General features: G+C 43.0%; 3 protein-coding genes and 2 pseudogenes across 7 annotated transcripts; 2 read left to right on the top strand and 3 right to left on the bottom strand.

Moving 5' to 3' along the window:
• Window positions 1–4463: 4463 nt before the first annotated feature.
• On the bottom strand, window positions 4464–4855 carry LOC310786843 (histone H2A pseudogene; annotated as a pseudogene). The gene has a single exon. The product of its transcript is annotated as a histone H2A pseudogene (transcript).
• A 1459-nt stretch (window positions 4856–6314) lies between these two features.
• Window positions 6315–6737, bottom strand: LOC310786841 (histone H3.2; the record flags this gene model as incomplete). The annotated part of the gene is made up of 1 exon (XM_083648157.1): window positions 6315–6737. The coding sequence occupies one exon, from the start codon at window positions 6735–6737 to the stop codon at window positions 6327–6329; it is 411 nt and encodes a 136-aa protein (XP_083504283.1). The 3' UTR covers window positions 6315–6326.
• Window positions 6738–8231: 1494 nt separating this feature from the next.
• LOC310786839 (histone H1 pseudogene) lies at window positions 8232–8876 on the bottom strand (annotated as a pseudogene). The gene has a single exon. The product of its transcript is annotated as a histone H1 pseudogene (transcript).
• Window positions 8877–16221: 7345 nt separating this feature from the next.
• On the top strand, window positions 16222–26178 carry LOC310786896 (microtubule-actin cross-linking factor 1-like). 3 transcript variants are annotated; one of them, XM_083648227.1, is made up of 11 exons: window positions 16222–16353; window positions 17146–17197; window positions 19265–19357; window positions 20427–20660; window positions 20769–21816; window positions 22070–22234; window positions 22513–22680; window positions 22947–23138; window positions 23360–23533; window positions 24170–24297; window positions 25997–26178. In XM_083648227.1, the coding sequence occupies exons 5-11, from the start codon at window positions 21808–21810 to the stop codon at window positions 26025–26027; spliced, it is 867 nt and encodes a 288-aa protein (XP_083504353.1). In that variant the 5' UTR covers window positions 16222–16353; window positions 17146–17197; window positions 19265–19357; window positions 20427–20660; window positions 20769–21807; the 3' UTR covers window positions 26028–26178. The 3 variants fall into 3 exon arrangements, with proteins under 3 accessions (XP_083504353.1, XP_083504351.1, XP_083504352.1); XM_083648225.1 differs by having other exon boundaries at window positions 25994–26178; XM_083648226.1 differs by lacking the exons at window positions 16222–16353; window positions 17146–17197 and having other exon boundaries at window positions 19089–19357; window positions 25994–26178.
• A 116-nt stretch (window positions 26179–26294) lies between these two features.
• LOC310786970 (uncharacterized protein) lies at window positions 26295–47745 on the top strand (the record flags this gene model as incomplete). Its single annotated transcript, XM_083648300.1, has 11 exons — window positions 26295–26480; window positions 32486–32576; window positions 32824–32987; window positions 33105–33162; window positions 33705–33765; window positions 34809–34954; window positions 35064–35174; window positions 35281–35432; window positions 35936–36037; window positions 43062–43173; window positions 45852–47745. The coding sequence occupies 11 exons, from the start codon at window positions 26295–26297 to the stop codon at window positions 46031–46033; spliced, it is 1365 nt and encodes a 454-aa protein (XP_083504426.1). The 3' UTR covers window positions 46034–47745.
• Between the last annotated feature and the right edge of the window lie 9266 nt (window positions 47746–57011).

Raw genomic sequence — 57011 nt, 5'->3', positions numbered from 1 at the left:
ATGCCCAAAATTTTTCGCGCTGGCGCCGTTCAGCCCTCAGCAAAAACTGGTAGTGAGAACATTTTTTTGTGGCCCTCTCTATCATCAAAGTTGCCCATCCATGGGTTATGGCATGACAATATTTGTTCGGCCCCCGGCAACAATCTGGGTTTCTCATGTGGCCCCCCATGAAAAATAGTTGCCCACCCCTGGCTTAGATAGTAGTAGGCTATTCTGGCATGTATGACCATCTCCAACCCAACGTCAGCCTCAGCTCCGTTGCGCACACGCCATCGTGTGCAATGGAGACATTTATGTAACCTTTTTAGGCCGGTTTAGTGATATTTCTCCACTCACCATTCAGCTGCAATCGATCGGCAGGGACAAACAACGTATCTAGCCTACTTGAGAGCACAAAAATGAATAGGCTATAGCAGACCTGGGCAACTGAGCGCCTACTTGGCGTTGGAATGGCATTTTTTTTTTTTTTTTTTTTTACAGTGCACCTGAACGCCACATGCAAGGTACCCACTGAATAAGTGTCCAAATGTTCATGTCATTCTGGCCAATACTCTACTTCTGTTATAACATTTCAGTCTGGAATATGGAATATATTTCAATAATCTTTATGACTAAAAGGCTAAAAGTAATCTCATGTGTAAGAAATGACTGTTCTACATTGAAGTAAAAAATGTAAATAATGAACTTGTTGGTTTTGGATTTATTTAGCTTCAAGAGTGCATTTTTGTTCGTGTGACCCTCAACACAGGCTTTGAGAATCCCGAGCCACTTACTGATACTTATGCTTAAATTAACCCACTCATATTATGGTTTATTTGAAGAAAAACATTTTGGCTAGTGGAAATTCTAATTGGCTGGCAACTTTAAAATCTAGCAGCCATATTGGCAGGTGGTCAAAAAAGTTAATTTCAAGCCTTGCAGGGAGAGCAAGTGGTGACATAGAAGTGAGTGAGAAAAGGATCAAATATTGGTGTTTAAGACTGAATAATGATATCACAACTGTTAATTTAAAATGAGTTATTCCTCTAAACCTGACTTCAAATGGCCCACATTTTTTTGTGCCGGCGCCGTTCGGCCCCAACTCTCAGCAAAATCTGGCCCTCTGGTAGCGAGGACATTTTTTTGTGGTCCTCTATCATCAAAGTTCCTGGGTCACGGCATGACAATATTTGTTCGATATTCCAAAGTGGTAAGTAGGGCTTCATTTAAATGTAGACTGCAACAAGTGCAAGGCTTCAGTCCTCGATTAATTCAACAGGAGCCATGTTTTTTTCTTTTTCATTTGAATGCAATGTATTTTTCATATGGGGACCATATGAATGGCGACTCGCTGTTTCCAGAGAGCTGATTGGTAAGCAGGTGGGTCTTTCATGGGTTTTGATCTTATCCTGTGAACTTAACCTGCTACAAAGCAGGTTAGCTGTAGAGCATAAGTTGCTATAGTGATCTATGTCGGTAAGAAGTTAACTAGCGTTGTGGTACGGCAAACCTAGGGTTAAACCTGAAGTTTAAATGAAAAGATGGAATGTCCGCACACTGGTTGATGTTCCCAGGTTTATTTCAACCCTTTCAATAAATACAACGTTTCGACCGTATAGGTCTTCATCAGGCAAGAAATTTTCTTGCCTGATGAAGACCTATACGGTCGAAACGTTGTATTTATTGAAAGGGTTGAAATAAACCTGGGAACATCAACCAGTGTGCGGACATTCCATCTTTTCATTTATATATCACACTTTTGTCCTGCACCTGGGCCTACTACGGTTTGGATGTGCGCACAGCTACTCCTTTTTTGTATTAAACCTGAAGTTACCTCGCTAAGCCACTAATCTTGCTTCATGGTACAGGCTACAGGTGTGGTACCCCGTACATACCCTGTAAGTACAGATCTTGTTACCCTGTAAAGTACAGGGTAATTTGCGGGCTGTATTCTTTCTTTTTTTTATGATCAATTATTTATTCACATTTTCATAAGCAATAGGCCTACAGTCCACACAACAAGAGAACCACAAATAAAAATACCCTACAATAGCAAAAAATAGAGACATAAAAAACAAAAATCAAACTAAACCTAACAACTATTCCAACCCTGGCAAAAAAAAAAAAAAAAGCCTGTAGGCTGTATTCTAAAGTGTTACCAAATAGGGGTAATTAGATGTCAGCAGCAACTAGTTCAGATTCAGATCACTGAAGGCTTTGTTATCATGGAGGTAAAATAATATACTTGGGCCAAATGTCTCCATTTCTTCCTAGGCCGAGAGCCAGCTCAACTCCTCAGGATGTTTTATGCTACCTTTTTTCCACTAGGATTCCCTGTTATCCTACCATGGGCCATCTCAAGTGCATAGGGACCACGTTCAACTTGGGGCCGTTTGGTCTCAGGGACCCAAAAAACTAATTTTTTCACGGTTGAGTGACATCACAGCCGAGTTTTCGATGTTCCATTTAAACAGTCCGGAAACCAGCCAGGGTTACTGCTCTGCCTAGCTCTAGCCAGGCTAGCCATCGTTAGCAATAACAGTCGATAACAAGGCATTTTGCTGTATTTTGCGCATACAAACACTGCAGCAACATTTCCACACAGATAGACGTTAGACAGTGTGTACAGCTGATTTAATGAGACACAAGCAAGAAGTGCTAATAAACAGTATTTACTATGAATTTAAGTACTGTGGTTACGCGGAGCAGCCATCTTGGATTTTGGAGGTTGGGGGGCTGCTGAGGCTCCTACGAGTTTGGGAGAGAAAATACGAGCACTGGTGACGTCACCGTTCGAGCTCATGACCTTTGAACTGTCACATTCCCATTTCCCAGTTTTAACCTCCTGAGTCCCCCAGGGTTCCCTGCAAGGACATCACATTTTGTCGTTTCTACACTATAATACTTATTTCTGCTGGACTCAGACCTCTTGTCCTCACTTGGGGACACCTATGCTACAATTTTGTCATAGTAGAAGAAGAAAAATCTACTTCCTGTCAATAGCCTACAAGATGGCTAGCATATCAACCAAATCCTTCTACCAGCACTCCCGAGACAAACGTGGCCAAGGTAATAAACCTACCTACAATCAGTAGGTAGGCTACATTCACCCATTCATACACCGATGGCGGCAGGCTACCACGCACATCGGGAGCAATTTGGGGTTCAGTATCTTGCCCAAGGACACTTCGACATGCAGACTGGAGGAGGCGGGAATCGAACCACCAACCTCTAGTGGACAACTCGCTCTACCTCCTGAGCTACAGCCGAACTGAGGGGAATGCCCCGTCAGTTCCACACTAGTTACTGTATTGTAGTGTATGAGGGTTTATGTGAGTCTAAAATATGACTAAACTCTATTTCACATATAAATAGGGTTCCTACAGGTCTGGAAATGTACTGAGAAAGGGTCTGATCATTGCACAAAAAAAGGGGGGGGGGAGAGGAAACATTGGAAACGACTGTCCCCATATACAAACTACAGATTTATACAGATGTTTCCTTTTATTTATTTTTGCTTTAACTTGCTTTAATTTGTTGCTGTGAAGAATAATCACCCATAAAGTGCTACAGACAATCAATCAGTGTAAATCATACTGAACACCAAAATATTCAAATGAAGAAATGAATATTTGGATAAAGAACTGAATTTGATATAGTAGTTCCTCCAATTTGCCACCAGAGGGGAGTAGTTCACAACAGATCCGTCTTCCCCAGAAATTGTGTTGCTAGGGAACATAATGTATTAGTTGAAACCGTCTATAAAACAAACGATGCGTTCATGTGTGGGTCTCAGGATATTTCACTCCGTGACTGTCAGTAGGCTACAGGGTGCAACACTGATTTGTAACATGATCGATAATTAAGGAGACAAGCAGCCTATAATGTGCCTATAATGTGGGGAATGCAGGAAGAACAGTTTGAGAGCCCCAACTGTTTTTTTTATTCAAGTCAGTAAATGCTGTGTAAAAAAATATGCTATGTATAGGCTATGGAGTTATTTTTAATACAATGCAAGCAATTACTAATAATTCAGAGACACACCAGGGGACATTGACATATGCTAGCAAAAGACGTTGAACAAGTATCTCAGACCCCCAACTGTGTTGTCTTCTCGCATGCTGAATAATAGTTATTCTGTCTGCACGTTTATGTTTGAGGCTTTATCATAATACTAATTTATGCCTTTTAACATACAATTCCTTAGAAGTATAATTACCGAGTGCAGCAACTTGTCATTTTAAATACGGTAATTACATATCACTCCTATAATAATGTATAACTCAAGTCATCATTTTCCATTTGGTGCCAAAGCAAATTTTAAAAGTTGTGTATTCTAGTGTACAAACCGGCAGCATTATAAAAGCTTTATGGTGGTAATAATGAGATTATAACTAGTAAAAGCTAAAAGGAGAGCTCTTTGCCAGTGAGTGGGTGGCTCTTAAAAGAGCCGTTGGTTTGTTGTAAAGACAAGCTGGAGCAGGTTACTTCTTGACGGCCTTCTCGGTCTTCTTGGGCAGCAGCACCGCCTGGATGTTGGGCAGCACGCCGCCCTGAGCGATGGTGACTCCGCCCAGCAGCTTGTTGAGCTCCTCGTCGTTGCGGACGGCCGGCTGCAGGTGACGGGGGATGATGTGGCTCTTCTTGTTGTCGCGGGCAGCGTTTCCAGCCAACTCCAGGATCTCAGCGGTGAGGTACTCGAGCACCGCCGCCAGATACACCGGGGCTCCAGCACCGACACGGTGAGCGTAGTTTCCTTTACGCAGCAGCCTGTGGACACGACCGACCGGGAACTGGAGTCCAGCACGAGATGAGCGGGTCTTTGCCTTGGCACGAGCCTTTCCGCCGGTTTTCCCTCGGCCACTCATTTTGTGTGTTTTCTTATGATTTGAAATAGAATCAAAGAATGAATGGCAACAGCCGGGAGCCCGGGTTATATCCCTCTCGAGCTGCTTGTTCATTGGTAAGTTGCAGCTTCGCGACCCTCGACCAATCAGAAGATTATTGGTGTCATGTTAGCTTAGCACAGCAAATAACACTTTCGTTGTGCAGTGTTTTGGATTTTCAAAATAAAACTACTCCTGAGAAACCGAGTGAGAGAGGATTTGAGCCACAGAAACAATTCATTTGATTTCAAAGAATATCAGTTTAAAGTCAAATTTCAAAATAAAGGTCACAAAGATAGGAACTGAAATACATGTTTTACATGTGATGTTTTATTATGTTAATAAATAATATTGTTTTATAATATTTTTAGATTATTTGTATCTTATGTGTTTATCTTTTGTATGTGTTCTTATCAGTGATGATTACATGTGATGGGTAAGTTTAATCTTTAAGCAGTTTGTTAATGATTAATTAAACATGAATTAAATATGGTTAACTTAGCCTATATGTGTCAATAATCTGATTGGTCCATCATTAGTAGCCTACTTCAACATTTATATCTGAATTATAAGCAAGGAGTGATTTGGAAAATGTTAGCTGATACTGGTATGTTACTGTAACTGATTATTTAGAATCAGAATCAGAATTATTTTATTTGGCGAGGTATGTTTTCACGCAATCAGGTTCATTATGTCTTCTTAGTTCAAATGATAGTTTTTGTTTATTTTAATCAGACAATTGTGTAGTAGATGTTTTTTTACCTTGACAGTTTCGACTGACAACTGCAGTCTTCCTCAAAAGCGTCAAATGAGGAAGACTGCAGTCGAAACTGTCAAGGTAAAAAAAAAAATCTACTACACATTGTCTAATTAAAATAAACAAAAACTATCATTTGAGGTATGTTTTCACATACTAGGAATTTGTCTTGGTGTGGTTGGTGCTCATAAACGTACTTACTTATAAACTTACTTGTTTACTTTTATTAGAAAGAAAATTGATTGAGCAGTATCTGCAAATCAGACAGATCACGAAGTCTGTCACAATAATCGCAATATTAGACGATATCTCAACACCATCAGCAGCACATTAGCTACAAAATGAAATACATCTCAAATGGTGAGTCTTTAGTTATCTTCCTACTTCTTATCTCTGTATATTGATGTGACTGCTACGCTGCATACAGACACAATTCCTCGTATGTAACTTGCATACTGTGGCAATAAAAGTGATTCTGAAATGCATGATTGTGTTTCGAGTGCAACAGCAATGTATGAGTGCTTTATTAGGAAATTGATAACAAAGCCAACAGAGGCATCTAAACGCACTTTATATTCCGGGTTGCATTTCATTGTGTTTTTTGGTATCATTCATTTAGATGCATTTAACAAAGGGAATACACTCTTAGTGAATATGGAGGTGGCTCTTAAAAGAGCCGTTGTGTTGTGATGTATCAGGGGAGTTTAAGCGCGCTCTCCGCGGATACGGCGGGCCAGCTGGATGTCTTTGGGCATGATGGTGACCCTCTTGGCGTGGATGGCGCACAGGTTGGTGTCCTCAAACAGGCCGACCAGGTAAGCCTCGCTGGCCTCCTGCAGAGCCATGACAGCAGAGCTCTGGAAGCGCAGGTCGGTCTTGAAGTCCTGAGCGATCTCTCTGACCAGGCGCTGGAAAGGCAGCTTGCGGATCAGCAGCTCGGTGGATTTCTGGTAGCGACGGATCTCTCTGAGCGCCACGGTACCGGGCCTGTAACGGTGAGGCTTCTTGACGCCGCCGGTGGCCGGGGCGCTCTTACGGGCAGCCTTGGTGGCGAGCTGCTTCCTGGGAGCCTTTCCTCCGGTGGATTTACGAGCGGTCTGCTTGGTTCTGGCCATCCTTCAAATTCAGCTCTTCCTCTCTACGAGAAAAATCAGAAAAGAATGTCTGCTGGAAGAGTGTCGCTTCATAAAGGCAACGCCGGAGTGCTGCTACACGCTGATTGGTCTGCCCGAGGGGAGGCGTGAGCAGAGGCGTGACAGATCAATAGGGCGAATTGGAGGAAAGCCCGCCGAAAACTCAAACCAAGCAATAACTCTCTCTCTCTCTCTCTCTCTCTCTCTCTCTCTCTCTCTCTCTCTCTCTCTCTCTCTCGCTTTATTGGCATGATAAGGTGCATCTTGCCAAAGCATACATTAGCAACACTTAGCAGTTACAAAGAGTCAAAAACAAAAACAAAAAAATCTGAAGATATTCAAAGAGGAAGACAGAAGAAAATTAAATGGAATGTGATAAAATAGAATATAATAGAAGACTATTGTTGACCGGAATCTATTCAGAATAATAACAGAACAGTAATAACCAGGCAATTAAAAGTGAGCAATTACAGGATATTAACAAAAATTCACAGAATCTGTAAATAACCATTGTTATTTTGAAATCTTCAGAAGGCAGTGAAAAACAAAACAAAGCAAAAAAGAACAAAATATAATAGAATAAAATATTAATAGAATATAAGCAATAAGCAAAAACGAGACATTTTGTTACTCATTAATTATAGGTCACAAAACTGTGACTTAAGTAAAATATGATAAAATAAAAGATTAAATCAAAGCAATCAAAAGCAGTAAAAGCAATAAAATAAAAACAATCACTAAGCTAGCTAATTCAGCCAGATGTGGATGGCTCTCCTGTCCACTGGCTGTCCCTCAGCTGCTGGCAGCTCCACACATAATGGGCTGCTAAGACAGTGCATTCGGGTTTCTCTCCAAGGAGGTATTGGAGTGCAGATGTGTCTGTGACATTTTCTAATTCTTTGTATATCCGGTTAATTTGGGGGGTGAATGACGCTCTAATTTCTTTATATTTGTCACATTTTAACAGGAAGTGTAGCTCTGTCTCTCTCTCTCTCTCAATCTCAATTTCAATGTCAATTCAAAAGGCTTTATTGGCATGGAGAACATAAGTTTACATTGCCAAAGCAAGTGTGCAACAAAACAAAAAGTAACACAATTATAACCGAAAGAGAAAAGTAGAGGAAACCAAAAAAGCTGCAGTGGGAAATGAGTAGAAATTAAGGCATAATATTGTGATTGATGATGAGAACGATGCCGTTTGCATTACTGGTGTGTCGTAGCCTACCACATCATGTAGCCTATATAAAAATATATATCCAGATTCATTTTCATATCCGTTGTGTCACTCATATCTATAGTTATTGTGTCTCAATTATATCAGTGTATTAGTAAAAACATTTTAGCCAGTTGTAAAATTATGTGTTTTCATGGTGTGGAGCTTAATAATTAGTCATCAAATAAAAATAGGGATGCTCTTTAAAAAGGTTGTGGGTGGCTCTTAAAAGAGCCTTTTTGGGGAGAAGTCAAGCTGGAAGCTTACTTCTTCTTGGGGGCAGCTTTCTTAGCTGCTTTGGCAACCTTTGGCTTGGCAACCTTCTTCGCTGGAGCTTTCTTGACAGCAGCAGCGGGCTTCTTGGCCACCACCTTCTTGGGACTCTTGGTCGCCTTCTTGGGGCTCTTGGCTGGGCTCTTGGCTGCTTTCTTGGGCGCTGCAGCGGGCTTCTTGGCTTTCTTGGGGGATTTCTTGGCGGCTGCTGGCTTCTTAGCTGCGACCTTCTTCTTGGGGCTTTTGGCTGGTTTCTTGGCAGCGGGCTTCTTGGCTTTGGGAGCGGCTTTCTTAGCCGCGGGTTTCTTCACCTTTTCAGCCTTGGGGACCTTGAAGGAGCCGGACGCCCCGGTGCCCTTAACCTGCAGCAGAGCGCCTTTTTCCACCAGCTTCTTGATGGCGATCTTGACGCGGGCATTATTCTTCTCCACGTCGTAGCCTCCGGCAGCCAGGCTCTTCTTGACGGCGGCCAGAGACACGCCGCTCCGCTCCTTGGAGGCGGACACAGCTTTGAGGATGAGCTCACCGACGCTGGGGCCGGCCTTCTTCGGCTTCACCGCCGCCTTCTTCTTGGCGGCTTTGACCGCTTTCGCCGGGGCGGCAGCGGCGGGTGCAGCTGGAGCGACTTCTGCCATTCTTCTTCTCGAGTCTGTTGTGCTTCACAAAGATCTACAGAGTCTGACTGGAATATCATCCACGCTGCCCAAGAGGCGGGACTTATACACAGCATGAGGACCGTGTAGACTCAACTCACACCGCCTCTCTCTCTGTCCTGCTGAAATGTGGCGACACTTGTGTTTTCTCTTCCACATTTTAGGGAGAAAAGACACCGATCGGAGCAGTTTTGAAGTCTAAATCTTATTCGAGATGTTAGAAAACTTGTTTCCTTTCGAAATGGAGTCGTTTTTAGCAACGAGGAGACTTTATTTTTATTCAGGGGAGCTTCAAACCTCTCCATTACCCCGTCACAGTATTCTACTCGCAGTGGGATTTCCTCACATTTCGACTCATAAAATGGTTGAATATGCTTTACATTCCAAACAACAGTAGTTTTACAGTAAGCAGAGATGTCTGACGAGGGAATACAAGTCAAAGTACTGTAATGCTGCTATTAGTTTTGTTTTAATCGTCAGATTTGTGGTGTCGGTAAACACACTGAGGCAGGCGGTGACTTAGGCGGGAGAGATCCTGAGGCATTAACTTTGTGACTGTGAATGATGCAGTCATGCTTAATGGAACTGAAAATATGTTTTGTTTAAAAGGTTGATGTTACATTAAAGTAGGCCAAACATGTATTTTCTCCATTCGAGATAAATATGATTGTCAAATAAACTTATACCGTGCTATCCAACTTGCTGTGCTTGAGTCCACTAGACTAAAATAGCCTATCAATTTGCATTTTACGTTTTCATACTAGCACTGTGGTAGTATATTTACACGAGTACTCTTTAGATAGATAGATAGATAGATAGATAGATAGATAGATAGATAGATAGATCATTGTGCGTCCCCAGAGGAAAAAAAAGGTAATTTATTTCCACTACGAATAATGTCATGGGTTTCATGCACTTTATGTAATTAAACATCTACAAATTATTTTCCACAGAAGGTGTGTACATAATACAAACATGTAGGACATAAAAGGTACAGGGTTGTACAAACTACTGATGTACACTGTACAGAAATACATAAACATAAGAATATATATTGACATTGCACACCACATAGTAACTAGAGTGTAAGGATGAAAATAGTAGGCCTACTACTGGTAAATGTGTGATTTAATTTCTAGTATGAGCAGAGCATTATGTAATTGCATGGCATTTTGGTAAATTAGTTTACTTTTCAGTTTTAATTGTTTAAAGACTGAGGAAGATGAAAAGGAAGAAAAAATAAATAAAACAAAAGAAATAACTTGTGGTTTTCAGTCTCATTATGTTACTCTGAGTAAAATCATATAAAATCATATCAGGACATAATAAAAAAAGTATTCTTAATCTCAATAGGAGAGAGTGAGAGAGAGACAGACTAATAAAACAAATCTCTTGTTCCGGCTTTCTGATGATTGCCATTTATGGTGACATTTTATAGACCAAAGGATTAATCGATTAGTCTAACATAATCGACAGATTAATCGATAATGAAAATAATCGTTAGTTGCAGCACCTACTCAGCATTGGCAACGTGTCCCACATTGTCCCTCACAAACATACTCTTTGTCCCACATTTGGTTTTGATCTGGATCTGGCCACCCTATTAATACATTATTAGAGCGTGGTTGATCTGTCTTCTGTCACAGCTGTAAGCATGGGTGTTTGTTTATAGACGGTTTTCACCAGAGCGCAACCCCACAGCACTTCCTTTTTCTCAGCATTCGGCAAACTGCAGAAATATTCACTCGACATCATTACTTTTGTTTTCGCTGCTCAGCTGACGGTTTTCACGGAATGGTCAGTCCTGCACTTGAATGTTTTTTTTTCTTTTATGTCCATAGCAAACACTGCAACGGGAAGTGAGCGGGGGTTCAATTTAGAATGTTTTTGTTGTCAAGTTAAAACCGTCTATACAGATCATACAGTTAACCAAGAGACTGTCCATATCCTGCTATAATAAAAGAAGGCAGTAGGTGGCGGTAGCACACTGTTTACCGAAACGGAACCTTGGAAACGCTTTGTTGCAAACGGACACATTACAGGGACGGACACTAGTCACTCTAGTTTCTCGTCAACATCCAAAAGGTAATCAAAGCCGTTCTTCGTCAGGTTTGACGTGTTGTTCGCTATTCTCGTGAATAGTAGCACACCGTGCAATATTGTTAAAAGGTATTATGTGTTTTGTCCGATTAGCTTGTGAGGTAGAAGCGTTAGTTGTCACAGTCCTCTATAAGAGCAGCTAGCAAGCTAACTAGCTACGTCTACATAGCTGACCACTTTTATTTCCACAGCACACTGGATAACTTTGTAATAATAAATAATGTCCGTAAGAAACCTACAGCAGCTGACCGTATCCATTTCCATGCGTTGCATATTGCACAGTGAGCGGACATTGGCACCACTGACCTCTGTATTTATGCCTTAAAGGAAATTGTAAACAAATAGCCTACAGGCGGCAAAACTCCTCTGTTCTTTTATGCTTTATTGATGCTTCTAAAGCAGGGGTGGGCAACTATTTTTCATGGGGGGCCACATGAGAAACCCAGATTGTTGCCGGGGGCCGAACAAATATTGTCATGCCGTAACCCATGGATGGGCAACTTTGATGATGTCCTTGCTACCAGATTTTGCTGAGGGCTGAACGGCGCCAGCGTGAAAAATTTGGGCATTTGAAGCCAGGTTTAGAGGAATAACTAATTTTAAATTAACAGTTGTGATGTCATTATTCAGTCTTAACACATTCACTGCCAGCCGTTTTTTCAATACTGTAGGTAGGTTCTGCCAAGGTTTTTTTTTGAGGATTCTGGCTCATCTTTCAAGAGCCGAGGATTCTTTTCTGCTAATATTTCGTGAACACAAATGATCTCAAAAGAACTAATAGAATGTGTGCTTTCTCTGTCTAAAAGAGTTAGTTTGTAGAGTTAGTAGTTATGTAGGCATTAGCAGTAGAATACAGCATGGTTTCAGCGTCTGAAAATTTATTCTGAGATAAATGGCTTTTTGTGAAATTCGATAGAACAGTCACTTTAACCATTTATTTTTGGCGTAAGACGTCAGACATCTAAACAATAGTTTTGAACAGTAATTTCCTCCATAGCAGCAGGAAACCCCCCTCTCCTTCAAACTCCTCCCTCCGTGGGTGTGTCTCTGGTGGCTTTGCAGCGTTTGTCACAAGTGAGGCTCTGCCTGTCTGTGCTGCCTGGCTGCTGGCGGCTGCTCTTTGGGCGAGTCTGCATGAGTCGTTTCGGTTGTGAGCTCAGCTGCAATGAAGCTGCATGCGATTGTGGGCTTTCTGCCGGTGTTTCAAAGTGTGTTGCACGCATAATCTATTATGCAAATTTGCAATCCCCCACCGCCAGCTCCCAGCGCGATAATGCGCGAACGCGAAAGCGTTTTCGCCAATCCATTTTACAGTATGAGAGAATGCTTTCCTCGCGCGTTCCCCTGCAGTTTTGGCTCGGCTTTTTCTAGTCTGGAGAGCACTGTCGCCACTTAGTGGGTCGGTGGAATGGGTTGTACACGTTCGGTGGCTCCAATATTTTTATAGGAGACGTGGGGGGCGTTGATCCACGTCCCACCATCAATTTTTTTTTTTTTTTTTTTAAGACGAGATATCTCGTCATTGGCAGTCAACCGTTGGATTTTTTAAGACGAGATATCTCGTCAATGGCAGTGAACGTGTTAACTACCAATATTTGATCCTTTTCTCACTCACTCCTAGTGTCACCACCTGCTCTCCCTGCAGGGCTTGAAATAAATGTTTTTCTTAAAATAAACCAGAATATGAGTGGGTTAATTTAAGCATAAGTATTAGTAAGTGGCCGGGATTCTCAAAGCCTGTGTTCAGGGTCACACAAACAAAAATGCACTCTTGAAGCTAAATAAATCCAAAACCAACAAGTTAATTATTTAAATTTCTACTTCAATGTAGAACAGTCATTTCTTACACATGATATTACTTTTAGCCTTTTAGTCATAAAGATTATTGAAAGATATTCCATATTCCAGACTGAAATGCTATAACAGAAGAGTATTGGCCAGAATGACATGAACATTTGGACACTTATTCAGCGGGTATCTTGCATGTTGCGTTCAGGTGCAGTAATTTTTTTTTTTTTTTTTTCCCCCCCAATTCCATCGCGGGCCACACAGGGGGCGGCCGCGGGCCATATGTTGCCCATGTATGTTCTAAAGCCTTTGACCTTGTCAATCACAACAAAGTGTCATGTTAAGTAAAATAGGCGTTACTGTCTGCCTTTCCGAAACCCTGCCACTCCGAACGTTAACTTCCATTATAGTTAGGATCCCTGGCCTTTTGGTATGCCCCTCAGACTTAGCAGGTCAAATGGGGCAATAGTGTATCAGCCCCTTTTGGGGTTAGTAGTAACGGGTCCGTCAAGGGGGAATTTTATCTCCAGTTCTTTTAAATCTTTATGTTGACAATCTGTCAAAACTTCTGAATGGGTGTAACACTGGGTGCCTTGTTGGTGATACCCTTGTGAACCATTTAAAGTATGCAGATGACCTTGTTGTTCTGAGCCGGAGTAGTGCTGCTGGTATCCAGCAATATGGTAGCTCCTAGCAATATGCACTAAGTATGGGTTGGAACCAGTGGTTGGAACATGATATCAAATACAATGCCAATAAGAGTGTTGTTTTAATTTGCAGAACTAAAGAGGACAGATGTTTGAAATGTCCTGTGTTTAAACTGTCTGATAATAACCTTACTGTCTGTGAGGTTAAATAGGTTAAATATCTTGGTCATTTTATTTCGGAACAATTGTCAGATGATGATGATATTTATAGACCGTGGCGCAAAATGTATGCACAAGCAAATGCTCTGTTGCGAAAGTTTAGCATGTGTTCGGATGGAGTGAAGGTGTCTCTGTTTTTAGAGCATACTGCACACCACTCTATACTGCCCACTTGTGGTCAGAATACAGGAGGGCGAACATGCATGGACTGCAGGTGGTGGCATAATAATGATGCCATGAGAATATTGCTCAGGAGACCTAGATGGAGCTCTGCAAGTGAGATGTTTGTCACGGCAGCTGTTAACACTTTACAGGCACTGCTAAGAAATTTGATGTATACATTTATCTGTCGACTCAATGTCTCACAGAATGTCATCATATAAAATGAAATCAAATAATGTATAAATCAAGAAATAATCAAGTACCAGCTAACATCCAAAAACTTTTTTTTGAGAGAGATGGGGGATATAATTTGAGGGGGAAGACCAATTTAAAAACACTGAGGGCACGAACAACAATGAAATCCTTTTGTATTTCAATCCGTGGGGTGAAGCTCTGGAACAGTATGGATGCTGAGCTCAAACAATGTTTAAGCGTGAACCATTTCAAAAACAAATATAAGGAACATTTATTTAAAAGGTACAAGTTATGTATATGAAGCGATTAATAGCATGGTATGATTATTTATATTGTATATATATTATATAATATGCACTATTAGTTAATTGTATTGTACATAATATTACTCTGTAAATACGCAAATTGGTATACATATTATTAATGGTATATTATATTGAACATATTATTAATAATTAATAATTTATACACTAGAACTATAAATTATATTTATTATGCAAGGTATGAATGTATTTGTGTATATATATATATTAGGGCTGTGGCGATTCACTTATAATAATAATAATAATAATAATAATGATTGGATTTATATAGCGCTTTTCTAGACACCCAAAGCGCTTCACAGAAATCATTATTCATTCACACCATTCGTACCAGTGGTGGTAAGCTACGGGTGATGTAGCCACAGCTGCCCTGGGGAAGACTGACGGAAGCGTGGCAGCCATTTCGCGCCTACGGCCCCTCCGACCACCACCAACATTCATAGACATTCATACCCAGTCATACGAGGCAATGAGGGTTAAGTGTCTTGCCCAAGGACACAACGACAACAGCTGGGAGGGAGCGGGATTCGAACCGCCAACCCTTGAGTCATTGGCCGACCTGCTCTACCTCCCGAGCTAATGCCGTCCCATATCTCCCGATTCGATACTATCACGATTCTTGGGTGCCGATTCGATTTATATTGCGATTCTTAAGTATTGCAATTCTACGATTATTGCGATTCGATATTACGATTTATTGCGATTTTTGTTTATTTTTTTCTTTTCTTTTTTCAGTTTGTTTGCTTTTTTACACTAGATTAGAACATGGGAAAAGTTGAATCATACACTAGAGACTGTATATTATATCATGAGTAGGGCTGGGCGATATAGTTAAAAACAGGGGCGGACTGGGATCATAATTCAGGCCGGGCATTAGATACCAAGCAGACCAGGCCGATATGGGCAGACGCGCGTGAAATTTGGGCCGTTTGAAGCCCAATTTGGGCCGTTTGAAGCCAGATTTGGGCCGTTTGAAGTCCAATTTTACAATTTCACTTTAAACCTGAAGTGTAATTATTACTTCAGACTAACTAATAAAGTAATAAAACCACTAGTAAACCAGTAGGCGGCGTCTGGCCTGCTGTTCAGTGAGTGGCCTGACTGCAAGCACCCAATTTTTTTTTTTTTTTTTTTTTTTTTGCGATTATCGATTCTGGAATAAAAGATCGATTCAAAAAATCGTGACATTAAAAATCGCGATACTTAGGTGAATCGATTTTTTCCCCCACCCCTAATATATATATATATGTATATGTATATATATATATATATATATATATATATATATATATATATATATATATATATATATATATATTTGTATATATGTGTGTATGAACATATATGGTTTATTGAGAATGTAAATAGTATAAAAGTGGAAGTCAATTGATTAAGAATGTGAACTGTGGACTGGGGGTAGGACTAAATAAGTACAGTGTACTTCATCCTACTCCTTTTCGGACCTCGTTGCTGACACGTATTCTGATTATTATTGTTTATTTTTTTATTTAATTTTTCGTTTTTTTTTTTTTTTTTTTCACTTATAAATATATATATTTTGTAACATTGATACTACTTGTGTATATTACTATTTCTTTTTTTTTGAAAGTCCGAAATAAAGCTTTCATTCATTCATTCATTCATTCATCATCAGGCTGCTGGCTAATCCCTACTGTACTGATGTCAGATATCAGTCACCTCTGTGGGGACTGGGGACACTAGTATAGGTCACTTTTATGACTACTGCTCTTATTTATTTAACTCGTGTTTTCTTTCCTACTGCTTGTAGGGTGTCTTTTTATTGCTGTGTGTATCTTTTGTATGGACCCTGAGTCTGGAATAACGTTTTGATTGATTGTGTCTCGATGTGTCCGGTGCAGCTAACGTAGCAGTGGAGCATGAATGTGACCCAGGGGACGGTGGGCAGCGACCCGGTCATTCTGGCCACGGCTGGATACGATCACACGGTCCGCTTCTGGCAGGCTCACAGCGATCTGCACCAGGACGGTCCAGCACCAAGACTCCGTATCCTTAACCTCACCAGGGTTGGGAGGGTTTAAATTTTTTGTTTTTGTCGGCTATATATATATTTTTTAGTCTTAGTCCTGTCTCAAATTAATGTCCTTAGTTTTTATCATTTGTTTTTGTTTAGTCAAGTTTTAGTCGACTAAAAGTCTGAGTATTTTAGTCTCTTCTAATTTATAGCTTACAATACAACATAGTTACCCCGATTCTACACAGGATTTCCAGTATGCCTTTGTTTACTCTAGTCTGCAACATTTGTTAGTGTATATAGCCCCTTTTGAGACGTCTGTCATCTGACTAACTGTAACAGAATGATCAGTTACCCTCCACAGTCCCTTGTCTAAAAGCTAAGTGAGGCCCGGAAAAAAGTCCCAAGCACAACATACCAATCCGCTTGCCGTACAAGTGTCGCAGAGACATTCCAAAGCCACCTACCAAAGCAGAAGTTACATACTTTTTTCTGTAACTGTAAGGTTACTGTTTTACTGTGTCTTTGGTAATCTGATAATAATAATCCTGTTACATGTCAATCCCGTAGCCTGAACGTTACTGTGTTTAGCAAACATTGTACACTAAGGCCCAGATTTATAAAAAATCATTTATAATGGGTAAACGAACCTTTGCAATGACAAACATAATTCAAAGGAGTTAGGTCTATGTCAATGGTTTTGCTTTTGCACGTGATAAAATATTTAGATATTAATGGGACATAATTGGTTAATGATCTTTTGAAATTGGCACTGAGTCTACTGCACAAACGAAATCATTCATTTTCTTAACATTTGCCCTCAGCAAGTCAATTCACTTGAAGTCACGCATGACAGGAGTATGATTGCTGCTGCAGGTTGGCTCACAATCGTTTATTCCTCTTCCTCCAGCTCCTCATCTATAGAGAGCCGCAGAAACGAGTCCGGAAATCATCGATGCTAACAGTCCTGGTTCTTCACTGTTTTCGCCTATGGGAGTTTTGAATGGGTTTTTGGCGCGATGCTTCTAATAATCTCTCTGGGCAACGCTGGCTTAATCAAACGCGAACCAGTGTTTAGTAATATCATCTTCACACACGAGGACCACTTTTACGAGTTTTGAAGCTTTTACGTGCCGTTAAAAGGGCGGCTAGCTAGCAAACGGCTAAATGAGACTACACTCTTGAGTCGATGGGGATATATACGTCAATAACGTCACCACTTCAAAGGACGAACGCGGAAATTCTCTTTCCCTCACCTGGTTCAGCCCGGGGTAATCAGTGCACACATCAACAACAGTCCAGGTTGAGTGCTGACGTGACGTGGAAGCCTATGCGACAGTGTGTAGTTCTGGATTAGCTTAGCACGAGCTTTTTACCTCTAGGGCTCGCATTTACGCTACAAAACTCATGAAAGTGGTCCTCATGTGTGAAGATTATCCCGCTGAACCTTGGTTCGCGTTTGATTAAGCTTGCCTTGCCCACAGACATTATTTGAAGCATCGCGCCAAAAACCCATTCAAAAATCCCATAGACAGAAACAGTGAAGAACCAGGAAGTTCGGGACTTCGGGACATTCAGCCTACAAAAATACGTCATCCCTGGGGCTCTCTATATATTGTAACGAATCAGGTATTCGTCCAAGGAACCGGAGACTTGAAGTTGGTACAGGCCTTTATTCTGTGGCTTCACATCAGCTCCTAGCGGTAGCTTCGCTGCTAGCTCTACACCCACGTCCAGTCAACTCCCTCTCATAGCTTGACTGACCATGCCTCCTACAGGATGGTCACATATACACCCTTCCCCCTAGGAACACACCCACACATATCAGTTCCTAGCTAAACCCGGAAACACCACATTACACGCCAAACCCGGATCGCTACAATATAAACACTAGTAGCAGAGAGTAGCAGTCCCACGCTGACGGCTTTGTTGTCTTCCTGCAGCACGCACGCGAAGCAAAGAAGTTTGTTTTCAACTGCCATAAAACACAAAAGACGTTTTGCAAGAATGGAGAAAGAAAATTCTGTGAAGTCACTCAAAACGACGCACTTTACAGGAGAAGCATCGAGTGAAAGAGCCTGGACCAGATCACCCTGAGCTCGCCATTAAACAACAGACTACAGACAGAGGAAGAAAATACACTCGTTTCTAGTAACTAGTAACGTCTGAAAAAAGTAACGTAATAGCTAGTAACGTCCGTTACTACTTGCTTGATTTAGGGCTGGAGTGGACGATCATTCAATAGCCTATTATTGTCGTCTTTCAGTGGAATCATCGTGATGATATGAAGTTATTTTAATAGTGACATTTTTGCTGTCTAAATTGATGATGACAAGCAAATGTTACTTAAAAACTGATCAAATGAGGTATGGCAGGAATATTATTTGAAAATATAAGGTTTGTTTGACATCACCATTCAGTTCAATGAGATGAACACTGATTTTGCATACGTGAAACATATGATATTGCTATTGAGAAGAATCCTTATGATTATATTGATTTCAACCTCATCATCCAGGCCTATATATAGCCCTCCCTGGACAACAATGCACCAGCCTCTACTGTATAATACCATGCAAATGACTGTAATAATGATACAGTACAGTACATACAGTAATGTGGTATTGGGAGTGTCTTGAAATGCCATGAGGATGCATTGGGGAGTTGTTGTTCTAAACCAGAGCACGGGGGCGGGGCTAGACAGTAAATTGGAAATTTAAAAAGCAGAGATCTCAGGACCTGGCCGAGTAATCGCTGAGTCATCGGTATTGATCCATAACCCTGCAGATATATTAGGCTCATTTTGTGCTTTGGGCCAGTAAATTTCTTACTAATTGCCCCTTTATAGCAATGTGTGTAACGGCTGTATGACACCCACACACCCTTTTTCTCTCTCTCACCCTGCATCACCCTCTGTGTGTGTGTGTGTGTGTGTGTGAGCAGGCGTACAGTGCCGCCCTGCAGACCCAGTGGCAGTGGGTGGGCCAGCTGGGTGTGTGTGTCGAGCAGCACCTCAGAGACAACGCTTACTTCCAGGTGAGACCGCTGCCACGCACAAAGTAGATATTATTACAAGTTACTAGGGCATTCACGACTAGTGAATTTTACTAGTCGACTAGTCGTCCCTAAAGGTAGTCGACTAGTCGCTTTTTTCTTCTTTTTTTTTTCTTTTTTTTAATCTTTAAGAAAAAACATGAGGTATTTACACAACATACATGGACTATCATATCCCATATCCCCCACAAAGAACATGAAAACACAACAAAACAAAACAAGAAAACTGCATAAGATACACAATAATCCAAGAACAAACAAGACTATTGGACAAACAACCAAACAAAAACAATGCATTCAGCTCCTATCCTGATAAGCCTAATGACACTGGGGTAAAAAGTTCTTAAAGTCAAACTCTGTATGTGGTTGCCATATTTCGGGGATGTCTAAGAATCTGCCTTTGCTCTTGTAGTAAATGTTATCCAACGTATGGTAGCTTGAGAGTTCATTCCACCAGTGAACTACAGCTGGGGGATTGGATGTTTTCCAATTTAAAGCTATGCATTTCCTAGCTGCCAACAGGGCAAGATCTATGTATTTACTTTGAATGCATTGTTTTTGTTTGGTTGTTTGTCCAATAGTCTTGTTTGTTCTTGGAATATTGTGTATCTTATGCAGTTTTCTTGTTTTGTTTTGTTTTGATGTTCTTTGTGTTGTGTTCAGTATCAACTTAAATAATAGATATAAATGTCATAAATTGGAAACAAAAACGCTATAAGTTCATATGTAATTGCATATAGTAAGTGTTGAATTCTAATACCTTACATATACCCACACACACAAGGTATTCTCTCCTGCATGTTTACATGTCGATTCAGCACATTATTATTGTTATTATAATGTCATTTCAGCATGATTGTAACCTACTAGATTTATTTGATTATTAACAAGAGCTAACTCTACCTGCTCTAACTTTTTCACCTGCATCTTCCCAGTTCTATCTCATTGTCCTGCCTCACACCTCATCTCTTTATGTTCGTGTCTCATTCTTGCTGCGTCAAACCCCTTTGAAACATCTGCTCTCTCTCTCTCTCTCTCTCTCTCTCTCTAGGAGGTGCAGTAGGACCTCCAGACCAAAAGAGAAGGCGTGGCCGAGGCCATCCGCTCTGTGGAGGACTTCCTGGCGGAGCGAGGAGACAGTCTGAGCCCCGCGGAGAGGGAGAACCTTCAGGGGGCGCTAACCAAAATGAAGGAACAGTACAGCGCACTGACAGACTCGGCTAACACGTCACTGACAGAGCTGGACACGGCCATCAGCACCACCGTACAGCAGAACACACAGAGGGTAAGGAGATCAGAGCGGTTTTACATTTATATGACTAGTATTAGAATATAATATTTGATTGTTTATAGCTCATCTAACATTGGTCCTCTCCTCTGCGCTCTCTTCCAGGCAAAGGCAGTGGGGGAGCTGCAGGAGACAGAGGGACAGATAGACTGGCCCAATTCCAATCCGCCCCCTTACTGCCTCAAGCCCTTAGAGGCGCGTTCACGTGAAGGGAGTGAGGGTTTAGGGATGTCCCACAGTCAAATCGCAAAGTGAATGAGGGCTCGGAGTGAGCCCTTTCTGCCCCCTTACCGTAAGGGAGCAGCTATGGCCACTTACGGAAAGGGAATTGCCCACAATGCATAGCGTTGTGTGATGTATAAAACGGGGAAGGCTGCAAATATCTGTCAAAAAAATAAAACAACACGCGCGAAACGAACGCGGTGTTTGCGAGTGCGCTGGAATGCCTTAATTGACAATGAAACATTACATTAATAGGGATTTCAGATTAGACAAAAATATTATATCAGAGGAATGCAAGTAGTTACCGTATTTTACACAATCCTAGAATAATCATCGATCATTTCTATTAGGTCTACAATTGCAATCCACAACTTTTTTGATGAATGAGAAATAGTTTTACCGAATCTGTATTGTACAGTATTGACATTGTGTATAATGTTGGGTGACATGTCATTATTATGCTTATTTTAATTATAATTACACATGTTGCAGATTGCAGATTTTGCAGTAGGCTACATTTATTTTTAAATGACCTGTTGTCCACTCGGAGCCAGAGCCTGGATGAGAACAGACTCATCAGGGAGTCTATTCCTCAAAGCGTCTTGACAATAAACAATATATAGCGAACCCCAAACGTGCCAGAGTCAACATCATCTTGTCAAGTGCAAAGGGCTCTGCTGTCCCAATCCTCTTATTTAGCCAATGTGGATCCCTTCCACACTTGATGACTCAACCACTTTCAGATGGCGGCCATTAGAGGGTTCAGGGCTTGAGTGTTTAGGGGGCGGATTGGAATTGGGCCACTCTCTGCTGGAGGAGCTGTCCTCCTTGAACCAGCCTGGCAGGAGAGTCGGCTCTGGATGTTACTGACGCACCGTTCTCCTCCACACAGCCAGACGGCGCTCTGCTGTCACGCACAGACATGATTCAGGTCAGAAACAGGAGTTTTGGAAATGTATTTATAGCAGAAACACACAAACTAGCCTTTTATTGGTCAGTTTCATCCACAGCTGGCATGATGCCCATTCCTCTCAGTTTTTTCTGTTCTTGGAGAATGTAAATGTAAAGGTTTTGAATACTGCCATGTTATTCAGTTATGAGTTTCCTTTTTTCTGTCATAGCGCGTTTTGACTTGGACATCTTCCAACATTTTCACGTCTCTTGACCTTTGCCCTCTCTCCCAGGCGGAGCTGCAGTCCCAGCAAGCCCCGCTGCTCCAGGTGGCCCAGTCGACCCGCTTCCTCCTGGACCAGCCCGACTCGGCTGTTCCTCCCCAAGAGAAGCAGCGTCTCCGGGCCGCTCAGGACCAGCTGCAAGCCCAGCACCACGACCGGCTGCAGAGCTGCCAGGTATTCAGTACTGTTACTACTAATGTTACGTCTACAGTATGGACTCCTGGCCGGCTCTTAAAGCAACTTAAAGAAGGTGTGAGTGATGATACCTGATATTCATCTAGACTAGAAAGAGAGTGTAGTTAACGAGTAATGGGCAAGTTAGAAGGCTGAATGTAGGCAAGATGGCTTTAGATGTTGAGTGGTGGAGATAAATGTACCCACTCTGCACCCTCACCTATTCCCTGTAGTAGATAAAAAAAATGGTAACTAACCACTATTTCTACTTCTTCTAGGACTGTCTGAGGAAGTCTGAGGCTCTGAGGGATGAACTGACCAAGTTCCTGCAGGAACATGGAATCCTGGGAACCTGGCTGGAGAAGAGTGAGCAGGAGCTCCGTTCCCTGGGGGAAGGAGAAACCGACGCACAAGGCCTGAAAGGCAGGCTGGAGGAGCACAAAAAGGTGCACACACACAAACCATTTGTTTCTTTTTACGTAATTTTTAGTTAAAGGATTAGGAAACATCACTCAATGTGTTTCTAGCCAGAGTAAAAACTCACACAGCAGTCTTCTACTGCTGGCCACTGAGCAGCTGCACTGTAGCAGTTAATTCAATTATTATTATTTTTCAATATACTGAATTCTTTTTCTATAAATGTCATCATCACAGACATGAATATGCCCACATCTGCTCCAAACTGATCTGTAATCTGTACTTCTTCCCCCAGCTTGCTGAGGAAGTGATCTGCCACAAGGCGGACCTGCGCTTCGTCGCCATCTCGGGTCAGAAGGTTCTGGATTCGGTGCAGGGAGCTCTGGAACAGGTCGCTGGTTCAGACCCGGCTCTGGACGGCACCAAGCAGCTGGTGACCGACAAGCTGCAGGATGCCAACCACAGATATACAGCCCTACACACCAAGGTCAGGGTTGCTGGGGTCTTATCTGAAAATGTATAATAATTGTGTTGAATGAAACTTGATGATCGGTTTAGCTTTGGATTGGATAAGGATTCTGTAAGAATCTGTTTTTGAAATAAGTAGTTCCAAAGTGAACTCAGATTTACTTTGAAATTAGGCACTTCCTCCAGCCTGGTGTGAAGTGTGACTTGTATCCTCTCTCTGTCTCTGTGGGCCTTGTGCAGTCGTCAGAGCTGGGTGGCCGTCTGTCTGGCCTTGTGGAGAGGTACCAGCAGTACCAGGACGAGGCGGTGTCGCTCCACTCCTGGCTCAGCACTCAGGAACAGAACCAGAGCATGGCCGTGCCCAGCGGGGACACGGACCCCCAGACCCTGCAGAACACACTGAGACAAGTACAGGTGAGAGAGACACGTGTCCAAAAGACCATACACACTACAGTACACTCAGAACATACTATGTCAAGTAAATACAAGTAAGGGAGAACAATAAAAAGAGGACAACTCACATGCACGTGCTCACAGACACACACACACACACACACACACACACACACACACACACACACACACACACTCAAAATAAGGAAAGATGTTAGTGATCTGGCCTTGTTGGCAGTCATCATTCTCAGCGCTTACATCATTGATTCTCAAAGTGGAGTGTGGGGACCCCCAGGGATCCTTGAGGGGGTTCCAGGGCGTCCCCAGCAAAAAGGGCAATACTTTATTTTCACTGTGATTCCATTCGTAAGTAACACAATGACACAATGTATTACTATTTTGGTCAATGGTCAATAAGCAATCTTATCAGATGGGGGACCCTGGAACAAAATCTTATCCGTGGTCTAATTTGTACCAGTTTAGGTGTCAATGTGAAAAAGCTTGAGAACCACTGCGCTTAGATCATGTTGTGTATCGACCAAAAACCACAAATCCAGTCAAGAAATCAGAGTGTGGAAAAAGTACAGAATCTTCTCTCTGTTTGAACATCCTTGTAAGCGGTTGAAATGACTTGAGTTGTGTTTTGTGTGTCCTCAGCTGCTGCAGGACGAGCTGGCAGAGCACACAGCTGGTGCAGCTGAAGAAGGTGAAGCGAGCTGGCAGAGATCTGCTCAGCACAGAGGAGTCTCCTTCCCTCAAAGCTGTCCACATCCTCTGTACTGCAGGTAGCTAATGCTGTCCCCTCAGTCTTTCACACAGGCCACTGCTTCTGTGTGGAGACTGTTGTCCATTTACTATCTGTTATTGTCACCACTTAACCTATATCAAAACAAGCTCTGACAACATGTACACATTCAATTCACTTTTTTTTGCATTTAGCTAATGTTCTGGTTCAATCATTTTTATTCCACAAACGGAACAGAAAAAATACAAGACATCAGAAAACACACACAAAAACAACAACAACATGGCGACACCCCAGCCTTGAGGACCAGAGCATTCACAATACATGTACTCCCATTCAAAGAGCAGTCATATCAAAAAGATCAACCTCCACATCAACCGAGCCATCATGTACGATATCGCCCGTCGGACATACAAACGAACAAAAACAAAAACAAAATAAAAACATCACCCAAAAACCATATGCACATGCATTTCTCATTCAGGAATACAAATATAATTATCACATGTCTGACAGTATTTTCCTTACTGGAAGCTAATGTTCTTACTTGATATTACACTACATTGTCATTTAGCAGATGCTTTGTCCAAAGCGATTCACAAGTAGAACTTCTTATCCAGAGTGACTTTTAACACATTCACTGCCAGCCGTTTTTTTTTTACTGTAGGTAGCTTCTGCCAAGGTTTTTTTTTGAGGATTCTGGCTCATCTTTCAACAGCCGAGGATTATTTTCTGCTAAGATTTTGTGAACACAAAATATCTCAAAAGAACTAATAGAATGTGTGCTTTCTCTGTCTAAAAGAGTTAGTTTGTAGAGTTAGTAGTTATGTAGGCATTAGCACTTGAATACAGCATGGTTTCAGCGTCTGAAAATTTAAGCTGAGAAAAATGCCTTTTTGTGAAATTCGATAGAACAGTCACTTTAACCATTCATTTTTGGCATCAGTAAGACGTCAGACATCTAAACAATAGTTTTGAACAGTAATTTCCTCCATAACAGCAGGAAACCCCCCTCTCCTTCAAACTCCTCCCTCCATGTGTGTTCTCCTCCTGCCTCCCTGGCTCTGCAGCGGGCGTGTCACAAGCGAGTTGCTGCTGCTGCTGCTGCTGCCTGTCTGCTGGCGGCCGCTCTTTGGGCGAGTCTGGTGGGCTCGCTCGTTTCTTGGGGTTTCGGGTGAGAGCTTTGATGAAGCTTTTGCGATTCTGGTCTTATTTATGCTGCGTGTTTCAAAGTGTGTTCCACCCGTAATCTATTATGCAAATTTGCAATCCCCCACCGCCAGCTCCCTGCGCGAAAGCGAAAAAGGGTTTTCGCCAATCCATTTTCATGAGAATGGCTTCCTCACGCGGCTGTTTTTGCTTAGCTTTCTCTCGTCTGGAGAGCACTGTCGCCACTTAGTGGGTCGGTAAAATAGATTATACACATTCAATACCTCCCATATTTTAATATGAGATGTAAAAGGGGTTGATCGACGTCCCACCGTCAAATTTTTTTTTTTTTTTTTTTAAGACGAGATATCTCGTCAACGGCAGTCAACCGGTTTTTTTTTAAAGACGAGATATCTCGTCAATGGCAGTGAACGTGTTAATGAGTGCAAACAAGAGAATAAGCGGACATTTCCAGAGTGCCAACATTACGAGCAAGCAATACTGTAAGTCAGAGCCACAGCACCCAGACAAAAGATTTAAAAGGTAGCAATGTTTGTTCTCTGTTCTCTGTTTCAATCTTTGTCCAGCAGCGGCCAAGCTGCAGGCGAGGAGGCCACGTAGCGGCCGAGCTGCGTATGCGAGCTGCAGGGCGGGCGCAAGAATGAAGAAGTGAAGCAGTGAAGAATTCCTCAGATTTACACTAATTTGACCTGCATTCATCAACAACACTACTAAATTCCCATATACACTACGTTGATTTTCAGCAGGAAAAAAGTGGGAAAAACGGTTTAGTACCTCTTTAAGTTAAGGTATCCTTTATTATCCCCATGAGAGGCGCCAGGCTAACGAGAGAAGAGGGAGTGATTTTGTTTTGCTCCTTCCTGTCAGATGGTCTGGAGAAGAGGCTGGGCTCCCTCTCTGCGTGTGTGTCGGAGCAGGCGGAGCAGCTGCAGACGGGTCAGTGTCCAGGAGGGCCTGAAGGCTCTGCTGGCCTGGCTGGACGGGCTGGCCCTGTTTCCCGGCCCGGTCCAGCCCACCGCACAGGCTGTACAGGATGCACTGACCCAGAACCAGGTGGGGAGTACAGACAGAGGGAGAACGTTGCAATAATGCAAAATAATGTACTCGTTTAAGGAAAAGGGAACCTGGTGCTTTGCTTGTTGTGCAATATCTCCCAAAATACAGAGATGACCGCATCTTCCAAAATGTTGTGCTGAAGTCTAAGTTCTTCATATGTCGCATCATTTTAGTCATATTACATCATGACTTAGTTCACTCGTAAACACAACTGTAGTGTATGTGTGTGTGTGTGTGTGTGAGACGGAGAGCTCTGAGCCCGGGGGGACAGCCCGACCGCAGCGTGGACGACTACAGGCAGACCATCGAGGTGACGAGGAGGGTCCGACTTAGAGCCATCTTAAATACAAGTGTAGCCCTTAAAGGAACACTCTGCCAATTTTCAACCAGCTTTGTATCATTACAAAATCAGTAGTATATCAGAAAACTGAAAACAGTTTTGCAGGCATTCATTGAGTTTGACACTTATTGGGAGTTAATTTAAGTTGTCGACCAGTGCTGATGTCATTTGTGCATGAATGACATCACTGAGGTATCAAGAGTCATACAGACCAATTTACCATACAGACATATTTATCAAATGCTTATTAAAATTTGATCAATTTTGCATGGTTCTGTGGAGCTCAAATTGGTAGATTTTTACTGCAATTGACAACTTTCCACATTGGTAGCCTCAACTGCAGCGAGAGGTAACGGTTAGTATTTTTCCACTTCAATACCCAGAAATCTTGTGTTGTGGCTTCAGCGTCAGTTAACTCACTCACTGCTGGTTAAGAGCAAGTTTTGTATTTGGCCCTTAATTTTCGACATGTCATTTCTTGAGAGCCAGAGAGCTTTTCCCACCAAATAGAGTAAATCTACAGGGTGTCAGTTAGTGGGGTGATTGGATTCTCTTCTCTGTTGCAGTCAGTCCCACTATAATAAGATGGGTGTATTTTGACATAAGACATCTTCCAGATGTCATTAGGATTAATTTCCAGAGAGATAACGGATCACAGATGATGAGAAAGCAAAGCTGTGTGTGTCTTTTTCTAGCTGGAGCAAGAAGCTGGCCAGCTGAAGTCCTTCTGCGACCTGGGCACAGGGCTCAGCCAATCAAAAGCTTTCGGCAACACAACACTCGAAGCCTATTGGATAATGTCAAAGGGATTTCTGACTAGTTCACCCAACTGGAAGCCAACATCAATGAAAGGTAATGTTAACAGATACCGTCTAGTAAGGGACCTTCACAAACTGAAGGTTACTCTGACAGGACCATGCACCAATCATTTGACTGTTTACTGTCCAGGAATTACAAATGACATTTTGAAAAGAAAAAGAAAAAAATGCTGGGGGAGTTGATACATTTATTTTGTGCCTGTAAAATACCCCAAAATGTTAATGCAAATCTAATCCCAGATTATATAAGAATAGTTGAACAGGTGAATATAGAAATTATGATGTTATACTTATCTTGGAAACAGCTTTTAACCTACACTTGTCAGTTGTACTACAGTTCACCACAAAATCCACAAGGGGGCATCAGATACAAAGCTGTCAATTGTATTTTGTCACCTGCGTGTATAATAGGAGGCTAACCTTGCAAGCAGGTCCCGCCCCCCCCCCACACACACACACACTTAACCTCCAAAGGCAGATAGGACCAAAATCAGCAAAATCCAACATTTGGTTGGATATGCATATACTTAAAACAAACACTGTGATTGGTTGTACAAAACTGACCATGTCCCTGATTATTCCTAATTTATTTTTTTAAATGGTGATGTTCGTGTAACACCGGTTGCCATGCCGACCCAGTGGACAGCCAACCACATTTGCAGCCTGCCTGTCTGTGGGGAATTTATAAATACCATCAATCTGGTTCCAATTTATCAGATTATACATGAGTTTGATAAGACAGTCACATGAGAGCAGCCAATAAACACTGCCATATGCATGCATTTTGATGCCTGATAAGATAGGAATACATAGCGATTCTTTCACTACAATTTGTGAATACAGCACGTGTGTGTGTGTGTGTGTGTGAGGGAACCGATTGGTGAAACGAAGATACTTCCCACACTCGAGCCAGAGCATCAATACGTCCAGTATGATCTCCAGGATTCCTGGGAGGATGGACACAGTAATCTACTTGCTTGTATCATTGTTCTAATCTAGCATTCTTGTATGTGTACCTACAGCACTGTATCTGATCATTTCACAGAGGAAAACGTGTGCAAGGGGCTTGCATTGAGCCATATCCATGTGAACATTTATTCAATAAAGATAGTCAAATTTGAGTTATGTTTCAAAAATTAAATGCATAGAAGGAAATGCTACCTTGGTGAGTACACTCAGACATGATCATTGTAAGATATATCTATCTCCCTAGTTGGACCAACTGTTGAAATTGAATTAATCTTTATTACATTTATAAAGTGGTCCTAACAGGCTGCATGTAAATGATATATCACAATTCTTATTTCTATCAAATATTGTCCCAATTTATTAGTAATTCTAGTGTATGATGTCGCTGTGTGGTTAGGGACTGTTCGTTATTTAGAAAGGGGGGGGGGGGGTCTGAATTAAAAAGCTGTGACCACTGACCAAAATATATTTTTCCTTGAACCTCCACAAGTGATTAGAAAAACATGATTGACACAAAATGTTATATATGACTGAAGCTCATGGAAATTGGAAACCCTCATTAGTGTTTTGCTTCCACTTGTGTTTACCCTGCCTTTTTGACACAAAATGGCCCCCGTGAGAAGGGTCTATTGGAACTACTTTCACTGCGTTCCGATCGGCTAGCAGTTCCCTGTGAAGTGGACTGCACAGGGTATTGAGCCATATTACTTAAAATGGCTGAATACCCTGTGCAGTAACTATTAGCAGATATTGCTAGTAGTTAAATAACCCTTAGTTAAATTGGCTAATAAATAGTTAAATAATAGCCTAAATAGTTAAATAAATAGGCTAAATCAAAATTAATAAATAGTTAAATAACCCTAACCCTTAAATATGTTTTCCTTAAAATGTTTAAGCTTATGGAGAAGATTGAAGGGTGTTTTGTGCAGCCGATTCTATTTTATGGACACCTTAACTCTGACTCTAAGGGAAATCTTAACCTAAGGTGCTTTGTTCAACTGGGCCCAGGCTCTTTCTTAATAACCTCTCACCTAATGTTACTCCACCACAAGCATGAGACTCATCACCAGTTTAGCCTGCCATATGCACGCACGCACACACACACACACACACACACACACAACTTTTTATTTATTTATTTTTTATTATTCGTTTATTTGGATGGGACAGTGCAAAATTAATGAACACAGAAACCACAGAAACAGATAGTAAAACCTGGAACATAGTAAAAGTGTAAAAATTGCCGGATTTAGCATGAGGCTAATTTCCATCCGTTGTCCCATAAAACATAAGACACACACAACTAATTCATGCTTTTATCTCCTAGGCCAGTGGTTCTCAATGTAGGGTCCAGGGACCACCCAGGGGTCTTTGAAGGGATTCCAGAGGTCTCCAGCAAATTGATAAATTGCTAGACTTCACCATTACAATTACATCAACTTCACACAATTAGAAAATATAGAGGCATGACTGCTTTGATGTTACACTGTCACCTCTGAACCTACAACACAAAGAGTCATTGAATCTGAACAGAATAACCTCTAAAAGAAAAGAAAAAATCAGATTTGGGTCCAAGAGACAAAATCTCATCAGTGGGGGTCTGTGACCTTAATGGGCTAAATGAGGGTCTTTGATATGAAAACGGTTGAGAATCACGATCCTAGACCACTATGTGTTTATTCTGGCATCAGTAAATGTGTGTATCGTGTGTAGGCTACTAAAATCCAGCAGGTCGAATTTTAACTGGCAGAGAAAATCACATCTCCTGAATGCTGGCCTCGTTTCACTGGTTAGGCTACCTGTTGGGTTTAGAATTGCATTGAAAAATGCCACTGCTCATTTCTAAAACAGAGGTAGGTCAGATCCCAAGCCAAATCACGTGACCTTTAACCCCATATTGCCAATGTGTAGTCTCCGATCCTCAGCCACAGCCCTTCTTGCAAAGGCCAGTGTGTTGCACAAATTATGTAGGCCTATATTATTACAGGTATGACACAAACATCTAGAGATTATCTGGATATACAGTTTTGAGAAGTTTAGACTTGAGAAATTGTTGTCAAATATAACAAAATCACACATTTAAAACCACCAATTTACAATATTTGTTGTCAGCATTAGGCTACTATCCAGATGTTTAAATGTTTCACTCGTCCACTGGAGGGCAGTGTAGAGGATAGAAACCAGCGCTGTCTTTTGTGTTGGTAACAGTAACGACCCGGTTACTGCTAGCCAGCTACAAACACCAAAACAACAGGCAGGTGATTGTACAAAGGGAGCCGGAAAAGGAAAGAGCAAGTCACAGTAATGTTATCTGTATGGACAAGAAGCGATTCCTGGCATTCATCGCCATGGTGTTAAACTGTGCTGCTAGTATGACTGGGAAGACGGAGAGGACTGAAATGGTGGTTGACGCTGCAGAGATTTCTGGATGTGGTTGATGTATCTGGAGCAGAGATAGATAAAATACTGAGAGATGCATTTGTGTAAACTCAGGCGTCTGCATCTTACTGATATGGAAAGTAATTATGAATCGGAGTACTTTGGGTGGATATGGTGTTATTTTGTTTATTTTAGTTCAATTAAGAGCAGTTTAGTAGATGGCGGTAATGCAACATTTTGGATGCCAACCGCCGTAAAACCAAACAGAAGAAGAAGATCTCGATAACGCTAACTAGGTGCATTTAACTGGCTGCATTTCATTGTGCATTGCCATAGCTTATTTAACACATGATTCCATAATTATACTATGGAGAATTTGCACTATTCGCAAGAATGACTGATGATGGTTTTTGTTGCCGATTGACGGCTGCGCATCTGGATTTTGCAAAGCTGGCTACTAGCTACTAGCTACTAGCTAGACCTGTGCTAGGCTAGCTAGCTAGCGAACAAGCTAGTGGAGTAGTGTGTGGTAGCGCTATTGCTTATCCTATGTGGGGTTAGAAATCACGCGGTAGCGCTACTGTCACTAGTGACTAGCTAACGGCAAGTTAGCTTCTGTACTAAGCTGCTCACTGAAAATGTAAATGACAATGGGGCCGAAGAGACGGGAACTGGTGAGTATGGTGATACAAGCTTGCTAAATAACCAGCTAACGGCCATTGGCTTTGAACGTTATTAGCTGGATAACGTTTCGCACTCACGTTAGCCTTGTTTTGATAGCCTGCGGAGACCTGGTTGCTGGTTGTTATCAGCTAGCTTAGCTGATCAGTTACGCTAGCTAGCTAACTTTAGATAACGCTATAATGAATGCAGTAAATACCCAAGGCTATATCATTTGGGTAAATGCGTCGCAGTGTTAACTAGGCACCTACCAGCTACCTATGCAACCTAATTGAGCTGTCACCAGTCATTGGTGGTGGTGGTGGACAACGTTAATCGGGCTAAATAGGCATTGGGTCCAGCTTTAACGCTACATACCACACAAGTTCACAGTGGTAAATCAATGCGCCACAACACTAATAATCTAGCTGCATATTTGATCTTGCTCTAGTCTTGATCCTCATGAGATTCAGAAACGTTTGCTGTCTTGTCAAAAATGTAAAAGAACATATGTCATTCACGTGAGCTGGAACTTCAGCCAAATTCAGCCAGGCCTCTATTAAGCTGATTCTTGGATTGCCATGCAACAGTTCTGTCACTGATCCACAAACACAAGAAAGAAGCACCTATACGCTGTTGCATGCTGGCACAATTAATCTGCCCTGTTTGGTCAATTTGTGACCAGTCAGTAGTTCCTGTCTGTCACAGATTTCCACAGATCCTTGACAGATTTAAATTGTGTGTGTTGTTTCTCAGTTCGCCAATATCTATGTTGCAGGGCATAGCTGCAATGCCCTTGTTGATAATATCTTCCACTTGTGTCTCCCCTCTTCCAGGTGGTGGGAAGGGTGATCTCCCTCTTCCCTGTCTCCCTGGTGCTTATGGTTCTCCTGCTGGCCGAGGCCCCTGGGTGCCAGGCAGGGGACTGTAAGGGCCACAGGCAGGTGTTGCGGGGACCACCAGGCTACGTCACTCAGTCAATGGGAACTGCGAGTGGCTCATCAAAGGTATATAATGAGTGAATATATTGTTGTGTGTACAATATAATTGCTTGTTAAATCAGATACCTTTCAACCCACACACTATTTGCCATTTTACCTGTAGAGTGAATGCTAAACTGATGTGGCTCAAGCCTAATCACATTGCTATTTCCCTCTCATTCTTTATCTCCCAGCTCCCAGCAACAATCATCGCATTGTCCTGAATTTCACCTTTATGGACACCGAGTGTACCTATGATTACCTGTTTGTGTATGATGGAGACTCCTACCATAGCCCCCTCCTGGCCGGTCTGAGTGGCAACACTCTGCCGCAACCCATGGAAGCCAAATCGGGAAAGGTAACAACTGACACATGATTCATAATGGATCCTGTATGCATTCAAGTCTATTCACAAGCTCGCCCCTCCTTATCTGTCTGATCTCCTCCATACTGTCTCCTCCACTCGCTCCCTCAGATCTTCCTCCTCCATTCACCTTACTGTGCCCTCTGCCCGTCTCAGCCTCAGCACCATGGTCAGCATAGCTTTCAGCCGCTCTGCTCCTCAACTTTGGAACTCACTCCCACCTAGGGCTGCACAATATATCGTTTCAGCATCGTCATCGCAATGTGCACATGCGCAATAGTCACATCGCAGAGCATGCAATGTCAAGTAAGGCAAATTAACTCATAACATACAGTAATGCACGCCCTCTCTGTTCTAAGCTCTTTTCCTACTAACTATAGTACCTTTACTCACTTAGGATCCTGCAACTCACCCTGGCTGCGGCTAAAAACACACTCACTTCCTACTACGTCAACCGTGCACGTTACCCACTAGGCCATCTTCTTAAACAGGCAAGGCTTGATAGACCTATTCAAGACTTTTGGTGAAAATTCCTGTTTTTTTTCATATCGCAATATATATCGCAGAATAAAAAAATATTGCAATGTCAGTTTTTTCCAATATCGTGCAGCCCTACTCCCACCTGACATCCATCACATCGACTTTATCTGTTACTGTATTTGTGTTGTTGTCTCTATTGTTGATTATTGCACTTGTTTTTACTTTGTAAAGTTCTTCTTCTTCCTCATGTCCGGCCATCCTCTATATCACGTCTTTCCAGTGGTTGGCGCAGGTGAGTGCAGCGGCATTCGGCTTTGTGCATTTTGGAGCATAGCTACATCTCATGATGTGTGTAAGGTCACTTTGTCCAGAAAGGCGCTTATAAATAAAATGTATTATTATTATTATTATTATATCTCAAACTCACAATCAAAAAGGCAAATAAAAAATCTGAGCCCTCTCACCCTGCTCACCACTGTCCCCTTGATGCCCCTGTCCACTAGAGCCCTGCATTCTAGCCTGAGCCTGAGGCCCGGCCCAACCCTTTGTTTGTTTAAAAAAAAAAAACTCTCGTAACGGACAAGCCCGTCTTTTATTGTCACACGAACACCACAATACATGCATGCGGCCACAACACACTCATGCTGACGGTGGCCGGTGAAAAGTGTCCTCTGCATTTAACCCATCCAGGCATGTCCTTTCCTCCGAGGGGCAGGCCAGGAGCAGTGGTCGCTTTCTCGTACAGCGCCCGGGGACCAACTTTGGATGTTGTCGTCACTGGTCGGATGACGATGACGATCTGATCTTCTGCATGTTTTTAGTGGGGGGGTTATATACGGAGGAAGCCCCTGGGGGGTACGGGGAGAACATGCAAACTCCACACAGAGAGAAAGGCCCTTACGACGAGATAACCCACCTGGGCAGTAGGCACTGAAGATATGGGGGAAACACAACCACAGCGCTCACAGTGTCCCAGGCGAGAATCGAACTCAGGACCTTCTAACTGTGAGGCGACAGCACTACCGACTGCGCCACCGTACCCCCATTTTTGACATTTGAATTGACACATTGTGTTTTAATGTATTTTTCTTGTATAGTGTTTATTTGATAGGCTTAGGCTATTCGAAATTGATCAAACACATAAGGTTCAGGGGAGGGGGGGAAGGCCTGGTTCGGGCTGTACTGAAAGCAAATTCCACCAACCTTGGTTGTATGGTTATTAATAATTAAATGATTGATTGATTGAAATAAAGATGCAGCATCTTCACTGACAGATTTGACTAAAAGTGCACCTGCTGTTCTTCTTACTTACTTTGTCCCTCCACTTCATCTAAGGCTCAGTGTGAGGGTGAACAACACTGACGTATTCCATGTGGATCGGCGCTTCTGGACGTCCTTCCGCTCGCGTTTCCCAGCCACCGGGCCCAGAGAGAGAGCCTTCCACTCGGCCACCGTCATTGGAAATTACATGGTGGTCTACGGTGAGCAAGAGCGATTGTAGAGAAATCAGCTAAATTCAATCGATCCAGCCCCCATTTACATTTCTCTCTTTCTCTCCGTCTCTCTTTGCTTCCTGCCTCTCTCTCCCAGGGGGGAATGTACATATTCACTACCAAGAGGAGAAGTGCTATGATGAGGAGATCTTCTTCTACCATCTGGGTTGTCACGAGTGGGTATCTGCTGGGGAGAGCTTGTCACACAGTAAGTTCCTGTGCAGACGGTGACTTCTATAACCACTCTGCGTTGCACTTTTTGTCACTTGCTCGCACACATACACTTCATCCAAAATGGTCTCCATTTGTCTCAGCAGGGGAGGCTGTGAGGGGCCGTTACTCGCACGTGGCCGCGGTGATGGAGGGTGGAGTGCTGCTGGTTGCCGGGGGTTACAGTGGCGTCGCCCGTGGAGACTTGGTGGCTTACAAAGTTCCTCTGTTCATCAGCAGCGACCCAGGAGACCGGGTGAGTGAAGAAAAGAGTCATGGAGTCAAGGGCACGGGAAGTCCTGTCATCGGGAGAGTTTGGCAAAATGGTTCACAGTGTGTAAGGACTCGTGGGAGACGGGATAATGAAAATGTTGTGATTGGGAAGAATAAATAAGGACTACTAGACCAGTGGTTCTCAATTTTCTTCACATGAAGGACCCCTAAACTGACAAAAATTAGACCATGGACCCCCATTTGATAGGATTTTGTCCCACGGTCCCCCATGTGATAATAAGATTGATGCTTTTAGATGTTTTATTACAGAAAGTGTATAAAACCCATGACCAAAATAGTAATTGTGTTACTTATGAATGGAAGTATAGCAAAAATAAATCACCCCCCTTTTGGCTGGGGACCCCCTGGAACCCTCTCAAGGACCCCTGGGGGTCCCTGCCGCTCCCCGGACCCCCATTTGAGAAACACTGTACTAGACATCAGTTGAAGTGCACCTTGCAATATTGTGTGTGTTGCTTTTGTCAGGATGCAGTTTGTGCCGAGGCACCGGATGAAAGCATGTGCCTAAAGAATCCAGAGTGCAGCTGGTGTGAAGGCCGCTGTCGGGAATACCAGCCCACTAATCCGGTAACACAGTCTCACTGTATGCAGATGCACACATGCAATGTAGAATTGTTAGTCCAATTTTAAATGTGCTGTTAAAGTCGAGCTGAACCCATTCGTCACGTGCGTCTGAGTCCGTTTCAGACTGAAAACATAATTTGTCTGACAAAACAAATGTGATGACAGTGCCTCGGATGTCTTTCTCTGCTCCATTCAACACCTGGGGAACTTCCTGCAACCACACTGGACAGCTACCTCTTTTTAATCTTATATCTATGCATGCCGATCCTGGAAGAGCACCTGATTTTTACTCTGCCATTTTATATTGATGTCTCCTTGACCCAATGCAGCACTCCCAATTGTATCTTTATAAATGTGATGACAAGTTGAGAGGCGGGTCATAGTATCATGTCGATGTTTTTATTTGACAATTCTGGGGACTGGATTGGGCTTTGGCCAATCCTGGCGTGTTCCGCCTCCAAATCCAGTGGGATTCGGCGTGTTGTGGCGCTCCCCTCGGGAAGAGCCTGCTGACGCGAGGTTACTGGCTGAGTGGAGCTCAGCGAGCTGCAGGCAGCCAGCTGCCTTTGTGTTGGCGAGCAGAGAGTGCAGCCTGTCGGCCTGGAATCTCCAAGGTGCGACCCCTGACAACCAGGCGAGACGCGCGCCAATATCGCCATTGCATTAAATAATATTCCTGGAATGCGACTTTTAAGCCAGTTACATTTCTTTGCATTCTTAGACATTACCGCTTGATTTAGTTTGCATAATTGCTCAAGTTAGTAGTTAGTTTATGGGCTAGAAATTCTGCCAGATGACAGGCACTAGGCGCCATTTTCCCCTTCATTTGGAAGAGAAAATTATCCTGAAATGAAGATTTGATTGACAGCTGCCATGTCATGATATGATTGGTTGAAATGGGGTAGAAATTTGATAGTACTAGGTGACGTCAGCAAACTGTACATTACTGTTATCAATGAAATCTTGAAAAATGAACTTTTGATGTGAAAAACTAAAGAAATTAGATTGTTGTGATTTGTTTTGCATACATTATTAAATAGGTGCACTGCATACCCAGGTATTTGAACTAAAAGAAAAGAAAAGTCATTTTTGGGTTCAGCTCGACTTTAATAATGCCATGTGCCCACTGCCAAAACACTTTTCTACTCTGTTACTGTGTTTCATTAGTAGTTGCACTTCCCCTGATTCGCTTCCCCTCAGCCCCTTCGTATAACGTAACAGCATATGTCACACAGAGGCCACCTGGAAGGCTGAGGGGAACACTTGCAGTTCAAACTACCATTGCTCAACCGCCAGTTGTAATATGTAATATGAAGTGATTCAATGACAGTGTTGGGCAAGTTACTCTGGAAAAGTAATTAGTTACTGATTACTGATTACTCCTTAAAAAAGTAATAAAAGTTACTTTACTGATTACTTTTTCAAAAAGTAACTAGGTACGTTACTAGTTACGTTACTAGTTACTTTTTCTTTTCTTTTTTACCCCAAATACCTTACACTTAAGTTGTTACATGTCTAGCATGTCACTGTATTAATTATTTTTGCTTTGGTATTATGATAGATAGATAGATAGATAGATAGATAAAGTACTTTATTAATCCCCTGGTGGAAATTATTGTGTTACAGCAGAAGCCAATGTCAGTACATCTCAGTAAAAAACACACAAAAGAAGCTATGTTAAAAGAAACGCCAAAGGCATTTTACTTTGAAATTCGGTTAGAAAGAACAGGAAGTGGTGTGTTAAGACTGGCTAGCGTCACACTGGAAAAGACGTGAAATGATAGACAGATAACGTGAGTGGAAGAAAGATGCTGTTACTGTCGGAGTGGTAATAAAACATCACAGCCTCAATGCAAACGTTTCAAGCTTCGTTGCTGAAAGAAAAGTGGTGATCTGTCAACATTCCCTGGGCCGTCTGACTACGGTGAGAAAGGCTTTGACCAGAAGGTTAGGAAGTAACAAAGTGTACAACACTTACCCAAAGTGTATCTGTTAATCCAGTGAACTGTTACACCACCCAAGTCTACCTCACCCAGCATCGCCTTCAATTTAGCCTCCATCCCTATCCCGCATATTCTCTCTGAGGTAGCCAGCAAACGTCTTCCTCTGTGTGGCTGCGGCAGCTTGATATTGTTCTTCGTGGCTATTTTCTCTATGATGCATCGATATGAGGGCGAGTCAACAGTGCAAATAGGTAGCATCTGCCAAGCTGCTCGCACATAGTTTACAAAGGACAATAATGTTCCAGCTTTTGAACGCATATTTCTCTTGCTCGTCGTCTCCTTCTTCTGACTCGGTTTGTTTTGAAAGCCGGCGTGCACGCTCTGACGCTGTATCGCGCACACACACTATGACGTATATGTGCGCGCGACAGGTCTACCTGAGTCCGTGAGGATAAAATGTTTTATTTTCTTCTTTTACATAGAAAACACTGCATTCTGGCAGGCAATGATGTAACGCAGTAACGCATGCGTTACTTGGATTAGTAACTGTAATCTAATTACCGTACTGTTTTGGAAATTGTAACGCCTTATATTACTTAGTTACTAAAAAAGTAACTAATTACAGTAACGCGTTACTTAGTAACGCGTTACTGCCCAACACTGCTCACTGGCGACACTACACTTTTAGCTAACCTGTTCACATCTATGTTCGCAATGGCATCCCAAGTATCCTCATACTATTATGGGATGCGATGTGAATTACACCCGTTGACACGTTTTGGAACAGCGCTGCACACTGGCACAATGCTCCTAAAAGCAAAATGCTTATTGTTTTGAATGATTTGGCATCTTCTATTACTGTCCCCTGTCAACACCAGTATTGTTGTATTGTAATAATATGCCATAAAGGTTTATTGAAATTTTGGGGGAAGCAGAAAAAAAATCTAAAAAAACAAAACAATCTTTTTTCTGGCCTGCCGGGGGCGCCATTGGCCTGGCGCCGGCTGGCGGGCCCACCATGCCTGTAGAATGGTAGGGGAAACACTGAAAGCACTTTATAAATAAAGTTGGATTGGATGGTGAGCGCTAGTTTGGGTGAAGTAACATTACGCCCTCTGCTGGTATAAATGTTAATATAGCCTACTACATGTATGTGAGCTCCGCCACAGAAATGATGCACAGAACACATTTTCGCTTAATCAGTTATTAATACATTTTTAATCTGTGAAGATCTTAACGGCAATTGGTGGGTTAATCATTAACATCCCTAGTGCTGACAGTGACCAGCAGCCTCTTACTGTGCCGACCTGCCACAACTGTTTCTGCGTTAATTTAGCGGTTTCTAAAGAGTACTTCTATCGAGGCCTCATTGACGGCACTTCTGCCGATAATGGTGCATCTATTATCTGCATCAACAGATAATATCGGCTGCGCGTTCTATCTGTCGGGCCATAATACATACTGTATCTATGCCTTGGAAAAGTACTCATACTGCATATTTTGTTGTGCTATCCAGTTAGAATGCATATATACAGGATTTGTATTGAGTTCTATGCAAATAATTTGATCATGTCAAAGTGAAAAATGATTTCTATAAATTGATGTGGAAGTTTAAAAATTCTAAGATCAGAGAAATCTATTTAGTATTCAACCCCTTTGCTTCGTTGGGGCTAAATTGCCACACTACAGCCGTAGTGAACACGTACTGAACTCTGGATCTTTTGCTGCTCGGAGGTTGCCTGATTCCAGTAGAAGCTGGTCTGCAGCAGTGCCCATTTGACATGCTGAATCTGTGCATCTTGGGTGGGAGGCAAGTTCTCAAGGGACATTTGAGAAAAGCTGATGTCTGGCTTCATCTACTTGGCTGGAGACACAGTTCTTGCTGTACATGACGACCATAATGCTTCCAGTCTTTGGACATGGACATCTGAGTTGATCTGTTCAGACTCCAAGGTGAAGGCGTCCACGGTCTCAGTGAGATCCCATGTTGCTTCCCAAGCTGCCCATGCACTCCTTTTCCCATAGCCCTGGAAGGCTGATGTAGTGTCACATCATTTTAGCACATGGAAGAGATGTAATGACAGTGACCAAGAACATTGCAGATTTTGTGAACATAAATGTACTTTCCACATGTGAAGCCGATCCAGTGCTCTGTGAGGCCTAATGTGTAGAAGAAGCGTATTGCAAGTATTACAACATCACTGTCGGACGTATGGATCCTGAGTTTCTATGGCTACTGGCCGCAGCATGTGCCAGGTGCTATAACTCATTCTACTGTAGTGTCTGCTTCAGGATGGTTACAAGGCTGAAGCGCAGATGTTACTTACTATATGTCATATTCACATCTGTTGGAGAGTATTACATCCTTCTTGGTAGAAAGGAGTAGTTCACCCCAAAACCCTGATCGCCCTCACCTTGGGGTCGTCATGTACAGCAAAAGCTGTGGCTCCAGCCAAGTAGATGAAGCCAGACATCAGCTTTTTTCAAATGTATCAAGTCCCTCGAGAACTTGCCTCCCACCCAAGATGCACTGATTCAGCATGTCAACTGGGCACTGCTGCCGGCCAGCTTCTACTGGAATCAGGCAACCTCCGTCTAGTTCAAAAGTTATGACCCCTTATCCATTTTCATCAGACATTTCAATATGCCCGCAAAGATGGCCGCCAAACATGGGACCCTATTTCAACGGGGTAACAACAAAATGTGTTTTATTAGAGACACCTTGAAGAGTACAAAAACCTGTTAGAAAAATATATCTTTGGGGTGCATGGGGAGCCCTGTTCCTACTGGACTACTGGGGGTGGACTGCCCGCAGTCTGGCTGCCTCTGTTGAGGCGAGCTCATGCTGTCAGACTAGAAACCAGGGAGAAGGAAATCAAGATTTAAATGGGTATTTCACAAATCCGATCGTGGCAGTTCTTTGTATGTACATCAACCACATGCTCTTGTTTTTGTATCTGTTGGGGAGCTTTTTCCGATGAATTTTACGAGATTTATTTACATTTACATTACATTACGTCATTTGGCAGACGCTTTTATCCAAAGCGACTTACAATAACACATTTTTTGTCAGCAATAGAGCAATCAACTATGGAGCACAGTCTATGACAACTACAACTTCTGAAGGAACAGTGGTACAAGTTTAGGTTAGTGGTACAAGGTTAGTTTTTTTTTTTTTTTTTTTTTTTTTTTTATATAAGGAAAGAGAGAGAACGAAGTTAGATCAAGAAGGGCCCAGATGGAGCCTGATTGTCCTTATGGGACTGGGGAACTGTCTATTCGCCAGGCAGGTGCTAGGGGTGCCCAAGCACCTGCCCATTGTCCCCCTTATGCCCAAAGGGCCCCCCTTTTCTTTTTTACAGTGAAGGCATGCCCAGCACCCTTCAAGAATAACTTATAACAATAAATAACAGTTTAGCAATAAATAAAATGTCTGGACAGTTTACACATGTTGACCTTTCAACCGGAAGTTAAGTAATCGTCTGCGTCTCTGTGACGTGCACAATATTTTTTCCCCAGGATGGCGAAGGCATGACCCGCCCTTCTCTGCCTCTGATTGGCCTATAGCATCAAACGTTGATCTAATCACATTCGCTTGGCTATCCTATCCTGCGTCTCTCCTCGTCTCCTGCACCAATCAGAGGCAGAGATGGGCGGGTCATTCCTTCGCCATCCTGCCCACTGCCCAGCTCCGACTGACTGGCGGATCAGCAACAGTGAAACCGCCCCGCACCGTGGTGTTGTGCCCTTTTTAAAATTCTGAGCCCCCTGCCCCTCTAAGGGTCTCTGCACGGCCCTGCTATTCGTCCTGGCCAGCCGGCAGCACACAGTCCATAGTCAATGGGTTGAACATGCAGAGAATGCAACATTTCACTCGATACACTGCATGGGGCAGGTTTCCCGCTAGTTATAATAAAGATGTGGTTAAAAAAATCCTTCAGAGTTGATAAAGATGTTTAAAATGTTTAAAAGAAGATATTGAAAAAAGGAAGTTTTAAAATCTTAAATCTTTATCATATATTGATAAAGATGTTTACAACATTCTTAGAACTCGTCGTTATGCCCGAGAGGAGCATACAACAATAATGGCAATAATAATTGGGGTTGGGGGGGGGTAGGCGCAGCTGTCTGTATGTTCTCTGGGGGGAGGCCCACTCTCCCACACTTGGAAAACCCCTGTCCTCGACTATTCACCTTATTCACCACGCCCACTTTTTCTGTCTTCCGTGTTGGACGCAATTGTATTTGTTCTTCCGGTTCAGCGCTAGTTGGCGGCCAATTTCAAAACAATGTAACTATGAATTAAGTTTGGCAACATTCAGAAGCTACACTGCGGCCAACTTCAGTTACATGTTCATAGCGTTACTGCTGCGAGGTGCCGATGGCTGTACCCGGTCGGCATTTAACGTTAGTTACAAAAGCACGTCGACAGTGTTTTCTACTGTAGCTTACAGTAGGTTGACAGATACTAGCTAGTCCGACTGGTCACACAGCCAGCGCTCTGTCCTCGCTGCTCGTTAAATATTTCCAAATAGGCGTTATTCTGATAAACTGGTCACATATTTGGAATGTTACGTTGTCATCTGAAAAAATATTAAAACTTTAAAACAGTTTGTTTTTTTGCTTGAAAACAGCTTTTTGGAAAGTCTAAAAATTATTACGTAGACTTCCGGGTCTAAAACGGAAAGACGATTACAAAATTACGTTATGCAACACATAGGTTGGATTAGAATTCTGTGTGTGTGTGTGCGCGCACACATACAAGTCTGCGTATTATGCTAAATCAACTTGGACCCCCGGCGGGAAATGGAAGACAGGTGGCAATTAGAATACAGGCGCTTATTGGAAGAATTACGATATATATATATATATGGTATATATGTATATATACCGTAATTCTAGCTAGCTAGCACAAGTCACACACTCAGATTTGAACCTGAGAAAAAAAAGTCTATGCAATGTGAATAAAAGGGACATAAGACCATCTATTGCAATGAAAACAACAGTGAAGGATTATGAAGTTGCCATTATCAGTGTTTTTGGTGAATTCTGTTTTTAATTTGGTATTTTGTTGTTGCTTAAAGGAGTATGCAGAGTTCCAGTACAGGCAGAGACACAGGCAAAGGAGGCGAGGTGACATGGCGAGTCTGCGTAGCAACACTCCTGACCCTGATGACCCTAGCGAGAGCACCTTAGGTATTTCACTGCATTTTTCACCACATCTCACCACCAGTGTTTAACCTTTCATGAACTCGATGTTTGTTGAAGAATGGTTTTTAATTTACTGATGATAAGAGATGCTGCACCATAACAATATTTCAAATGATTTCCTTTGAAAAATGTATTAAACGCTGCTTACAACTCGTTCTAGTTGTGAGATATATATATACCCCCCTTCTAAAAATGTGCTTTAGACTTAGGGTGTTAATTCATATAGTCAAATTGTATTTTTTTATTTTGGCCAACATTGAAATATTCCACAATTGCACGGTGTGGTAAAAATAAATATCATTATTATCTACTGTTACTGAGCTAATTAGGTAGGGCTAGCTCTTTCAGGTTTTAGCAGTGAACAGGATGGGATGACGATGAGGAGACATAACTTCTTGGTTGAACAGTACTGCGATCCAGTATTTATTGTTGTGACATGTAGTATTATCATTAGTCTGAAATAACACAAATAAACCACAATTAGACACTTAGATCTTCAGGGCTACAGAATATAAAATACAGTGAAATTAAAGCTATATATTTCCCCATATTACGAAATTAAACCAAGACCCATTCACAGTAAACATAAAATATAACAATAAGCATTGTAATGCTCCTTTAACCATAACATAAAGCTGCATACAGCCGAGTAAGTTACTATAGTCGACTCTTAACAGAAATAAACCAATTTAACCTTATGTATGGTTAATAAGATCACGGAGGGCAATGTCGACGCCCTGTGGCCAAACAAGGTACTGCTAATGGCGTCCGCACACAATGGAGTTGAGCACACATTCCCCCCCATACATAGGAATGCTATCTACTTAACAATTACAGCAGCAGAAATAAACACTTCAACTTAAGCACAGATCACAATAAACTGAATACTCCAGTCAATTAGCTACCAGATAAGCATTGTGACAATTGCAACGGAAATATCTCTCCTCATGCTGAGCACACGTAGACACACGGTGAAACTGGCAAGATTTAACATAAAAAGAACAACAGACACTTTACAGCATGGACTCAATCCTAGAACCAATGTCACAAACTGGAACACACAGGACGAACTAAGGAGGTTTAAACGGCAACATGGTCAAGCTGAACTAAAATGTGGGGCACACTGAAGTGAACTGAACACACTGCCTTAATGAGGTGCAGGTACATGCATTGCATCATCTCACCAGTTAACAATACTCTTAAATACATCTACCACTTATTTAGCTTCATCTGGTTGCTTCCTTGTCAACTTATGAATGCCACAATGCATCTTGGGACATTATGCAAATGTTTGTTTGTCAGTGTGTCTGCGTGTGTGTGCTCTGCTCAAGCCCCACCCGCGGGAGACATTAGGAGAAGGGCTAATGGAGTATAATCCGCTTTTAAGAGCAACATCTGTGAAACGTTGCCATAGCTGTGCCTATTTTATGCAACGTCTGCATTTCATTTCTCACTTAACAGGATTCCTCTGAATGTGGGTGTTAGGTGTGTGGGCACAGGTACTTTCCTAGTTTCTTTCAGTGCCATTTCCATGGGCATCCTCCCTTACAAAAAATGGTTGAAAAAGTAGTGACACTATAGTTGTCAAACTGGTGCAATTCTAAGCATGACGACGACGACGACAACTATGATCAAGTAAAAGGGTCTCGCCTTTGCGGTCAGTCTTCCAGATGTTTTGATTGTTTTTCACCTGGTTGCATAAATGCTAAACAGTTTTTTCTGTCCTGTTCCAGGCTAGACGACGATGACCCTAATGCCTACCCCACACTACAGGATTTTCAAATCCTTGAAGATTATAAAAATCTTGAGAGCCCACACACTACAGGACAGAGAGAGCCGATTTTTTCAACATTTCAATCTTGGGACACATACACAATCGCGTCTGTTCAAACGCAACCCCACACACTAGAAGATTATGCCGAAGATTCACCTTGAAGCAGGGCTCGACGTTAACTTTTAAAATGCCTATTCAGTGTGCGCACCGGGTGTAGTAGTGTCATTTCGTTTTCGATTTTTTTTTTTTTTTTTTTTTTATAATGCATTTGCACTGAAAGGATTTGTTTAATTAATATTTGCGCGGACAGCCGCGTCCATTCGGGGTGTAGGCCTACTGTGCACGGCCAGGCGAAAACCGTCTGCACAGGTGTCTTGTGGAGGGGCGCGTCTGCTGATTTGACTCACTTTTCCGTGCGGACACTCGCGATGCGGGAAGCTGAGACCTAAGCGCTTGTTGTAGGCTACATGCTTTGCAGTATAGCATTAGTTTTCCGTCCCGTTCAAAGACGCACGGGTATTTCACCTCGATGACAATTTCCTCGTTCTTTGTTTCTGTGCGGGGCTGCGGGTGGACGCGGACCAGTTTATTTTGCGAAAAACTAATGGAAACGCAGCTACTACTGGCTCTCTGCTCAAGATGCAATCGCCTGTCGGGTTGTAAATATCTAACATGTTAGATATGGCCGATTCACAATCGGGAAGAGGCAGTCTTCCCGATTGTGAATCTTTGAACCCCACACACTACAGGATCATTTGGGAAGATTATCTGCCCGACGCGCTTCAAATCGGGAGCACCCCCGAGAAAATCGGGAGGGGGGAATCTTGGCCATAATCTTGCAAATTATCCTGTAGTGTGGGGTAGGCATAACATTCTCCTGGCCATCCAGCTGTCACTCCAGGACTCTGTGATGGCGTGTGGGACCAGCAGCCACCAGTTCCTCGCCAACGAAGCGTCGCTCGGCGCCATTGGCACCTCGCTGCCCTCCCGGCTGGAGCGGAGCGCTCCGGGCGTGGAGGTCCTCCCCAGAGCTTTGCTGAGCAGCTCAAAGCTGCTGGAGCTGGGAGATAACCTGGCCAGGCTGGGCAACATCAACAGCCAGTACTCGGCCAGTGTCCCCGTGGCGTCTCAGCACTCGGAGAGTCACCGGCGGAGCTACGGCGGCTCCGTGCCCATCCCGGTGGCCCCGGGCGGCAGCAACTCGTCCACGGGCCTCTTCTCGTCCTCCAGTGACACCACAGACTGGACCGCGTGCGACAGCCGCGACCCGTCCTCGGCGGCGGCGGGCAACGCTAACCTGCCCAGCAGCAGCTCCTCCGAGTGGGAGGACCAAGTGCACTTGGTGTGATCTGATTGGTTGAGACAGGAAGGAACTTTTGTTTTGTTTTGGAAGGCCAAAAACCAATCTGGATGGCAAAGTAGAAGTGAGAAATATGGATAGTCTCTACCTATTCCTCCAGTAGGAGGCGTAACCTATGTGGGATTCGAAATAACGATGGTTATGCCAAACCCCACATAGGTTGCGCTAAAACCACCACCGCAAAGCGTCCTACCTGTAGTTGGCCAGTCGGCAGGAAAGTATCGCGGGACTTTACGAGACTTGGTGACCGAGATCACGTTTGAGGCAATTTGATCCCTGGGAGACTCCAGGAAATGGCCTGGGGCGAAATATCACTCTGGTGGCTGTTGAGGGATCACATTACGACGATATGTGGCGAAAACGGGAATAAAAATAGCTACTTAGATGCAGGAAAGACAGGCTCACACTTGGCCCCAAATCAGCTCCATTTTACAACTGACTTGGACGCTATTGATCTCAAAACAACGCTAGGACGGCCAGAAACGCCGCGGACATCGCTGGGTGAGTGGCCAAATCATAATTATTGCCAGGAGATGGGTCCAGGTTAAAAAAAAACGAAATTCTCCTTTAATAACGGTGTATACAAATTAAAACACCTGTTACTTTAAAATTATTTTTCTCACATCAAGTTAATTTTTTTTCTTCATCTAAATATTTGTAGCCTGTAGTGTTCATGGATAACCCCCACACACACACACACACACACGTTTTATTTATCTCTCATTTTGTGCAGTGAGCTTCTTGGATTTGCTCTTTTTGATACAGTTGTCTGTGGTTTGGAAACTAAAAACATTGTATTGACTGAGTTGACTTATGTGTTCCATGTATCTTAGCTGAAGACACTAAATGGAAGACACTCACAACATAACGTTGGTATTTATTTGAAAAAAGAAAAAAAAAGCGGCCCTTGACAATGAGTTCAAATGTATTGATTGTTTACAAAGTGTGTGGAGTATAATAAGTAAGGTTGGTATTTTAGAAATTACGTCTCACTTATAGATTTTCTTTTCCAGACTTATGTCTGACTGTTCTTTACTCAGTTAGCTATATATTCTAGCCGACTGAGAGCCACTGAAATCTAAATGTATTGATTGCTTTGAAATGTGTCTTGAAGTTGTGAAACTGAGTGCCATATGGTTAGTGGCGCTAACTTTGTTGGACATGGGTTAAGCAGAGGCGTAAACACATTTTGTCCTTTTTCTGTAAGTGCATGAAATGGGTACAAATCTAAATGGGATTTGGATTTTCCTTTGTATTTCACTTCCAATGTCAAGGTGATTTATTTTTAAATGGCAAACATATTTTGAAATGCATTGAGATTTTTCTATTGTAAAACAACTAATCCTTGAAATGCTATTTGCACTTTCATAGTCTATACTTGATACATTCCCTCTTTATATGAAAGAAAAAAAGGTTTGATGTGTGATGCCAATAAACTGTGTTGAGTTTTACTTTCTCTTCAAGTTTTTATTTATTGGTTAGTGTTACAGGGTGATATATGATTGATTCTCTGGAGCCCCTGTTCCCTAGTAGTTTTCCCCCCGTTCTCACGGGTGGGTGTTAGTGTGTGTGTGACTTTTGTTTTGAGAAGTGTCTTATGAGCTGAGGCTGTTTGGATCTGGCCTCCACACCACCGACTGAGGGGCCGTCTATAGCTGTCGAACGCCCCGGCCTGATAGCAGGTGAGCTGCTCCCATTCAGTTTGGGCCTCTTGTTTGATGTTTCTGTGCAAAGACGTTCTGTGTTGTTGTGGCAGGGTTGGATGTACTAGACACGAGCTTGATCGTATTTTGAGAGTCACAGTTACAAATTATGACATTTCAGTAGGGAATATTGGGCATAAAAATACACACGATCACAGCGGCTGTTTCCAGAGAAGCTGTCGAGCTGCCAGCTGTGTCTGCAGTAATCAAGGTGGTGAAGCGCCCGTGTGTGCACCTCCCTCTGGCCACCATCACCACCGCGGTCATCGTCATCCTGGCTGTTTTCATCCTGGTAAGACGACTCCGCTTCCACCACTTTGAGCCGCTGGTAGAATGCCATCACATGCTCTGCTATTTATAGATGTACTCATAGGTGTAGTGCTAATGTAACGCGGGGGAACGGCGTTCCCACACTTCTCCAAGGGGTGTTTTGTGCATTATTATTTACGACAGCATGAAGAAGAGTGCTACTGCGATGCGTTATTATGGGACCCACCACGGTTCTTCCCAAGGAAGAAAAACAACAAACACCTGAATAATGTCATGGGCAAACTGGAGGAGTGCAGAAACGCCCGTTGAGCCGTGGGTGGCGGCAGTACAAATCAATTGGCAACTTTGATGATATTTCATCTGCGCATTGAAGCCGTGGTCTTCCCCTGTGCGTAATTGGGCAGCGCCAGCTCACCTGATCCAGCCGCTTTGATCTCTGTTACAGCTCCCGATTCGTAGCTACAAGCTGATATGAACTTATATTGCTACAATTAACGCATTAACAGTGTGTAACAGAATACATTCAGTGTGCAACAGAATAGCCTACATTCTGACTGTGTGTTATGGAACGCATCTACCAGCGCCCACAACGCCAACTGGGCCAATTTAGAGAAAGCGTGTTAAAGCAGAATACGGGACTATCTGGAGAAAACAAAACAAATGAACAATCTGAGCTGGCAATGTTCTTTTGTTGTGGAATGCGCAGTGCATGGAGACTTGCACGGCTGCCTTAATCGAATAGAGGTGAGCATTGCTTCTTTGTGAAGAAGGAATGGAAAATGATCTCAATTTGGCCATACCAGTGATAATTATAATAATTTTGAGCATATTATGCATCATAATGTATTATTTTATTTCATGGCCAGATGTGGCCTTTCTTATCTCATATAGCCTATAGTGCAAGTCGAGCTGTTTATGTGCTTTTGTCCCATGCGTGATGTGCCTATGATTTTGACACTGAACATTTGTTTCACAAGCGAAAATAATTTTTTTCGGGGCACCGTTAATGAAATCGCCGGGCTGGGCGCAGTGTTTGTGATGTGGGAGATCCGAGCTGTCAAGAGGCAGAGCTGTCAAAAGGGAATAAAATACTCGCTCCTGGCCAATCCCGGAGCTTGACTGCCACGTAGGCGGGCACAGGGCATGGTTTTGCCGGAACCGCGGTGTGGGTTCCATAATAACGCGTATTTGCGTGCGGGGGGGGGGGGGGGGGGGTTGTTGGGACCTGTGCGTGTGCCAGGGGAGGGGAGTGTTCCCCATAGTGCGTTCCCCCACTTCTCCAGATAGCACTACACCTCTGGATGTACTGCAATTCATAGCTGAAATAGCAAACTTCAAAGCCTGCTGTCCAGTGGCTGTATGTCAATCAAATCCTTTGATCCTTTTACTCCCCCTTAGTGCTTCATCAAGCCAGATTTGACATGTTCCAGTGATAGTCCTGACCGCCATGCAAATAGCTCCCACCAGCACATGGAAGATCTCTTCTACCTACCTGTGAGTGATCGCTCTGTTAAACCATTGGTTCTCAAATGGAGGTCCGGGGACCCCCAGCGGTCCGTGGCCCCCTGGCCTCCACGAAAATATTGTATGCTTTAAATCTAAAATGGTTCATGGATTACATTCTAATCTAACAAACCTATCAATTTAAAAGTCAAGCACGTTACCGTGGAAACAATTAAGCTTAGCCCAAAATCACAAATCAGAATGAGGTATATTTTCTATCTTGTAAGGGCTCCTTGGCTGAAAAACATTTGAGAACCTCTGTGTTAAACGTACACAATGATAAAATGTCAAAATTGTCATCTTCAAGAGGAAGACCTACGTGGTTGAAACGCGTTGCGTTTTGTCTGCCCGTATAACCTTGAAGATATATTCTGATTTGTAACTGCTTGTACACAGATATATTACTTCGCATTAAATATTGCTATATAAAAATACTCCTAGTAGCTCCACCGTTTTTTCAATTTGAATACTATTTTGCTACTGCCATCTCATCACTTTGTGGTGATCTGCTTAGTTGTGTTGCCAATTGAGGATACAAGTGTATGTTTTTTTCTTCTTTTCTTCTAATATGTTGGTTTTGGTTCACTGCCCCTCAACCTCCGCCTCTTTACCCCTTGCCTCCTTGTCTTTCCCAGGGGAAGGCGGCCCACCCGACACTATGTTCATTGAAGACGCGGTCCTCGAGCTGCTAAAGACTCGCCGCATCCTGAAGTGCTCTTATCCTTACGGCTTCTTCCTGGAGCCCAAAAGCACCAAGAAAGAGATCTACGAGCTTATGCAGGTTCACAGTCCTACTTACTGCGACCAAGAGACATGTTCACAGCTGTCGGTCACATGTGGACCATTAGAGATGTGCAACTAAAGAGTGTCCCCCACCTCATGATGTCCCCATACTGACCCAGTTATACCTGCAAATATGTTGGCTTTGATTGAAATATTTAGCGGTATGTAATAGGGGTGGGAATCACCAGATGCCCACGATACGATACTAAAACGATACTTGATAGTATATCGCCGATATTGCGATATATTGAATATTGCGATATTGCGATCTATTGTCTAACTCCTTTTCCTTGACCTCACCGGAAGTAAAACATGCAGTGTTTTTTTGTTTTGTTTTGTTTTTGCCCCACATGTAGGCTACATTATTAAGCTTCTCTGGACTCAATACGCCACTGCAGGCGTGTACTGCAACATCGGGCATTTCGGGCAGATGCCCGGTGGCCTGCCATGGCATGGCCTGCATTTTTTTTTTAATATCGATACTTGGCATCCAAATATCGATACAATATCGTCAGGCAAAATATCGTTTCCCCCCCCCACCCCTAGTATGTAAATATGCCAGACACGGTGTGCACTCTACTGCTGACGTATGTATCGACTGGTGCTGCTGATGTGATGTATAGTTATAGGGCCATGTATAAAATTGGCATGGCTCCCACAGGCTTTGAAAACACTTCAAAGTTGGTGAATTTGAGAATGTTTTTGAAAACGGGTTTACGGCCGGATTGAAAATGGTTGAATTTACAGCAGAGTGTGTCCATATAGCACCCTTTCCTCATTAAAAGCAACGGGAAGCGGCCGCAAGATGAACTTTTTCCAGTCAACCAATTGCAATGACAGAGACGCTGGCCATTTCCCATATCGTCCATAGAAACAACAATAATGGAGAAAGTCAAAGTGCTGGTGGTGGAGAAATAGGACATTCTAATCATTGAATTTACGTTACTGTAACAGCGATCTTAAAGGCAGTATGGTACCGGACATGTATTGTAAATATCTGGTAAGCCTTTGCTTGGTTCCATAACAGTGTATTGTCTGCTAGAAGAGCTAACCAGCTGGGTAGTAAGCTAGCAGCAGGGGAAGTTATCATCCACTTTTATTTCTCCTCACACAAAGCGCTCCAGGCAGCACACAAAAATGCTGACAAACACCATGTGGACACTTGCCCTAAGGAAAGTCAATTAAATGTCCTTGAACTTGCCATTGGTGTAAATGTTGGGATTATTCTCAGGAATGAATAACATATTTTTATCCATTTAAAAACCACTCCTTCACTTCATGGGTTTATCAATAAGTCTGTCGGCCAGCCAACCGATCAGTGCCCTCTGCCCTCAGACGGACCTGGAGATGGTGACGGAGGACCTGGCACAGAAATTCAACCGGCCGTACCTGCGGACCCCGCGCCATAAGATCATCCGCGCGGCGTGCCTGGTGCAGCAGAAGAGACAGGAGTTCCTGGCCTCGGTAGCCCGGGGAGTGGCCCCCAACGACTCCCCCGATGCCCCCAGGCGCAGGTAACAAAACACTCAGTTCACTGAATGCCTAAAGCAGGGGTGCCCAACCTTTTTTGACCCAAGATCTACTTTTAAAGTAGCCAGCCTCCCGAGATCTACCAGTCCAGTTTCAACATCGCCGCAAACGCACACACATCGTTTCCAGCCTGCAGTAACTAACCTCACAACACTTTCTCGTTGTCCCACAACCACTTGACGCTAGGGCTGTGAATCTTCACCGGCCTCACGATTCAATTCCATTACGATTCAATTCGATTACGATTATCGATGCATCTCGATGCATCTTAAATCGATGCATCACTTTTTTCCCCAATACATGATTTATTTTTTCTCACTTTCTTTTTTCTCACTGTGTGAATGAGAAACAGTACTATGATAGTTTGTCCACAGCTGGTCTCCGTAGTTACAGTATTATGGTCCATATGACTGGAGATATGCTGTCTTTTGATAAGTCCACTGTTTTTTTTTATTATTATCATTATGTCCACTGTTTGTTGCTACCATGCAAGGGTGGATGATACTGATGATTATTATCATTATTGATACTGAGGATTATTATCATTATTTAAAGGAACACTCCGCCCATTTTCAACCAGCTTTGTATCATTAGAACATCAGTAGTAAATCAGAAAACTGTAAACGGTTTTGAAGTCATTCATCTAGTTTGACAGTTATTGAGTTGATTTGAGTTAATGAGTTATTAATTTGAGTTAGTGTGGACCAGTGATGTCACTGGTCCACACTTTAACACTCAATAACTGTCAAATTAAATGACAGACTTCAAAACAGAAATGGGTACAAATCTAAATGGGATTTGGATTTTCCTTTGTATTTCACTTCCAATGTCAAGGTGATTTATTTTTAAATGGCAAACATATTTTGTAATGCATTGAGATTTTCTATTGTAAAACAACTAATCCTTGAAATGCTATTTGCACTTTCATAGTCTATACTTGATACATTCCCTCTTTATATGAAAGAAAAAAAGTTTGATGTGTGATGCCAATAAACTATGTGTTGAGTTTTACTTTCTCTTCAAGTTTGTATTTATTGGTTAGTGTTGCAGGGTGATATATGATTGATTCTCTGGAGCCCCTGTTCCCTAGTAGTTTTCCCTCCGTTCTCACGGGTGGGTGTTAGTGTGTGTGTGTGACTTTTGTTTTAAGAAGCGTCTTATGAGCTGAGGCTGTTTGTATCTGGCCTCCAGACCACCGACTGAGCTGTCCACGAAAGAGACCGTCTATAGCTGTCAACGCCCCGGCCTGATAGCAGGTGAGCTGCTCCCATTCAGTTTGGGACTTCTTGTTTGATGTTTCTGTGCAAAGACGTTCTGTGTTGTTGTGGCAGGGTTGGATGGACTAGACACGAGCTTGATCGTATTTTGAGAGTCACAGTTACAAATTATGACATTTCAGTAGGGAATATTGGGCATAAAAATACACACGATCACAGCGGCTGTTTCCAGAGAAGCTGTCGAGCTGCCAGCTGTGTCTGCAGTAATCAAGGTGGTGAAGCGCCCGTGTGTGCGCCTCCCTCTGGCCACCATCACCACCGCGGTCATCGTCATCCTGGCTGTTTTCATCCTGGACGAGACGACTCCGCTTCCACCACTTTGAGCCGCTGGTAGAATGCCATCACATGCTCTGCTATTTATAGATGTACTGCAATTCATAGCTGAAATAGCAAACTTCAAAGCCTGCTGTCCAGTGGCTGTATGTCAATCAAATCCTTTGATCCTTTTACTCCCCCAGATTTGACATGTTCCAGTGATAGTCCTGACCGCCATGCAAATGCCATGCACGCCACGCCATGCAGCTCCCACCAGCACATGGAAGATCTCTTCTACCTACCTGTGAGTGATCGCTCTGTTAAACCATTGGTTCTCAAATGGAGGTCCGGGGACCCCCAGCGGTCCGTGGCCCCCTGGCCTCCACGAAAATATTGTATGCTTTAAATCTAAAATGGTTCATGGATTACATTCTAATCTAACAAACCTATCAATTTAAAAGTAAAGCACGTTCCCGTGGAAACAATTAAGCTTAGCCCAAAATCACAAATCAGAATGAGGTATATTTTCTATCTTGTAAGGGCTCCTTGGCTGAAAAACATTTGAGAACCTCTGTGTTAAACGTACACAATGATAAAATGTCAAAATTGTCATCTTCAAGAGTAGCATTCATACATTATCATCAACTATCAACTCATTATCATCAACTATTTAATTAACAACACAGACATTTTATTAGCTAATGACTTTATTGGGAAACATTGTGCAAAACGTGTGTTTTCTCACCTCTTCTCAGTTCTCAGTGTCCTGGTCTGGACTGAGGAGGCGAAACGGAGGCAGATGGGTCCAACCCATGGTCCAACCTCACTTGTAGACGGGGAGCAGTGGAACATGCCAAGTGTGGTTGAGTAGGGGGGGATACATCATATGAGTAGACATTTCTAAGCACCCATTGAACACTGGTGTGCAGAATGGAAAACACTATATGAATGCTTTATCAGTAGAATTATGCCTTTGCATGTTCAGTTTCAGGTTGTGCACATTGTGTCTAATGTGTTTAAACAATTGTGAAAATCTGTAAAACCAATTTTTGAGGGGTTAAACTACTTGGAGTCATTATAATGATTGGGTTTGATGTATGGGAAAGTCAATGTAATAATAGTTGTGTTGAAGGGGACTCTTGTTGTATTGTGTGGTTAATTGAAAACTAATTATGTTGGTCTCTGCATAGGAGGGGCTGCATCCTTCAATGGGGGATTCATGTCCCTGCTTCTGACAGGGGAAGGCACCAGGACTGCTGCCTACATACTGTAACTGGACCCATTTGCAGGGGCTTAGCCTACTGGTTTAGTTCAGTTTTGTCTTGTCAAGTTTTGAATAGTGATCTGTTGAATTTATAAAGTACAATAAAACCTTTTTTGGGGAAAGCCATAACAAAACTGCCTAGAGATCCATTGTAAGTTAACCCCTACGGTAAGGCGGAGGACCTCTCCTCTGCAGGCGCAATCCCTGCAGAGATGGTAGAGTGAACAGGGTGAGAGGAAGGAGGCGGGGAGATAGATGGCAGAGGAGGGAGAGGAGGTAGGGAGGCTAGAGAGAGGAGGGAGGCTAGAGAGAGGAGGCAGGAGAGAGGACAGACAGGAGGTAGGGAGCTAGAGAGAGGAGGCAGGAGAGGACAGACAGGAGGTAGGGAGCTAGAGAGAGGAGGCAGGAGAGGACAGGAGGAGAGAGAGAGGACAGACAGGAGGTAGGGAGGCTAGAGAGAGGCAGGAGGTAGGGATAGGATAGACAGGAGAGGATAAAGACAATGCAGGAGGTTGCACCTGCGTAGAGAATAGCAAGAGAGGCACCTCCCCCCCCAACCTCCTCACCTTCACTCCCTCCTGTCTCCCCCCTCCAACCTGTCCACCACCATTTCCCCCCCCCCCATCTCCTCCTCCCGTCTCCAACAAAATCCCCTCCTCTGCCATCTATCTATGTATCTCCCAGCTTCCTTCCTCTCACCCTGTTCGCACTCAACCACTCTACCATCTCCGCAGGGACTGAGCCTGCAGAGGAGAGAGGGGAGCAGGCACAGTCCCTGCAGAGATGGTGAGAGTGGTTGAGTGAGAACACGGTGAAGGAAGGAGGCCGGGAGATGGCAGAGGAGGGAGGGGGGGATGGGGAGGAGGAGGGAGGGATGGGGAGGAGGAGGAGGGAGATGGGGGGGGGGAGGAGGAGGGAGGGGGGGATGGGGGGGGAGGAGGAGGGGGGGGGGGGGTGGGGAGGAGGAGGGAGGGGGGGATGGGGGGGAGGAGGGGTGGGAGATGGGGGGGGGAGGAGGAGGGAGGGGAGGAGGAGGGGGGGGTGGGGAGGAGGGAGGGGTGGGGAGACGACTTCAAATCCCCTGCAGGAATCAAACCTGCACTTCTCCGCATACAATGCGGCTGTTAAGGTGATCGCCTTAACCCCTAGACCATCAGCTAGGTAACTTACAATGGATCTCTAGGCAGTTTTGTTATGGCTTTCCCAATGAAAGACTTGAAAAGGTTTTAGTGTCCGTACCGGGATTCAAACCACAAACCTTTGGGTTGGAAGGCATGGTCTTTCACCACTGGACTACAGCCCAGCTCAAACACACAGCACATGCAGCAAGTCAAATAGATGTGGTTAAGATCAGGGTTTTCTTAACCACGACCATACCCTAACCCAATTGATATGGTGGTCGTGGTTAAGAAAACAAAACCCTGATCTTAACCACATCTATTTGACTTGCTGCATGTGCTGTGTGTTTGAGCTGGGCTGTAGTCCAGTGGTGAAAGACCATGCCTTCCAACCCAAAGGTTTGTGGTTTGAATCCCGGTACGGACACTAAAACCTTTCAAGTCTTTTTTGAATATTTTGTTTTCAATTATTAATATTATTTTCACATTTACTAATCATTAACCACTCTATTCAGGAATTGACCGACTAATCAGCAACTATCTAATGATTAACTAATATATTCACGAACTGACATGTATTAAAACAGTTAACTACTCTGAGTCTGCACTGAGTGCTCATAAGTGTCAAAATAGAAAACCAGATTCAAACATAGGCAGAATGGTTCCAGGTCCATGTTTATCATACCAGAATGTTAGCACAACAATACAAAACTCACAGCAACAAGTAGACCAGTGGTTTATTGATAGTATTCTGTGACATCACCACACAGACATCTTGGTCTGCTTGTAATCAATTAACAGGTGATTAACCACACAGCCAATGAGCTGTGTGTAGTGTAAAGTGCCATATTGGTCGGAAATGCATGTGACATCATGGGAATACTATGAATAGACAAGTCCAAGTGAATCAGTTGTTATTAAGCTTTATGAAGGCTACTTAAACAAGATAATTTAGGATAGATATAAATGTACCAAATGTTATAGCT

This window comes from Poromitra crassiceps (assembly GCF_964638095.1).
Source record: "Poromitra crassiceps genome assembly, chromosome: 12".
Taxonomy (NCBI): Eukaryota; Metazoa; Chordata; class Actinopteri; order Beryciformes; family Melamphaidae; genus Poromitra; species Poromitra crassiceps.
Note: the sequence above shows the minus strand (reverse complement) of the source record. Positions and strands in the feature narration are given on the sequence as shown.

Coding starts and splice junctions, on each gene's coding strand:
- LOC310786896 (XM_083648225.1), top strand. Junction 23,139..23,359: donor ATACAGCCCTACACACCAAG/GTCAGGGTTGCT, acceptor GGCCTTGTGCAG/TCGTCAGAGCTGGGTGGCCG. Junction 24,298..25,993: donor CCACATCCTCTGTACTGCAG/GTAGCTAATGCT, acceptor ATCTTTGTCCAG/CAGCGGCCAAGCTGCAGGCG.